At 36.9% G+C, this 60,948-nt stretch overlaps 5 protein-coding genes across 5 annotated transcripts; 3 read left to right on the top strand and 2 right to left on the bottom strand.

Annotated features, from left to right (window-relative positions):
- Positions 1-1,401: 1,401 nt before the first annotated feature.
- LOC111910105 (uncharacterized) lies at positions 1,402-2,454 on the top strand. Its single transcript, XM_023905894.1, has one exon. It carries the CDS (start codon positions 1,402-1,404, stop codon positions 2,452-2,454), a length of 1,053 nt encoding a protein of 350 aa, XP_023761662.1.
- A 10,428-nt stretch (positions 2,455-12,882) lies between these two features.
- On the top strand, positions 12,883-13,866 carry LOC111910102 (F-box/kelch-repeat protein At3g06240). The gene has a single exon (XM_023905891.1). The coding sequence runs from the start codon at positions 12,883-12,885 to the stop codon at positions 13,864-13,866; it is 984 nt and encodes a 327-aa protein (XP_023761659.1).
- Positions 13,867-24,895: 11,029 nt separating this feature from the next.
- On the bottom strand, positions 24,896-26,077 carry LOC111910154 (F-box/kelch-repeat protein At3g06240). The gene has a single exon (XM_023905931.2). It carries the CDS (start codon positions 26,075-26,077, stop codon positions 24,896-24,898), a length of 1,182 nt encoding a protein of 393 aa, XP_023761699.1.
- A 2,577-nt stretch (positions 26,078-28,654) lies between these two features.
- On the top strand, positions 28,655-29,182 carry LOC111910101 (uncharacterized). Its single transcript, XM_023905890.1, has one exon. It carries the CDS (start codon positions 28,655-28,657, stop codon positions 29,180-29,182), a length of 528 nt encoding a protein of 175 aa, XP_023761658.1.
- A 24,998-nt stretch (positions 29,183-54,180) lies between these two features.
- LOC128134250 (F-box protein CPR1-like) lies at positions 54,181-58,416 on the bottom strand. Its single transcript, XM_052771774.1, has 5 exons — positions 58,284-58,416; positions 57,011-57,057; positions 56,093-56,208; positions 55,767-55,860; positions 54,181-55,644 (listed from the first exon to the last, which is right to left on the bottom strand). Exons 1-5 carry the CDS (start codon positions 58,306-58,308, stop codon positions 54,400-54,402), a joined length of 1,527 nt encoding a protein of 508 aa, XP_052627734.1. The 5' UTR covers positions 58,309-58,416; the 3' UTR covers positions 54,181-54,399.
- Between the last annotated feature and the right edge of the window lie 2,532 nt (positions 58,417-60,948).

The following is a 60,948-nucleotide window of genomic DNA, read 5'->3' as shown; positions in this document are numbered from 1 at the left end:
AATAAAAATGACTTTACTTCTTTGTGTCATGCTTGTCTGAAAACATGTCAAACTTCCATTTAGTTCTTCTAATTCTATTGTTTCTCATGCATTTGACATTATACACTCTGATGTTTGGACCTCTCCTATTACTAGTATAAGTGGTTTAAAATATTATGTTATCTTTCTTGACCACTACTCTCACTATCTTTGGGTGTACCCATTAAAACAAAAATCTGACATTTACTCCAAATTTCTTGAATTTTTCACATATATCAAAAACCAATTCAACACCACCATCAAATCCTTCCAATGTGATAAGGGGGGGGGGGGGAATACAACAATAAACAATTTCATGATTTCTTTGCCACACATAGAATCAACTTTCGTTTTTCATGCCCTCATACATCCCAACAAAACGGAAAATCTAAACGTATGCTTCGCTCAATCAATAACATCATACGTACTCTACTATTCCAAGCCCATCTACCACCCACCTATTGGGTCGAAGCACTCCACATGGCAACTCATCTCTTAAATATTCTACCTTCCACCTCCATTCAAAATGACACACCCACATACCGACTACTCCAACAACATCCCACTTATAACCATCTCAAAACTTTTGGATGTCTTTGTTTCCCTCACATCACCACCTCTCACAAACTATCCCCTAGATCCTTACCGTGTGTGTTTCTTGGGTATCCATCTCACCATCGAGGTTTTCGATGTCTCGACCTCAACTCTCGCACCATCATTATATCTCGTCATGTCACCTTTGATGAAAATATCTTTCCTTTCAAAGCAGTATCACCAAATGACTCTCCATCCTACTCTTTCCTTGATGACACTTCTGATCCTTCACCATACTTCCGCTCTAAATTATTCCCTCACCCAAACACCGCTACACCCGACCCTACCCCATCAAACCCCCCCTCTGAACCTCCTCCCCTCTCTCCCTCTACTTCTCAAACTGAGCACCCTCCATCTCCTACTGAATCCTCAGATCATAACACCAATATACCTCCTCCTCGTACACATTCCATGACCACTCGATCCCGTAATGGTATTGTAAAACCCATCCAAAAGTTAAATCTCCACACCTCTTCTCTCTCCCCTGTCCCCTCGTCACATCTACAGGCTATTAAGTATTAGTAGAACATAACATATCTCCATATATATTTGTATTTATTGTAAAATGATTGTGATTAGCAATTTCCTTGAATATCTCTTTGTATATCCCTGTAATCTCTCCTATTCCTGCTGTATATATTAAGGGCTCCTCATATCAATAAGATCATCAAGATTCATAGAATTACATGGTATCAGAGCTAAGAGCCAAGTACCGTCTCTGAACCTTCTGCAACAGCTACGGCTGTGTAGTCTCCACCTTCTCTCCCAACAAGTCACTACCCTTTCCCTATGGGTGACAAAACCGATCCTAACACCACCAAAATCATCCATCCCGTTTACACTGTTGCAAACATTCAAAACAAAGTCAGAATCCTGGATGGAAAGAAGGTAACCTACTCCTCTTGGGTTAAGCTTTTCAAACTTCATGCTCGTGGATACAAGGTCCTCTCCCACATTGATGGAACCACACCCCCAGCCAAAACAGATGAAGACTATGAGTCTTGGTCTGAGATTGACGCCATTGTTCTTCAATGGATCTACGGGACACTCTCGGACGATCTCCTCACCCGTGTTCTTGAACCAGATTCAACAGCTTACGAAGCTTTGATCAGAATACATAATATTTTTCTCAATAACAAAGGTTCTAGGGCTGCTGCTCTTGAACACGAATTCAACAACTTGACTCTTCGTGTGATGCCCTCTCTTGAAGATTATTGTCAAAGATTGAAAGAACTCGCTGATCAACTCGACGATGTTGATTGTCCGGTGAATGAAAAACGCCTCATACTTCAGCTTGTTCGAGGCCTTCCCACTGAATACGACCCGGTCGGTGCGTCTGTCAATCAAAATCTGCCCCCATGGGAGACTGCGTGCTCTATGCTTCAGCTTAAGCACCGACATCAACATGCTCGAGATTCTCTATCCCCTGCCGAGGTCGCTGCTGCTGTCACCCACGAGCCATCAAATCCCCCTCCCAATTATCCCAATCGGCGTGATACTTCTGCCCCAAATCGCCGACAACCACAGCGACGTCCTTTTACCCATCGACCTGGCAACCCAACCTCAAATCAACGACACACCTCTTCTTCTAATCGGCGTGGATCTCAACCTAATCCACCCAGATCTCAATGGCCCAATCCCTCACAAATACCTTATTGGGCTGCTGCCCCCTGGTGGACTACACCTCCTTGTCCTTATCCAACTATGCCCAGATGGGCTTCTCCATGGAACAGCCCACAAAATCACAACCCAATAACCAGACTAGCAATGCACAGCAGGCTCATCTTACAGATATCAATCCTCTTGAACCAACAAAACTTGGAGCGGCTTTTAACACCATGACTTTGGAGCCAAATGACAATCAGTGGTACATGGATACAGGCGCCAGCACTCACCTTACTGCTGATGCGGGTAAAATTTCTACCCCTTCTGTGTCATCTATTAAATTTGTTTTTGTTGGGAATGGAAATCGAGTGCCGGTATTAGGATCAGGTCATTCGACCTTACCCTACCCCACTAAGCCCATCCACCTTAAAGACATTTTACACACACCCGGTATAATTAAAAACCTCGTTTCCGTTCGTAAATTCACCCGAGATAATCTCGTATCTGTCGAATTTGAACCTTATGGTTTATCTGTGACAGACTACAAGAGTGGGAAACTACTGACGAGGCACAATAGCTCCGGGGATCTTTACCCAATCAATGCTCCAACAAATTTATCTTTTTTTGTTTCCTCTAACTCCTTGTTTTGGCATAACAGACTCGGACATTCGGGCCATCATGTAATGGACTTCCTTAGTTCTAATAAAATTATTTCTTGCAATAAACTTGATCATTCATTTGTATGTAACTCATGTCAACTAGCCAAACACAAAAGACTCCCATTCACTGACTCCACATCAACCACACTTCAACCATTTGATCTCATCCATGCCGACTTATGGACCTCTCCCTTACCAAGCAAAAGTGGCCATAAATATTATCTTCTAATTATTGATGACCACACACACTATACATGGGTCTTTCCTTTAATATTTAAATCTGAAACCTATGACAAATTCAAACACTTTCACAAATTCATCCAAACACAATTCCACAAACATATAAAAACTTTCCAGTGTGACAAAAGAGGCGAATTTGACAACCACCACTTCCACCAATTCGCCTCAACCACCGGCCTTCATATCCGCTTCTCTTGCCCACACACCTCCCAACAAAATGGGAAAGCCGAACGCATGATTCGCCGTATCAACGAACTCATGCTCACTCTTCTTACCCATGCTTCCCTCCCACCTACATTTTGGGTTGACGCCCTCCATACAGCTACCTACCTTCACAACATCTTACCCACCAAACTACTCAACTTCCACACTCCAACTTCGGCACTCTACCAAAAACACCCTACATATGACCACCTACGGGTCTTCGGCTGTGCATGCTACCCCAACCTCACTGCCACCCGCCCACATAAACTCTTCCCTAAATCCACCGCCTGTGTGTTCCTCGGATACCCGGCCAACTATCGGGGTTATCGATACCTTGACTTATCCACCGGCAAGATCCTCCTTTCTCGTCACGTCACATTTAACGAAACATCATTCCCTTTCTCTACTCCAAACCCGCAACCTAATTATTCCTTCCTAGACACCAATCCCTCACCCATTATATATCAAACTCCTCAATCCCCTACTCAACCTACCTCTTCACCTTCACACGACCCCAACCTCAGCCCCAACACTGAAGCTCCAACAACCACTCAACCACACGAAAATCATTCGCCTGAAACAACCCCAGTAAATCCCATATCTCCATCCACAACAAACGCCACATCCTTCCCCATCACATATTCCAGACGGCCACCACATCCCCCATCAAACCCCCCTCCTCCTACCTCCACCCACACCATGACAACACGCTCCAAAGCCGGAATCACAAAACCTAAAACCCCATTCAACCTTCACACCACTTCCACTAACCTAGCCATTTCTCCCCTACCCAAATCCTATAAAATGGCAATATCTGATCCTAACTGGCACTCAGCTATGACCAACGAATACAAGGCTTTAATAGACAATCACACATGGGATCTAGTGCCTCGACCAAACGATGCTCATGTTATACGTTGTATGTGGCTATTTCGGCACAAGTTTCATGCCGATGGGACTCTTGAAAGATACAAAGCACGCCTAGTCATCAATGGGAAAAGCCAACAAGTAGGCGTCGACTGTGATGAGACCTTTAGTCCTGTCGTAAAACCCACCACGATACGAACAGTTCTTAGCCTTGTTGTGTCACGATCTTGGCCTATTCACCAGCTAGATGTAAAGAATGCATTCCTACATGGGAACTTAAATGAAACTATCTATATGTTCCAGCCACCCGGGTTTGTCGATACCAAAAACCCAACACAGGTTTGCCGCTTATGGAAATCATTATACGGTCTTAAACAGGCCCCACGAGCTTGGTACCAAAGATTTGCAACATTCTGATGGGTTTTGGTCATAAGACATCCTATGTGCTCATACAAACCCTAAAGCTCGGATCTAGGTTTCTCTATTGTACATACTTTGAATCCAAGACTATATACCCTAATTCTAGCATATGGAAATCAGAATTCACATGTAATTAGGTTTAAGAACATACCTTGATTGTTATATAGTAATAACAATCCAATTCCTCCTTGAATTGACCTTGGAAAGCTGAGAGTCACAAGTGTCACTCCTCTAATGGCTTACAAACACCATAAGCAAGTGGAGAAGGTATAAAGAGAGAGGAGGGAGGTAGGAATTCGTCCTTAGGATCTCTTGGGAAGGCTTAGACGAATTCATGAGCCTTAGGGGGTTTATATAGGTGTAAAGATTAAGGTTTTAGTCATTATCCTTATCTAGTTGCTTGTCCACCAAGCAACCATAAGATAAGTCCTAGAAACCCTTATCCTAGTCGAATTCTAAGGGATTTACACCTCAAATTCGTTCACCATATATATAAGATAATCCTTACCTTATTTTGTAACTATCACATAATTACAATTCAGCCCCTCTAGTTTAATTAATTACACTTGATCACAAAATTAATTCTTAATTAATTATTGACCAATATTAATTAAACAAATATGATTTCTCCTTTAATATATTATTCTTATAACATATTAATAAATCATAATAACCTCTCTCTCTTTATTTATTTCTCCAATCAAGTTGCTTTGGTGAAGGCAACCCAAAAGGACCATGCACCATCGGGTCAAGTACATACCAAAATAGTTATGGACTTAAACACTAATCCAACAGTCTCCCACTTGGATAAGTCTAATAACTATTCTGCGTATGACTTCGGATCCCGATCTGCAATTGTAGCTTTCCAAAGCCGCTGTCAACTCTGATCATATCAAATACGCGTGTCCTTAGATAAGGGATCATATATTCCTCCATTCTAGATATCATATGAGATATGATTTCAAATCATTCTCTTTGTACTATATCCCGATTCCCGATTTATGACGACTGACTAATTGAACAAATCAAATTAGCCCTAGCCCGGCCGAGCATTTACGTTTGTCATCACTAAATCATCGAGGGGCCCAAAGATATCGCTTTTATCCTACTTTGAATAAAAGGAACGGATAAACTTTGATACAATGCTCGCTTGCACTCACGCACCGAATCACACACAACAATATGTTTTATAACACCAAGTTACTAGTGCGTTTACATATTATCAATGTGCAACCGATTCGCAAGATACAACTCACACATCTCGGTTTCAAGAATATAAGATGTTATCGTCTCACCAATCACTCGTGATACAATTCATGGAGTGATCCAAGTGAGCGTGGGTTTAATCCAATGCTCAAATCATATTCGTAAGCACTCATGAACGTTGCAACAAACATTTGCTTATGTCTAATACTTTTCTAGACAATCCACACACCAATTCACGACAGTCTTCATTCATATCTACTTCCAACATATGAATGACTGTGGTCCGTTTGAATAATTCGATTATTCTTAATAAACTCAATTATTCTGGAATTCAAAACATGCAAATGTGAAACACAAGAATAATACTAATCCCATATGGCCTCAACCCTTTGAGCATAAATAAAACACCTTTTATTTATCACCATATTGATTACTCATTATTTGTAGTTCCGGGTAATCAACTTCTTACTTGAATTACAACACTTGTCCCATGCTCCTAGCATGCACACAATGTTTACCTATGGTTCTTACTTTGTGAAATAGATCATATTGAACACATTTCCAATCATTCTCATTTCTCAACTCCAAATCCTTTTTCCATAAGTTAAAGAATATCAAATTCTTGCTACTTATAGAATATGCTAGATTCTAACATTCTATGCAACTTATCCTTTCGTAATGTCACTGCACCAAAGTCACAAAAACTATTTCCAATGATATTACAAAGTCCTCTATCGGAGATTGTTACAAGACAATTCCATAGACGTGATGTCTCTCACTCAAAGTACATTCTTTGAACATCCTTTTGCATAGAAGTTTCTAATCTAATCATAGATTTCTCAATATTCAATTCCCAATATGGACACACTTCCATATGTTCCATATGACAACTCATTCTTAATAGAATCTTATCTATTCGTAATGATGTCGATATGGTCCATCCAATATGGAAACATTTCCATATTTTCCAATACTATACTTCCAACTACTCACAAGCGACCAATCCTCGTCGAACTTGGATTGTCCTTTGATAGTTGTTTAATTATTTTAGTCAAAACCAATTCTAGTCCCTTTTCCCTCTAAATGCGCTCGACATTTGGAAAATTTTAGAATGGTCAAACATTAAAGCATTTGCAATCGATCCTATACCCGAAGCGTATGGGACACGACGCATAATGTTTTATTTGCTATGTTCTCAAAATTCGAATTGTGAAGAGGGATGTCGTAATCATAATCGAAATTTTAAGAACACACTTTGTACCTTTGACTAAATTTTATTAACATTTCTCAACCTAAACCTTTAGATTTGAAATGAAGCATAATATTCTCTCCCTTAATTATAGTAAAACAACTCTTCAACTATTGCGACTTTGCGAAGTATGACTCATGTTTTCTATAATTAATATTGCTAACCTTGCAATACTTTCCTTAATAATCATACAATCATAACATTTATGCTCCCACTATCATGATGATTATTATAAAACATAACACTTAGATTGAGTCCTTAGTAAATCACCCAAATGAGATACTAAGGCTAGGACCCAACACAATATTCTACAACTCGGGAGAGGGATGCCGTAACCCTAATTGCAGAATATTTGAAGGTAAGTGAATGACGATTCACTAATTTCCACCATGAAAAACGAAAAGGAAATTTAAGTTTTAAATCTATGAAAATTCCTAGATCCTTTGAGATTCATTGAACTTTCAATGGCATGTTTAAATCTCGATATGCCCCTCTAGTTTGTGACTGGGATGCCGAGGATCACAAAGCGGGTGTGAATAACCATGCAAACTACATGGTGCCCTCACATGTTACAGTCACCTATTTGATGTGCCGGTAAACCACACACGCTCCACCGAACTATGAAAAACATTGTGTCACCCTTTGCTCCCTTTGCTTAGAACCAATTAGTGTGCCGATAAACCACACACGCTCCACTAACGTCTTCGCAAGGGCACAAAGTGTAATTTCATGGAATTGCATCAATTCACTTTTGCCTAAGTAACTAAGATTGGGAATTTTATGAAAATATTTAGTTACTTTTATATTTCATTATACTTATAATAGAAGGTTTCGTCCTATCCTACCCATTTGGCTAACGACCCTCCACTAGTCAAGAGTGCGGTAGGTAAGAGTGGATACCCATTCAATCGCCATTTTATAGGCAATTTCCTTAAACACCCCTTATAGACCAGCTTCGTGAATGAGGCCTACTAACGGTAAGACTGACTTTTACTCATACATATATATAATGTTAGACTTTTAATGTTATATATATATATATATATATATATATATATATATATATATATATATATGTATATATAGTATAGGGTGTATTTTAACACTTTTAAAATACTATGTGGTCTAATTTAACAATTATACTTTTAATTCAATTAAATTGTAAACCTAAACTTTTATGGATTTATTAAACCTCTTTAATTATACACCTTAATTAGTTAATAAAACCATAAGGGTGTGATTTGAACCTTTTCAAAACAATACTAGAGTTTTAGAATTTAACATTCCTAATTAAACTTTTAATCAACTTTTAAATTCCAAAACTTGAGGGCAAGTTTTGAAACATTTTTCAAAAACATTAGGGTTTTAGCTATTTAAATTTCAAAACAACAAAACTTTTGGGGTTCAAATTTAAACTATAAAACCTAAAGGGCAAAATATAAAATTTTTCATAACAACAAGGATCAAATAACAAATAATTCAAATTAACATTTAATCACATAATTATCCATATTTGATGATTTCTTGCAAAATAATTTATCAATTTACTTAAAATAATTAATCAATTATCTTATAAGGAAACAATTATCTTATTAATTGATAAATATCTTCGATTAGATTAAAATATAGTCAAATATATCATATAATCGGATTAATATTAATCTAACATGATTAAGTAATTATCCCAATGCAAAAACAGCAACAAATCCCGAGATAAGCACTATCTGACGCACCGACTCGCCGAGTCACCCTCTGGAACTCGCCGAGTAGGGCTGACTCGCCGAATCCAAGAGTGACTCGCCGAGTCAGGTCGAACAGTGAGGCCAAAACACGATTTTCAGTTACATCAAGCATCAATACAATAGAAACCAATCATGGCTCTGATACCACTGATGGGTTTTGGTCATAAGACATCCTATGTGCTCATACAAACCCTAAAGCTCGGATCTAGGTTTCTCTATTGTACATACTTTGAATCCAAGACTATATACCCTAATTCTAGCATATGGAAATCAGAATTCACATGTAATTAGGTTTAAGAACATACCTTGATTGTTATATAGTAATAACAATCCAATTCCTCCTTGAATTGACCTTGGAAAGCTGAGAGTCACAAGTGTCACTCCTCTAATGGCTTACAAACACCATAAGCAAGTGGAGAAGGTATAAAGAGAGAGGAGGGAGGTAGGAATTCGTCCTTAGGATCTCTTGGGAAGGCTTAGACGAATTCATGAGCCTTAGGGGGTTTATATAGGTGTAAAGATTAAGGTTTTAGTCATTATCCTTATCTAGTTGCTTGTCCACCAAGCAACCATAAGATAAGTCCTAGAAACCCTTATCCTAGTCAAATTCTAAGGGATTTACACCTCAAATTCGTTCACCATATATATAAGATAATCCTTACCTTATTTTGTAACTATCACATAATTACAATTCAGCCCCTCTAGTTTAATTAATTACACTTGATCACAAAATAATTCTTAATTAATTATTGACCAATATTAATTAAACAAATATGATTTCTCCTTTAATATATTATTCTTATAACATATTAATAAATCATAATAACCTCTCTCTCTTTATTTATTTCTCCAATCAAGTTGCTTTGGTGAAGGCAACCCAAAAGGACCATGCACCATCGGGTCAAGTACATACCAAAATAGTTATGGACTTAGACACTAATCCAACACATTCATCCAAACATGTGGATTTAAAAGCACCACCAGTGACAACTCCCTTTTTGTCTACAAGCTTGGACACCAAATGGCATATCTTTTATTGTATGTAGATGACATCGTCCTCACTGCCTCAAGTGAATCCCTTCTTCGGCGTGTCATTGGCCTATTGTCTAAAGAATTTGCTATGACTGACCTCGGCCAACTTCATCACTTCCTCGGCATCCAAGTTCAACATCAAAATGGTGGTCTCTTTCTCTCTCAAGCTCAATACATCAACAACATCTTAACACGTGCCAACATGCAAAACTGCAAACCAAGTACCACTCCTGCCGACACGGGCTCCAAGCTTAGCCTCACTGCTGGCCAACCAATGTCCGACCCCTCTCTCTACCGCAGCTTAGCTGGTGCTCTCCAATATCTCACTTTCACACAACCAGATATGGCATATGCTGTCCAACAAGTGTGTCTCTTCATGCATAATCCACGTGAACCACACTTCAATTTTCTCAAACGCATTCTGCGGTATCTCAAAGGAACCAGCAACCACGGTCTACACATCACTCCTTCTAAATCTGCCAAACTTACTGTGTATTCTGATGCAGATTGGGGAGGGTGCCCGGATTCCCGACGCTCCACTTCTGGCTACTGTGTCTTCCTCGGTGATAACTTGGTCTCTTGGTCATCTAAACGTCAACCCACAATTTCTCGTTCTAGTGCTGAGGCAGAATACAAAGGGGTCACAAACACTGCAGCTGAAACAACTTGGATACGAAACTTGCTTCTCGAGTTACACCTTCCAGTACGCCAAGCCACAATCATTTATTGTGACAATCTCTCAGCCGTTTATCTCACACAAAACCCAACACCAACGCACAAAACATGTTGAAATTGATATTTACTTTGTATGAGAAAAAGTTCGCATGGGTTCTCTTCGAGTTCTCCATGTTCCGGCAGATTACCAATATGCTGATATCTTCACAAAGGGATTACCTCGTCAACTTTTCACTCGCTTCCGATCCAGTCTCTCCATCCGACCAGCTATAGTTTCGACTGCGGAGGACTATTAGTAGAACATAACATATCTCCATATATATTTGTATTTATTGTAAATTGATTGTGATTAGCAATTTCCTAGAATATCTCTTTGTATATCCCTGTAATCTCTCCTATTCCTGCTGTATATATTGAGGGCTCCTCATATCAATAAGATCATCAAGATTCATAGAATTACATTAAGGACCCTAACTGGCGTCAGGCTATGCTTGATGAGTACAATGCCCTTATCTCGAACAGGACTTGGACCCTTGTCCCCAGACCCCAAGGGGTTAATATTGTCAGGTCTATGTGGCTTTTTCGCCACAAATTTAATGCAGATGGTTCTCTCTCTCGCTACAAAGCAAGACTTGTAGCGAATGGTTGTAGTCAACAACAAGGCATCGACTGCGATGAGACATTCAGCCCGGTTGTCAAACCGGCCACCATACGCACAGTTCTCAGCATTGTTGTCTCAAGACACTGGCCGATTCATCAGCTTGATGTAAAGAATGCATTTCTTCACGGCCACTTACAGGAAACCGTATATATGTTCCAACCTCCGGGCTTCAAAGATACTAAATTTCCTGATCACGTATGTCGTCTTCAGAGATCCCTTTATGGTCTCAAGCAGGCTCCTAGGGCATGGTTCCACTGTATTGCCCATCATGCCACATCCATTGGTTTTCACCACAGTCGCACTGACCCGTCATTTTTCATTCTTCACTCAGCTGGTGCAACCACATATTTATTACTGTATGTTGACGACATCATACTGACAGCTTCTTCTACATCTCTCTTGCAGCAAATTATTGCCAAACTTAGCAGTGAGTTTTCCATGACAGATCTTGGACCACTTAACTATTTTTTGGGCATCTCTGCTGTCCGATCTTCCACAGGTCTTTTCCTCTCTCAACAGAAGTATGCCTATGAGATTTTAGATCGAGCAAACATGCAAAATTGTAATCCATGTCGGACTCCATCTGAACCACTCCACAAACTCGACGCATCCGGCACACCCGTAGCTGACCCTACTTTATTTCGCAGTCGAGCAGGAACACTTCAGTATCTCATTTTCACTAGACCTAACATTACTTTCGCAGTTCAACAAATTTGCTTATACATGCATGATCCCCGCGAGTCCCATCTTCAAGCTCTGAAACGGATTCTTCGCTATGTGCGGGGTACTCTTGATCATGGGCTTCAACTATACGTCTCCCCCACTTCATCTCTCATTTCCTACTCTGACGTGGATTGGGGGGGATGCCCTGCAACCAGACGCTCCACATCAGGATACTGTGTATTTTTTGGAGACAACCTTATTTCTTGGTCCTCCAAAAGACAAGGCACCATTTCCAGATCTAGCGCTGAGGCTGAGTATCGTGGTGTTGCCAAAACTGTTGCTGAAATCTCCTGGCTCCGGAATCTTCTTCTTGAACTTCGTTGTCCTACGCCACAAGCAACCATTGTATATTGTGACAACGTCAATGCGGTCTACATGTCAACCAACCCAGTTCAACACCAACGAACGAAACACATCGAAATCGACATTCACTTTGTTCGCGACAAAGTAGCTCTCGGCCACATACGTGTTCTTCATGTTCCATCCGCCTCCCAGTATGCCGATATCTTCACCAAAGGTCTACCCACCAATTTATTCATAGAGTTTCGCTCCAGTTTAAACGCCCGTCATTTCCCTCCAGATCAAATTGCGGGGGGAAGTTAGTGTATATTGTATCCGTGTATATCTTAGCCCAATATTAGTTCTATTATAAACGGCCCAACAGCCCTGTACATAATCTATATATTTCCTTGTATTTTACGTTTTCAACAGGGAATGAGAATCAATTTGATTACCATCTCATAATAATCTAGACAAGATTTAATCGTGATTCATTATTTGGAATATACTATTTTGTCACTAGTGATGTGTTATATATATACTGCTACTACAGGTCTGAAACCCAACACTTGATAGCATTGTTGCATTCAAGAACCATCGAGGAGTCACCTTCTGACAACTTCCTTGCCGCTACTGAAATTTCAAGAGTGAGTGATATTTTCATGCACCTCTTTTGTTGGTTTTGTTGTTCCTTTTGAGCTCAAATCTATGATTACATTTTCAAGTGCAATATGTGGTACCAATATTCTTGAGGTTTTTGAGAAACAGATTGATTCACCTGCTGATGCCAACAAAGGTAGCACCATGGGCACTGGCACAGTAGCATTGAGACAAGATTCAAAGTTCATTAACGAAAATGCAACAATGATGGGTTCACCACAACAACCAACAACTATTGAAAACCTCCCAAACGAGCTTTTATCAAACATATTCATTCGCTTATTGGCCAAACAGCTTGCTCAAATGAGATCCATCTCTAAATCTTGGAATTCCCTATTATCTAAATCCTCCTTTGTAAAAACCCAACTCCATCATTCCATCTTTAACAAAGATAAAACTCTCTTTCACTTCTCTGATGACCATTATTATGGCTTCAAACTCTCGGTTAACCCCAATCCCCAACTCAGTAGTTTCATCAAACTTCCACCTAACCCCGAATCTCCACATACAAGCATCAGAGTTATTGATTCTGTCAATGGCTTGATATGCTCTTCCTACAGTGATTCCATCATTCAGATTTGGAACCCTTCACTCTCTTCCATCCTAACTCTTCCGTCATATTCTGTATCATCTGATGGTTATGGTTGGATCAAAATCTTTTTCCGGTTTGGGTTTGATCCAAAAACTGATGATTACAAAGTTGTGAAGCTTACAGCTTTTGCCAATGGATTCCGTGTTAAATGGTGGATGGACGTTGAGATTTATAGCATGAAAAAGGGTTCCTGGAAGTTAATCACTGAAAGGTTTCCATTACACATCACATGGATTGATGAGAACGATGTTGTTTGTGCTGATGGCCATGACGGGCATCTTCATTGGCTTGGTTGTACGAATGGGAAGGAAGATACAAAAACGATAGTGGCATTTGATTTCGGTTCAGAGACATTCCGTGAGATACCTCTTCCAGATTCTACACTAAATCATAACCACATAATGGTTCTTTTAGGAGTTTTGGGGGAAAGCTTTGTGTGATGTCATGTTATAAGGATGTTGGATGTGTGGTGTGGGTGATGGAGGAGTACTATGGATGGGTGAAACGCCATGTCTTTTCACAGTTTATTGGTGATACATATCCGTTTGGGTTCACATCAGCCAACAAGTTTCTTATTCAAGATCAGTTTTCTCGTCTTGTGTTGTATGATCCAGTTACAGAAGAGGCTCAAATTTTGAAGAATGATTTTTCATTTCCAGAATGTGAAGCAGGTAAACTTGTGGAGTATATCGATAGTCTTGTTTGGGTAGCACCTGCCAAACGTATCGAAACCGAGAGGAGTCAAGTATGATACTATCTATGTCTCTTGTTTAGGTTTATGTCAAGTATCAATTTTTAGTACATTACATGCACTTTCTCTCTTTTCCTTGTGGTTCCATTTGATTTTCTTAATGCCAGCAAGTTCGACCTTGTTTAACATTTGTATTTGTTGGTTCAAATTCAACATATGTTTAGCCTTGTTGCTTCTTATATAAGGAGTCTTCTATTAAGAAATTATTTCTGTTTTATAATGAGACTAATTAATGTGTAGCTATCAATCTTGGTTATGATAATTATTGCCTCTTGTCAACACAGCTGAAGGTTTGCAAACTCTATTTTTCGAGGTTATATATGTTTGATTTTGTCATCTTTTTTTTTAAAGGTTTGGAAGCTCAACTTTCATTTTGTTGCCTATTGTGTAGTGACTAGTGAGTGACATCGTCAGGTTTGTTGCTGACGTGGACTATGACATTGCAACGTATTTGAAACAATTTTATGTTATTTTGCTTCAAGAAATCAGCTCAAAATTCATATATTGCTTTGTATGCTTTGTTTTAAATGTATATCAAAACATATTTTTGATTCATCCCCCAACAACTCATTTGAAGCCTTAGAGTTAAGTTGTGCATCTGATGCCCTCTTTACAACTTCATTTTCAGAATATATAGCCAGGGCTAACCAGCACTAGAAGGCATTGTCCTCTATCTCTGTTTTACATCACAAAAGCCAATTAGACTTGCTTGCTAGCTTAATTACTTTCATTTTTTTTTTTTTTTTTGCCTTTATTCGAACCATGTATTGTTGTTTTACAATTTCGAGTTTCTTTTCTACTGGAATGTGTCTTGTTTACTATCTTAGCTTGTCAAAGATGATTAAACCTTGGGGGTTGCATTAAAACCATGTGAAGGCAACTTCAAATAGGTTTTTAAATAGTTTATTTGATTTCCATGTAATCTAAAGAACAAATAGAAAATTTTTACATGTTCAACTGATAAAATAACAAAGGTAAAAAGACCTTTAATAAAAACGGAACAAAAAATGTTATCTCGAAGAAAAAGTTTGAGGTACTGATGCAAACACTGTGAAAGTTAATTATTATTTAATAACATTGACTTTAGATTTTCATCACCCGTATAGAAATATGCTCTAAAGTGATCTTATGGAGAAGTTACGGTCGAGTAAAGTTTTTAGATTGGATAATAAGCATTTGAAGATGGTTAAAACTTAAAAGTACTTGCTTTTGTTAGACCACTTCGCCTAATTAGTCAATGTTCAACATATATACTAAAATAAATATTTGTTTTAGAAATCCCAATGACTACAATTACTCCAAAGTAAAGTGAGTTTTTTCACGTGTTAGGCATAACTTGTGCAATAAGTACAACGTTGGTGACTTTAGTATTATCAACATATATTAGTGTAGTTATTATTAATATTGAAATATGTTGAGTTGTATTTACTCATTGAGACCGGAGGTACGAGATGTACACTCAGAATAATAAATGTGAACTTATGAATACGAGGGTTTGGGGTAGCGCCTCTTGGCGGGGTATAGGGCAACGCCCCTAGTAGGGTCCAAGGGGCAGCGCCCCTAAACGGATTTCTATATCAGGAAGTAGTCTAGTCATGCAACTTTCCGCCAAAATGGTTTGTGACATCATATGTAATGTCCGTAAAAATTCTTGATTTTTAAGAGGGAATAAAACCCATTTTCATAAATCAACACCACCAAAATAACCGTTTCACAATTATAGAACCCAAATCAGAGTATCAAAATATAACATCTCCCAAAATTATAAAACTACTAGATAATGTGTACAGTCACACCTTCACTTTTGCTCCGATCCTCAAAAGTACCTAAAATATTTAAATCCGCAATTATATGTCAAAACTTAGTGAGTTCCCCAAATTATCACATACAACACAGCACGGTAAAATGTATAAAACAAATATGGGTTATTAGCAACCTTATGGACTATCAACAACCTTGAGTTATCAGCAACTCAATTACAACAATTTGGGTTATCAACAACCCCAAGCTATCAACAACTCACATACAACAAATTGGGTTATCAGCAACCTTGAGTTATCAGCAACTTCCAAACAACACATGATAAATGTAACACAGTGAGAAAACTCACCTCACACACAAAGCAGAAACCTCTACAACTCACATCACATTTAACGTCCCAAAAATACCTAGTAAAAGTTTCATTTTAAATAAGTCAAAACTATTCATTCATTGTTCCAAAAACGATCAATGTCAAAGTATTCTCAAAACATCAGAGTAATTCGTAAACATTCAATGTGGAATAAATCTCCAAGGGATGCAGTGCGATCAAGCCGAACCCTTCATTTTGAAATCAGAAGTACCTAAAAACATTTTAAACAGAAACCGTAAGCACAAAGCTTAGTGAATTCCCCAAAATACCACACACCATAAAAATAGGCCTAACCCAACATATAAATAAATGGGCCCAGACCAACATATATAAATGGGCCAAACCCAACATATATAAATAGGACCACCCAACATACAAATGGGCCCAACCCAATAATAATAGGCCCATCCCAACATACAAATAGGCCCAACCCAACCCAACATAATTTAATAATAGGCCCATCCCAACATAAACATACAAGAATCATAAAGACAACTAGCACAATCCAATAGGTTGACATTGGTGCCTTCAACCCATGAGTACAGTGAGAAGACTCACCTTGCAGTCGAGAAGATAACAGTGATGATCACATATCCGATAACCAGCTCTATAGGGTACCTCTACAACAAACAGGACCCAGTCTTAATCTACAACCCAGAATCCTCAATTAGACCTAAAGTCAAACTTGGTCAAAGTTAGCAGTCAAACAGTCAATGGTCAACCTTAGTCAACCTACATCCCACATACAAGATGCTCTACGCCCAACGTAGAGCATAAGGCATCCAAACGAGGCAGAAAATGGCTACGTGATGTGTAGCTAAAACTGTGCCCTGCATATCATGCTGTTGTCCAACTTTTCCCATTAAGTGCTTAATACAAAAAGTTAACCATCGAATTTCTCGGATCTGGTTCCTAATAGCTACATAATAGATAAAGTTTCCAACTTTATCCATTAGGATGGTCCAAACAACCAAGATCTAGTCTATAAGTCTCAAAGGGACCAAAAAACGCATCTTTCTCATCTTAATCCATTAAGTCCAAGACTCCAACCATCATATCTGAATCAATATGATGTTTAGATGGATAAAGTTTCCAATTTTATCCATAACTAGGTCACAAACTTTCAAGATCTAAACTTTATGTACTAAAATGACCAAAAATACTAACACAACTTGCATGGCTTAATGAAAAAGCATCAGAGCATAACTTTCCAAGTCCAATAAGTCCCACGAATGTTCCATATAGCTCAAAAGGTGCTAGAGTTCTTCCAACTCCCAAAACACAAGTTCAAGCGACCAAAAAGTGGCAAATATGCCAAATAACTAGATCTACGAAACCAATGAGCAAATTAGAAGCTTTTTACTCACAATGGTCCAGGAATGAAGTAACCTTGATGGATCTATACTTAAACCCTTCTTCCATACACTTTGTCACCACCTTGTTCTTCAAGATTCAACATTCCAATAGAGAAATAAGCTCATAAATGATGCAAAGACTCAAAACAAGTAAGAGGAGGCTAGGTTTTCTCAATGAATGATCTTTAGTGATGGAGGATGGTCATGAGAGGGTTTCCCATAAGTTGGAGCCCTTAAATAGGGCTCAAAACCAAAGAATTAGGGTTTTGATCTGCCGCGATTACACCATGCGTAGGTTATTAAACATGCGTCCAATATTTCAGCATTTACACTCAACGTAATTTTCCAACGCCATGTGCAGCAGCTACGCCCTGCATAGTACAAAAAACCCCCAATTTCTTCTTCAACTTCAAACAACCATAACTTCTTCCGTTTCAACTCCGTTTTTGGTGTTCTTTATATGCATGGAAAGGTATTGAAAAGCCCCACAATTTTATCTAGTTACCTTTGACTTCAAATACTAAACTAAAATCCTTAATTCATGAAAGAAGTCTGAAACATCACATTTCCTATTTTACCCTTTGAATCCAAAACACAAACCAGGGGCTTGGGTCCCATAACCAATATTATCTACATCCAATAGGATCTAAACGCTATTCCATTGAAGCGCAAGGTCTTTACTTGATCCATTTATTGTCCACAAATCCCAAAATAAAAAACTTCTCGAAACATGATGCTACAACACAGAAAGGCAGGCATAACGACCACCTAAACACGTATTCAAAGGTCAAATCTCAACCTATGACCTAAAAACCTAAAATTTTACCCAAATTCAAACTTAGTCAAAAGTCAACGATCTAGTCAACCTCAACAGAACATCACGCTGTGGCAAGATCCTTGACATGTCGTGGTCTAAAATAATTAAGTGGTGTAAAGTTTGGCCGTTACGTTCTTGTAAGTTGTGGTGTTAGTCTGCTTCGTCCGTGAGTTGCGTCTTCTCAGTATACTATGTATGAATTTTGATGCTAATTGCTTTGTGACTCTTGCATGGATTGTATGAAAGGCCATGATTTGGCCTTAGTTAGTTGTATGAAAGACCAGCATTTGGCCCGTGGCAGGTGTATGAAAGATTGGGATCTGGCCCTTGGTAGAAAATGATTGTAAGACAATGATTTGGCCCATAACTTTCACTTAGGGTTGAAATGGACCCGTTACTTTATGTATATTGTATGTGGTAATTTGGAGAACTCACTAAGCTTTGTACTTACGGTTTTAAGTTTACTGTTTCAGGTACTTCTGATATCAAAGGGAAGGCCCGACATGATCGCATTGCATCCACTGAAGATTTTCGCACTATTTGCCTTATGTCATACTATGATGTTTTGAGAATACAATTTTCTACTCTGATTATATTTTCATAGAATGAAATGAATGGTTTCAGTTATTTTAAAATGAAAAAATATATATATGAAATTTGGGACATTACATACTGTATAAAAATGTTACACATAATTGATGGGAAAAAGTTTTGCTAGTTTTTCTTATTTCCAAATTTTGTAAAATCTAAAGACTTTATTATATGGATTTATGACCATAATAATGTCTCTTTTGTCGACTGATGTATTTTGGGAGATAGACGTCCAATATTATGGGTAATATTTATTTTAAAGACAACGTGTTTACACATGTCTCAATCAAACTTGTTCTGATGTATTACTCAAAATCAGATCATATCGTTTGAGTATGATTTTTCTTGTTTTGAGTTATATGATATTGATTCGATTTATATCAACCTCTAATATATTTTCTAAGATTTTCTCTAAATGGTGATCACTTGTTTAAAAAATTAAGAAAGGTAAATCAATTTGATAGATAACCCCATACAAGCCGCAATATAATAACTTTTGTAATTTAATTTAATTAAATAACTTTATAAAGTAGATTTTTAAATATATATATATATATATATATATATATATATATATATATATATATATATATATATATATATATATATATATATATATATATATATATATAAGCCGCAATATAATAACTTTTGTAATTTAATTTAATTAAATAACTTTATAAAGTAGATTTTTAAATATATATATATATATATATATATATATATATATATATATATATATATATATATATATATATATATATATATATATATATATATATATATATATATATATATAAAAGCTAATTATGTATGAAAATGATAATAAAATAAATAATTTTAATTATTATTAATCTAAAATTTCTTCAATGAAAACCAATGCTAATTTGTTCTCGAAGAAAAACCCTCTCTTCTCACTCCAATTGCACTTTTTCTTTCTACATGATTATCTCCGGCATCCCCTATGGCGACGGCGGGTGATGGAAAGGTTTCCTACAAAAGTGGCTGAGCCGGAGAAAATTTCCCTAAAAGGTCTTCCCGGACAGGTTCATCATTTTTGCTCTCAAAGAAAAATTCCTCTATGTTTCTTTCACCGTGAATAAGGATGGAAGCGCGTCTGAATGGGGCGAGGTTAGACGTCCAGGCCCATCGAACCAAACAAACCCACGGATACGATATCTAGTTTTTTTTTGTAACTTTTTTAAAACGATTCATAATAAAACATTTCTTTTACACCTTAAATAGTTTTGTATGTTTCAACCGCTTAAGTTTTTCTTTTCTGGCTGCAGAAAGCCTCTTGAGTATAGGTAATCAGTCAATTTAGGGGTAATTGTAGTTTGTACTCATTTAATTTGGATCATGGGAAAATTTATTTAGAAGGATGAAACTAATCGGGGGTGATGACGTTTCTCATTGCGATGGAGGTGTAGTCTGTAAGTCTGTATATGTACCGAAATTGAACATATGGTTAGGCATCATCTATATGGAAAATATGACTTCTTGAGTTCATTTTGATCAAAGAAACATTTATGAGGTTGAAAGGGTACTATGTGTATGCACATATTTTAATCATTAGTAAAATGTATAATTGACATCTTTGAATGGCAACTCTTAAATTTCTTGGCTCCCTATGAATATGCACATCCTACTCCATGAGGTTTTACAGTCTATCAGGTTATGTGAACTAATCTTCTTAAGAAATATTAGGATGAAAATCTGGGTGCCCCATCATACCATATACCATACAATAAACATATTGTCAGGCATATCTGGGTACCCGGCCTACCCTGCTGAGCATACTTGGGTGCTCAACCTACCCATGTCAGGCATACCGGGGTGCCCGACCTACCCTTGTCAGGCATATCTGGGTGCCCGACCTACCCTTGTTAGGCATATCTGGGTGCCCGACCTACCCTCCGGTTCATTTCAACCGGCCACATGGACTATTTCACCCCTTACCACTACCACATGATAACATATCATAACCATATTGTCAGACATATCTTGGTGCCCGACCTACCCTCCGGTTTATCTCAACCATTTACGGGGTCTATTTCACCCCCTACCACTATCACATAACATACATAAACATACTGTCAGACATATCTGGGTGCTCGACCTACCCTTCGGTTTATCTCAACCGGTTATGGGGTCTATGTCACCCCTCCTACTACTACCACGCAATAACATAGCATGCAAGCACATAAATCTCTACATATAGTGGCATACCAGACAATTATCACAAAGACAATCATCTCTACTATAAACAACTACTAGTGGGTCGGCATTGGTGCCTTCGACCCACTTCTACAAGAAGGTAACTCACCTCATACTGCTGAAGTCCACTGCAAGAAATCCTTAGTTGTTGTCCTGACAACTCTTCGAGCTATCAATACCAAAATATCACCCAATTAGCAATTGGGTTTTAAAGCATGATCCATAATCCATACTTGGGGTAAAATAACCATTTTACCCCTGGCCCAACAAGATACATAACTAAGGCCCAAGTCCAAAACCAATCAAGCCCAAAACTCCAAAATCTATAAAAGCCCACCAATGGCCTAATTTTCCAAATTGCGCCCAAACCCTTACATAGGCCTCATCCTAAGCCTAATAACTTATTCCCAATCCTAACATACATCCTTAACTGGTCCAACAATCCACAAACCCAAATAATAGCTCAAGCCCATTTGGCCCACTAAGGTCCAAATCCAAACTGGCCCCACAAAGGCCCAACCCCAAACTCCTTAGGCCCAAACTGGGAAATTCAATCAGATTAGTCCACACATGTCCCAAAACAGAAAGCCCTAACCCCAAAACTAAGTCCAAGACCAAAAAGGCCAAAAGTCCACTTGTGACACGAACATTGGGCGTTCCCTTGTGGAACGTTGGGCGTTTGTCACCGGACCATCCATCAGGACACCAGGCTGGAACGCATGGCGTTCCCCAGCCTTACGCACGACGTTCCCGGCCAGAACCCAAAAAATATTCAAATGACTTAATAGCTTAAGCCCAACATCCAAAACTTCCAAATAGGTCCATATCAATGTCTTAATCCTTAAAGTCGACCACTTGGCACCTTTTCATGGCCCAAAAGGACCCAAACATCCATTAAATCATCCTATCCATAAATCAAGACCCAAAACCTTTGCATGGTTGGTCCTCAACCATCAAGTTACCATGTTTATGACTTTAACAACTCATAAACATAAGGATCTTCAATCCTAGGCTCTTAGAGTGGCTCAAACTCCCAAACAGCATCCATATGTTCATAAGAAGCATAAAACAAGCTCTAATCTAGATCTTAAGCTATAAGGTAGCTAGATAGAAAATTTATACCTTCTGAGACTTGCAAATGGGTTGGAGAACCTGGATCCAAAAGCTCTTCCTTGATCCATGAGACTCCAAGGTGATCACTGTTCTTCAAGAACACCAAAATACACTCAAGGATGGTCTTCTAAGCTCACATGCTCACAATTAGGGTTAGGGTTTCGAAATGAGGCTTAAGGTACAGTGGAGGCTGAAAGAATGAAGAGCCTTGGGTATTAAGTTGTTTAAATAGTGTGCGCTTAGGGTTTTTGAGTGCAGACGGCGAACACGTTGCGTTCCTCCTTGGAACACCCCGCATTCGTCTTGGCCTCCGCGTCCAACTCCATGCTCAAAATGTTGAGCGTTCAAGATGTGAACGCCCCACGTTCGAGCCTTGCCTCCAACAACAAGCTAGTATTTAAGGGTTTTAGGCTAGAAAATCCTCCATACTTAATTGGTTCAAGCTTATGCATGCAATATGAATCTCATAATTCCCGAGATGTTACATTACATGAACATGTTTAAACACATGGAGAGATGCAAATAGAAATACAATGAAGACTAACACAACTTAAATAACAATTGATGGGTATTATGACCACTCGGTAATACAACAAATGGTTCTTAGTTTTCTTGTTTTAAACTAAGTTGTTAAACATTTATTATATTTTGTATGTAATTGTAGTATACATTTTTAATGTATCAAACAACTTGTATAATATGTCTATTAATTTAAGTTTATCAAAATAACATGTATGATGTCAATTCATCAGATATTTGGCATATAAGGTTGGTGGGTGTGGTGTCACACTTGCCACGGTCGATATCAGCGTCACATCATATTTGTCACACTGTTTGTCATACTTATCATTTCATGGTGTGGGTTGCCACACTTGCTATCCTTTTTTTAAATTAATTTAAATTAAAAATAATCAATTTAACCAACTTAATGCAAAACTACAATTTCATTAACATTCAACGAAAAATACAACAAAAACACTCACAAATAAAATACAAAAAAAATAATAAAATAAAATTACAACAAGTAAAAGCGTCATACAATTTAAAATGAGGACACAAAGATTATTAATAACAATTAACTTATATAGATATAGTTTACTTGAATTAATAAAGATTTAAATATGAAAGGGAATAAGTCAAAATGACAATTTTTTATAAAGTTGAAGGGTTAATATAGTAGTTCCAAGTTGACTTTAGGGTAGAAAGTGAAGAAAAAGAGAATTCATAGGGACCTGTAATGTAACTTTCCAATTGAAAACTCTTTTCTCTTTCATCGGCATTTGGTCACCGACTTAACTTGCCTAGCCAAGCTCGACAAGCTGAGTACGCGGCCGGTGTGCATTGAACCCGCCGAGCCCATTGCCGAACCCACACTTTCTAGCTTAAGTGATTTTAAGTTGTTCAGTCAAGACAAACAAAAAATTGTGATTAAATGTCAACAATAGTCACCATTCAATCTACTATATGTCACTAAAAGTCAATAATAATCATGACAAATGAAAGAAGGTGTGCCTAATAGTAGTTTATGGTCACAGTTTAATAAAAAAATGTGTCACTAAAGGTTTATAATAGTCATGACAAACAAACAAAATGTATGACTAAAAGTAGTTTATAGTCATGGTTTAATATATTACGTGTCACAAAAAGTCAACAATAGATATGACAAATGAAAAAAACATGTGACTAATACTAGTTTATGGTTATGTTTTAATATATTACGTGTTATTAAAAGTTAGCGATAGTCATGAAAAAAAAAATTGTGAGGGAAAGTAGTTTATGATGACGGTTATATTACGTGTTATTAAAAGTTAGCGATAGTCATGGAAAAAAAACTTGTGAGGGAAAGTAGTTTATGATGACGGTTATCAAAAAAAATGATTGAAAAAATTACAAAAATTGGTATCCTTTGGTGACTGTTGTTACCTACACCTAGTAACGGTAGTTTATGATGATGGTTATCAAAAAAAATGATTGAAAAAATCACTTTCTCTCCTAACTTTCCTGCCGATTTGGGAGGATTTGGAAAGAAAGAACAAAATGATTGATTTTCCTTCCACTTCTCAGGATTTGGAAAGAAAGAACAAAATGATTGATTTTCCTTCCACTTCTCTCCAACTCGGGAACACAAAAGAAAATTTTGTTTTCCTTTCCTTTCTCTTCTTTTCTCTCGGGACTTTCTTTTCTCTTCTCTTCTTTTCTTTTGTTAAACTCGGGAACGAGGTGTAACTTTGGAATCCTCAAGAAAAGAAGAGAAAAGTTTACATCAGTCTCATTAAATGACATTAATAAATAGTAAAATAATTGCTTTCGTTATCAGACATAAAACAAAAACAGAAACAAAAACAAAAAACTCCTTGAATGAATAGAAATAAGGCTAGATACTTGTTGAATTAGAACCACCATGTCCAGAAAATAAAGAAGGCAAACTGTATGTAGATGTAATGTACTAAAAATGAATACTTGACATAAATAAACCCAACTAAAAACCATTTTATCATACTTGGCATCTCTCGTTTTGTCCTGCACCATCCACAATCTCATGCTCACTAGGTGCTACCCAAACAAGACTGTCGACGTACTCCACAATTTTCTCTAAATATATATCTCCTAGACAGTAGTTATCCAAAACTTTAGCCTTGTTTGCAACTGGATCGTACAAAACAAGGCGTTCATCCCTATCTTCAACAAGAAACTCACCATGTGATGTGAATCCATCAAATTGTGAAAAGGCATGTCTTTTCGACCATGATTCAGCCACCCCATACTCATTCATCACCCACACCTCAAATGCATCATTCTCATCCCATGTCATCACACAAAGCTTTGTGGCCAAAACTCCTAAAACATAACAGCTTTTGTATTCTAGTATAGAATCTGGAAGAGGCATCTCATGGAATGTCTCTGAACCCATATCAAATGCCACTATCGTTGCTGGAGTATCCGTATCCGTCCCTCTCATACAATGACAATGCCAATGAAGATGGCCGTCATGGCCATCTGCACAAACGTCACAGAGATCGTCAACCATTGTCATGTGCGATGGAAACCTTTCAGCGATCAACTCCCAGGAACCTTTCCTCATACTATAAACCTCAACTTGCATCCACTCTCTCAAGATATATGGAGAAGTACCAATATAGTTTGCTATGCTGGTGAGCTTAACAACTTTGTAATCATTTGTTTTGGGATCAAACCCAAACCGAAAACAGATTTCAAAAGGAAGGCAGGAGGGCGTAGAATATGGTGGGAGAGTCGACATGGCAGAGAGAGAAGGATTCCAGATATGAAGAACAGGAAGATAGTAAAAAGAGCATATTAAGCCGTTAACAGCACCGATAACTTTGATTCTAGTGGTATGACCAGATTCAAGGTTAACCGGGAAAAATGTGTTGAACTCAGTGAGTTCAAGATGGGGAGATCGACGTAAGTGTGCTTTAAACAGTTTAGAGTCAGAAGAACATAGCGTGGGGCAGAAGACCAAGAGAATTTGATCGTTGTTGTGAGAAGAACGATGAAGGTGGGATTTCACAAAGGAGGATTGAGATAAGAGAGAATTCCAAGATTTGGAGACAGACCTCATTTGAGCAAGCTGTTTGGCCGATAATCGGATGAATATGTTTAATAAAAGCTCATCCGGGAGCATCTCCGTAGTCATTTGGTGTTGTGGTGAAGCCATGGATGTTATTGGAAGACTTATAATTGCATTATATATTATTAAACAGCTCTGAATCTTGTCTCGGTGCTTGGGAGGTGCTACCTTTGTAGACCATGGCAAGCTCAGCACGTGAAGCAATCTGCTCTTCAGGAACCTGAAAACAATATAACAACATATTTCTCTTCAGCATGTGAAGCATACTTTTGTAAAAGGCATGTACATCATAAGTAGAAATTGAAGTACTAAAGGCTATTTGTTATTATGAATATATAGATACAATAACAACAATATATGATTCAAGATGCAGATCTATGAAAGACAATTGGATTCTTAGATTCATAACCTAGCATGAAGAAAATAATCCAGACAACGATTTAAGCGGTACTCTTTATTTTCAGAAATCCTCACAACTTTTTAGTTTTTAGCTGTTACACATAAAAGCATTGTATCCTCCATTCTCTACTCTAATCTCAATTTATCTCATCCCTAAGCAACTTCTAAATGTCTAAAACCACATGGTGTAGGCTCTTGCACTATCAGAACTAACCACTTATACAATTTGGCACAACTTAAAAGTTTAAAAATCCAAATTAGCACATGAACAGCTATACTCATTTCCACATGATGATATCTAGTGAGAAAAAATTGAAATTTTCGTCAACTTTATACTCCAAGCAAGTGACTGAAAATCACACCAAATGAGAAAGTATATTAAAGAAAAAAGAGAGACCAAATATAGAATTATTTCTTTCAGAAGAAAAAAAAAAGAATTCTATGCACATATGTACATGTGTCCAAAACAAGTTTACTACTCTCCCAAAGATACAACTCACAATTCTTAGTCATGTGTCATCATTGCCATTTACTATTCAACTTGTACATATGCATGAGATCAAGAGCTCACTATCCTACATAAAAGTTTTCATAACTCATGACTCATGTTTCAAGTATCATGACTCATGACTGCATTTGACAGCGGAACTCGTAAATATGCATGAGAGACAAAGTTTCGTGACTAATGCCTACTATATATATCCATCCCCTTCTCTTAGAGGATCAAGTTCAGATAATATGTAGGACTGTAAGAACTATCATTAGTCCAAAACCGACTGATTATCTATACAGAGATGACTTTCTGCAGACTGCTGCCATATTAATAAAACTCTTATGACCAATAGAAAACGAACATTCGGCCAAATTCCAAAATGCCAAGACCCAAACCTTAATTGCATGAACAATGATGTGGTAAAATAAATTCCTTCTACAGCCAAAGAATAAAACCTAATCATTTGAAAAAGAATGCATCAATCATCCAGTGAAACAAAGAAAAAACTAATGCAAAGCCCCACCATTTATGATGCCCTCCGATAGCCGTAAGAAATATCATCCAAATTAAATAGGCCTAGAAAGGTTCACGGGAGCAAAATATAATTAATAATTGATCTAATTAAAAGCATAAGGGTTAGAACCTGTCCAGAAAGGCCTCCTACGGGATCCGGCTCCGGCTCTTTCACAGGAGCACTTCCATCGCCTGTTGTCGCCATATGGGAGATGGAGCTTATGGGATATTTGGTCTCCTCATTTTTATCTTTAATAAGTTATTTTTGAAAAGTTATACTGTATTTTTTTTTTAATTTATTAAAAATGGCTTATAACTTAAAAGAATACTCTTATTAAAATATAACATTTTTGTTTATAATTTAATATTTTTGTATAAAATATTGAGTTAAATGTCATTTTAGCCCTACAAACTTTTCTCTTTTTTATTTAAAAAGTTCCCCATCTATTTTTTTGGCATAGTATGGGCTTAAACTATAAAAATCAGTATCAAAAACGTCTTTATTTCAAATTTGAAAGGATTAGTCGGTCATACTTCTTAAGACCATGCCCATTAGTGACTAAAAATCAAGTTGGTTGTGAGAATAATATTAAAAAACTTAAGAATTTGAGACAGAACCCACCGACGTTGTGCGCACATCACCTAGCAAGTTGTTATTACTTTTCCTTTTTTTTAAATCCATCGTGTCCTCCTATCAATTAAACTCTAGATTTTTTTAGGATAAAATTATATACTTAATAAAATTTAACATTATCCATTTCAAAAAAATAAAAAAAATACTTAAAATCATAATTTTTTTTACCTATAAAAAAAGTATGATATCATATATCTTCATATCCAATCTTCATTTTGTATTTTAATCCATTTTTATTTATATTTTCTAAATATGGATGGTAAGTTTCCAGATTTTTATATAAATCTTGGAGACTCTCAAAATTGTTCTAATGCTCAGTATTTTGAAAATTTTCCGTTTTTTTTTCAAATCTCAACCAAAATCATGTCACAAATAATCTTCAAACATCACAAAATACTGAAAAACAACCACGAGGAAATAAATCGGATGTTGCAGAAGATGTCGTTTTAATATCAGCATGGTGTTTTGCTAGTGAAGATAAGGAGCGTGGAAAAAACCAGAAAAAAACATCATTGTGGGCACAAATAAAGCAATTGTATGATGCCACTCGGGTTGCAAATCCAGAAAAGCTAAATAGCAGGAATGAAGATCAAATGAGAGGTTTAATAGCAGGAATGAAGATCAAATGAGAGGTTGTTTTAAACGGCTTAGTGAAAATGCACAAAAGTGGGTTGGTGTATATTGGGAAGCATGGCGTCGAAGAAGAAGTGGAATGAGTCAAAAAGATATTGAAAACGAATCCCATAAACTTTATGAGGCAAGTGGGAACAAGTTTAACAACATTATTGTTTTTAATGAAGTTATGTGTAAACACGAGAAGTGTGTTTTAGAGTTAGATAGTGACACAACACGTTCTGTTGTTCCTGAATGTGAAGTGAGTAATGAAGAAAGTGGTGGTAGCACGAAAAGATCAAGGACTACTGAAGAAGGGGAGTATTGGGTCCATTCCAATCTAGAAACGCCAACTAGTGATGATTCAACAGTTAAACGTCCGACAGGTAGAGATGCGGCAAAAAAAGGGAAAGGTAAGGCTGCGAACGAAATTGTTACAGAACTTCGTGCAACGAGGCTTGCTAGAGAAAGTGAACTTGAAGTCATGAAAAAAAAAGAATCGAATTGGATAAAGAAATGCAACAACAAAGAATCGACTTAGACAAGGAAAGGGAGCAAAAAAAAGATGAAAGGGAGCTCGTCAACATACAACTTGTGCATTTGAACACACTGCTACAAAAGGAGCATTTATCGCTTAAAGAAGAAAACATGAAACACTTTCTAATGTCAAAGTTTTATGGAAACTAATTATCGGTCATTATGTGTTCTATATTTCCAGTTTGTCTTTTAATTAACTTGTAAGATATTTTATTATGTAGTTTTGTATGTTATGTATTTGTAAGATATTGTATTTTTGTATTTCACGTATTTGTAATATATTTTATTAAGTAATGTTGTTTATAAATCTGTTTTGCACATGGAGTTGTCAGTAGGTCACTAGCACACTTTATCATCTACCAAATCGAATATTATATTTATTTCCATGTGTCACTTTTGTATTGGATGCTTAGATTTTATTTAAATAAACTAATAGAACATTATCTTTATATTTTATCGTTATCTTTTTAGTATAAATAGGTATATAACTGGCATACTTTGGTATCCAACACTAACTCTTCATTTATTATCTCTTTCAAAAATTTCTCATAATGAAAACTCATCGAGTTCGAATGAATATTCGGAATGGGAAGCATGGGTTCTTCAAAATAATCGACAACTCGATGATATCATCATTGAATTACTCATAGAATATCATCCTGCCAGAGCAAGAAAGAGGTATTGTGATCGAGAACGTGATCAGGGTGAGACACGTTTAATGGAAGACTTCTATGTTGACAACCCAACAAACATTTGATGCGGTAAACAAGGTCTTTCACCCTACAAACCAGAAACGAAGAACCTATATTGAAGATGACGATCAAAATTTAGAATATTCCACTCAACGAATTGCAGACCTATCCAGTTATATGACCAATAGGGCACAACTTCGCAATAGAGAAGTTCAAAACATTCTGAAAAACAATTTGATTAAGCATATATGGCAAAAAATCGACATTTATGGATAATTATGTAGTTTGCATCTTCCGCATCTGTAATCTTGTATTTCATGTTTTGATTGCAACTTTGTTTATCTATTTTATTAAGTTTGTTTTATAAATATAAAATATTTTTTTTAGTTTTATATTTAAAATAAATACTTTATTAATAGAACTAAATTAAATATTTTTTTATTTTTCTAATAAATATTAGTAGAATAAAAATTAAACTTAAAAGTTATTATTTATATAATAAAAAATGGTTTGAGTTGGTTTGCTAATGGGTATAAAAAGTTGGGTTTAGTTGGGTTGAGTATGTGAAAGAGAGAAAAACTATTTATTTAATGGATAGTTGGGTTTGTTTTAGTTGTGAATGAGAGTAGTCTAATTGGCTCTAGTTGGCAATATTCGGATTATGTGAGCCTTTGATTTACTCTCGGATATTCCTATTATGTTTAACGATTTTTTTCGGATTTAAATGCAAAGATTCGGAAAATTGAATTCAATAACTTCTTTGTTTTTTCAAATTATATATATCGTCTACACAGGATATTTTTGGGAATTTTAGGTGTATTTCCTATGTCGGCCATCCATTTTCAATTTTTCGAAAATTCATATATTTGGATAATTAGTCAATTTAGCATTATTCATCAATTAACATCATCATCTTATCTACAAAAGTTTTTTCATCTAAAATCTTACTTAGGTTTTGAATTTACAGAGTTTCATCGTTCGTGGTTTCATTTGATTTCTTCAATGGTGGCATCTGCATCTCTTCCCCTCTTTATTCATCGATTAACATCATCATCTTATCTATAATAGTTTTTCATCTAAAAACTAACTTGGCTTTTAAATTTACTGAGTTTCATCATTCGTGGTTTCACTTGATTTCTTCAATAGTGGAATATGCATCTCTTCCCCACTGTACATCATCAATGGTTGCTTGCATATCTATTTCTGAAGAGAAAGCCAACCACCGTCCCAATGCCTCGCAAACTCTGTTTTCTTCCTCAAAAAATACTCAATCGGTTAGCCAGAAGAAAGTTCTCGGTTGTGACTGAATGCAAGAATTTCTCTGGCGGTGATGAATTGATGGAATAACGATCGGTATGTGGGTTTAGTATTACGAACCTGATGACTTCACTGGAGCCCTATGAGGAGTACTATAAATCCAAAGAGTTGTCCCCTTTTCTCTCTATAAATTATAAATCGAAACCCTATTATAGTAATTTGTTGGATTAGGTGTCTAATCTCATAACTACAATTGGTATAAACTTGAATTAATGGTAGCACGGTCCTTTTGGGTTGCCCTCAAAACTAGCAACTAGACATGATGACTTTTGGAGAGAGGTTGAATTTATTATTTGATTAATAAATTGAAATAAATGATTTATTAATGTATTATGAAAATAATATATTAATTAAAAATTATATTATTTAATTAATAGTTAATCATAAATTAATTGGAATTAATTTTGGGATTAATTGTATTAATTAAAAGTACAAGGGTTGTTTGGCAATTTATTGATAGTTAAGGAATTGGGCTCTAGAACCTCCCTAGAATAGGTTGGACGAAAATCTCTAAGAAGGCCCTAGAATTTTTGTCTAATGGCTCTTAGATGGGGATTCTTGGGTTGCTTGGTCCCTATGCTAAGGGAATTAGGGTTTCCTCCTAAAACCTTAGCTTTGGCTCTAAGCTACCTCAATATTTAAAGGGCCTTACCCCTTCACATTTTTGGCCACTTGATTCCTTAGAGGAATAGCCAAAATTCCTAGCACTCCTCTCCTTTCTCCTCTCTTATCCTCTTGCTTAATTTGGGTGTGAACCATTAGAGGCGTGACACTTGTGACGCTTGCTCTTAATGTTTAAGAAGACTAGGAATTAATTGTTATTGCAATATAACAATTAAGGTGTGTATTCTAACCCTAGTTATATGAATTTCGAAAATAGCATATATCTCTTAGGGTTTCCCAATAGATGTTTAAATGTTGTATGTTCAATTACAGAAAACGTAGATCGGAAATTCAGGGTTGCATTTTTAAAATGTGTTCCTAAATTGGAAGGAAAAGAAAAGAAAGGAAAGTTAAACAACAACGTTAAAATTTTACCCTTATTTTTTAGCAATCATATTACATACATAGTTCAAATTGGAATATATATATATATATATATATATATATATATATATATATATATATATATATATATATATATATATATATATATATATATTGATTTGCATGTCATCTTCATATTTTGTGTCTTCACATACGTTTGCACACATGCAGGCATATTTAGTCAAATACCACCAACATATAATATTCAATTAAAATATCAATGGGTAGCAAAACATAAATAATATTAAAATAAAAACATTTTTGGCTATCTTTTAATAGCATTTCTCTAACTGAAAAGAAGCCATACTTTAAAAATTGTCTCAAACAGTGCAGTTTAATCAAACTACAACTCCAAAAAAACAGAAATCAATTCGTGACGCAAAAAATAACTCAAACATAGAAACAAGAAATCAACACCTATTATCCTAATTCATCCTTTACCTGCGCTCATCATTGTTTTTAGTAGATCCTTTCGTATGTTCATTGGACAAGTAAACAATGTCCTCGCATATGTTTGGTTACAAGCCAAATACATGAGAGCACCTGGTATTTCATAGGGTTCCAAACCCATCAGATGCAATTATTGATAGATTTCATCACCTGTTAACTCATGATAGTAAGCTCTTTCAAAGATTTTGTTACCTTCACTCATAGCATTAGCCACATCATCAACAACATTCATAATCTTTATTTCAAATGTTTCAGGTTCAAGTTCAGGTTGAGGTTCAACTTCCTCTTCTATTTCATCTATGAATTTTGTTTTTTTAGCTTTTCACATTTTTGCACTTGAATTTTTTTCAGGCGTAGGAGATACCTCTTGAATGTCATCTCCATCATCATATATACACTGGTTCTCCAGTGTAACATCATTACTTGCCAATAAATCATCAACCTCTGAAATACTTTCTATTTTGATGTCTATTGTCTTGCAAAACCTGGCATCTCTCTCATTTACTGTTTCAACATTTTCTCCCAAAGCTCTATCTCTCGCAAATAATACCAACATTTGATCAACATTTGCCACATTTTTTGTCTTCGGTATAACTATTTTAGGCTTTAACTGTTTAAAAACCTGAAATACATTAAAATTCTTAATAATAACATAATATAAAAGTGAACTAAATACAATGTAAGACGAACACTAACCTTACTTAAGTAATCCTACGCCTGATCATCTGTTTCATTTAGTTAGGTTTCAGCATTCCAACCAAACCCACTCAAGGAAATTCCATGGAACATGTCATACCATTGTGAAAAACCATATTTCAAACTTTTCAAACGATTTTTTAGATTACTTTTAGTTAAATTCATGTTAATTTTTTTAATGAGCTCCTCAACCATATTCGCATATGCTTGTGTAGTAAAATTTTCATGAATCCTATATCCTTTTTCTTGTTGTTGTACCATTGCATCAACAAATGCAACATCCATCTATTATGTCCAGTTCACGAGTGACTTCTTACCAACATTTACAAAAGGTTCTTTCTTGTTCATTATTGGTTTCTACATAACATAAAAAGAAACATACATTATTATAAAAAGAACATAGTTATAAAGTCTACAAGTTATAAAAAATAACATTCAAAAAAACTAAATAACACAATTAAATTCACAAAACAATGTTCAATAAAAAAACCAAATTGCAAATGAAGTACTATAGCAAAATACTCTTAAACTATGTTGACATCTTCATTTCATTGTTTGGACTAATAAGTATTTAGTCCATATTTGATTTGCAATTGAGTTCCTCGGATGTTCTGTTATGTTGTTACCCTCACATTACACCACTTGAATTATGTCTCACTTCCTTTGTTGGTGTACTTAACACCTATTGTAATACCTCATCTTCAAGATCTTTGTCACGATCTTCGACTTCCAAAAACTTATGTAAAATACAACATGCCAAAAAAAAATTGATTGTGTTTCACAAGAATAAAAACGTTCCTATGTACTTCTAATGATAGAGAACCTTCTTTTTAGAACACCAAACGCCCTTTCTATAGCATTACGTAATGCAGTGTGGCAAAGATTGAACAACTATATAGCATTTTGTGGGGCCCGAGCGGATTATTCTTTTAAATGATACCTAACACCTCTATATGGCGCCATTAGTGTTGTTGAGTGAGGCAAACTGATAACGTCTATTTTATGCATATATGTATGATGTTTTCTTATTATTTTATACTATGTTTTTATGTTATTTAGAACTAAAAGATAATTATTACGTTTTTAAATGTTAAATTACAGTTAAAATGGGAGCTGAAATGCAAAAGGAGGAGAAAGGAGCTAAAAAGACGCAAAAAGGGTGTTGCTGGACAGTTTGACCCCTCTTCAATGTTTTGACCATATCTCATGACTCATAACTCTGATTGACGAGATTCAAAATGTTCTGAAAACTAAACACAATTTTAGACGACTTTCGTGTTTTGAAAAAAACTTGATTCCCAACGAACTTGTCGAGTTGAGCACAAACTCGACGAGTTGATCAGAAGCTTCGCGATTCTTGATGCTGACTTGGGGAATACGAGATTTTAATGAAGAACTCGCCAAGTTGATGTCCAAACTCGTCGAGTTGATGTTGAAAACTATAAATAAAACTGAAAATTATCCCTAATGAGAGATCTTACACACTAGATTGATTCCTGCGATTATAAATCCCCAAGAAGCCGTTTTGAGGGTCTAGAAAGCGGCCAGAAGGTCGTTAAGCTGATATGGAGCGAAGATCTGAAGGTTTGCAGAGCATATTCATGTTGGTAATCATGTAGTTTGTTATCGTGAACATGTTTATCATTCCATTATGATTCAATATCCAAATACATTCTGATGTGGGTGTACTTTGTTTTGTGTTTATGATTAGATGAAACCTTGATTTATGGATTAATTGCTATTTAGATTGTTTTATTCGTGTTTAATTTATCTTGTTGAGCTTGTTAAAAGATCCTTATGTGTTAATGATAATTATTTTCTATTAATATTCAAGTTTATTGAGTTGTATGAACATCTTCTTAATTGCTTGAATCATATGGTTTTGTGAAAACAAGATTATATGCCTAGTATTAGTGAACATGAACCTAGGGTTAACTAGAAAATAAGTAAGTTAATGTGTGAGTATATGTGATGATCAATCATACAAGATTTAATTAAATTAATAAATTTAATTAACTATTATTACAAGTCTTGCTTGATATGAATTGAACACTAGGAAAGCTGTTAGTTTAATCAATTGGTCACTGTTTGAATTGACTTGTTTGCTACAGGATTAGTAATAGTTAACATGAACCTAATCATTTTAGAAATCGGTGAACATGAATAAATAAATTTGTGTGTGTAATTCTATATGATTTCAAGAAGTAATTTGCCTAAACCAAAGTACCTAAAGAGATTTGTCTTCGGTCAGCTTATCGAGATTTGCTATTTATTTGTTTGTTTGAGATTTAATTCCATAAAACCTTTCTTCACTACTTTTGTGTGTTTTGTGTAATCTATAATAAAACATTTTAAATTAATTCACTATCATTCCCCTTGTGTTCAACACCCTTGCTTATCAAAGCTATATTATACTCAATCGGGTTCACTGCATGTAAGGTGTGGTTTGGATGTCATAAACTAGGAATTATAAATAAAAAAACTAGTGCATTAAATATTCACATCACAAATCCTCGCCTACTAAATAATAGTGGCCTATAATTAAAGTTTAATTAGTTTTTTAATAATAATTTAAACACAACAGGAAAAGTTGGTATTAGAAATTGCCATTTGGAATTACTAGTTTATCATCTCTATTAAGCGCATTCTTTAGTATCCTTGAGTCTGATGCAGTACCCTCCCAACCGGTTAAAACATACTTAAACTTTAAATCAAATGAACAAGCAGCTCAGACATTTAGCGTTGGGTATCCCTTGCGACCACGATATCTAGGGGCATCTCTATTAGGTACTTTGACATGAACATCCGTACCATCAATTGCGCCTATATAGTTTTTGAAGTAAGTACAAAATCTCTTTTTCTCTTGAATTTCTCTGGGGACAACATCACCTTTTGCTTGTTAAATATAGAGATTTCCTAATGATATAACCGTGTGCAAAACTCTATGGAAGCACCTACTCATTGTGGATTTAGAGCGCTGATACATCAAGAGACAAATCTATTTCTCAAATCATTACCTACAATGTGCAAAAATCTTGCAACATGCTCTTCAATGGAATACGTTGAGTAGGTCAAAGACCACATTCACTTTGTAAGATAGTGCATAACTTCTTAAAAGCTTGCTCACTCATACGGATAAGCTCACGACATTTCCCACCATTTGAAAGGTTATGTAACAACTATTCTCATACACGTCAATGTTTTAAAATTTCTTTTTTAGTAGGTAAATTAGGACGATTTGTGATAGTAAGTCTACGTTGTGCCAGAATGGCCATCAACAAGCAAATTAGATGAACTACTTGTTTTAGTCTTGATTTCATAATATGATCGGGTGAAGGAAGTGATGGGTTTTAAGTATTTCTAACACTCCTATGGTGTACATGCAACCCTAAATGCTTTGGATCTATGTTTTCTCTAATATACATGCAAACTTTCAAAATTCCAAAGCATCATCCTTACTAGCACACAATGTAGTATCTATACTACAAAAATTCTAGTTAGATAACATACCTTTTAGTGTAGTTGCAAACCTTGAAGCTTTAAGAGCCTAGCACCAGTAATGTGAATGTCTCAAATGGAACCACAAATCACCACCAACGATTGGAGGACTTGAGAGAATATTTATTTCTCACAAAATCAGATATGCTCTTCTAAAGACTCACTTGAGTGTCGATTCTGGTTGCCATGAGGTTTCTTATATAGTGTGACACAACTAGGGTTACACCATTCAAACCCTAATGTGCATGACTTTCCACATTCCTTAGGCTCCATGGGTTTTAAACTCCATGAAGTGTCCATGGTTCACCACATGGATTTAGCCCAACATAAAGAACTATGGATCATAAGCCCATTTTATAAGAATGAATGATTTATACAATCAATCCTCATATATTTAATTAGTCTCTTTTGATCACAAAATTAATTCCAATTTAATTCTTGATCAATACTAATTAAATAATATGATTTCATATTAATATATTAGAACTTATAATATATTAATAAATCATCAATATCCTCTTCTCAAAAGTCCATCCTTACAAATTCTTCCGGTGCCATGCAACCCAAATAGAACATGCTAATCTCGGGTCAAGTACATAGCAATTATAGTTATGGACTTAGACACTAAATCCAACAGTCTCCCACTTGGATAAGTCTAATAATTATAACTACAAGTACGACTTAAAACACCGACTAGCAATCATAGCTCTTAAAAGCCTCTGTCGAACTGAGACGCTCCATTTTAGATAAGTGATCATATAATCCTCTGTTCTCAAGATATCAGTCGGACAAATACATGGAACAATGTCATACTTATTGTCCAGCAGTTTGTTTCTCGATCTCCGATTTGTTTGACATAGAACTTAATCGAACACATCAATTCAGTTCTGACCGGGCCCGACACATAAGTCAAAACAAAATCATCGAGGGGCCCAAGATATGCTTTTAATCCTCCAATTACTAAAAGGAATAGATAAACTTCAACGGTATATGCTTGTACTAACTATTTATTAAATCATACACAACAACACGTTTTATAACATCGAGTTACCGATGCGTTTTCCTACTATCTGTGACATCCCTATTTTCACGGCCAGAAAAGACCGATTTGTTTATGCACTGTTTTATAAAATCAGACTAATCCTTTGATTAAAAGAGTTGCGGAATTTGTTCCCAGAAAACATGATAAATACTTTATCAAAGCATTTCCTGAAGAAATGTATTTTATTCATTTTAAAACATTTATGATGTATTGGTCAATACAGACGCATAAGCATAAACAGAACTTACATTTATTTACGCTAATGATTTACATCTCCTTTAATCTCTCGGTGAAATATGTCTTCATATCGATACCTGTGATACAAAGAAAACTAAGTGGGTCAGGCTTGGGAGCCTGTTGAGCGTATAGGGTTTTCAACCCACAATAATACATTATTATGTTCAATCACCCAACAATCAACCCAATTACCAATCCCCATTATCTCCTTTATTTCTTAAGGTTTTACCCTAAGAATCAACTATCCTTCATTCATTCATTCCTAAGGATTGACCTAAGGAATTTATCCAAAGCCCATGGCTACCAAGGTTCATACAATAGGCACTACGTCACATAGTCGTCATGGTTTATACAATAGGCACTACGTTGCATAGTCGCCGGGTTTACACAATAGGCACTACGTCGCATAGTCGCCAGGGTTTACACATACCATCTCTCATCACACACCAACTATTAGATCTACCCATGTTCTACCCAACATATTTGTAGATATAAAATACATATACAGGTTAACTCATTTAAAAACCTATATAAAACATTCATTTCACCCATCTCAAATAAACAAACAATATATAAACATATAGCACGTATTTCATAGCAAATGTTTCGTATTTATGTGTTAGAAGAAAGTAACTACACACTCACTTGATTAGACGATACTTGGACAGCAATACGGCTCTTTATAGTAATATTCTCCGATGGAACCAAGATATCTTCTTAAAACTGGGCTTCACGCGGGCAGAGTTTCGGCTCGAGACTCTTTTCTTCTCGGGATCTTCGGGGCTTCGGGACTCGCTTTGGGTGTCGAGATGATACCGGGGCTTCAGGGGTATAACTTGCACGTAAAACAAGGCAATATGGAGTGAGAGGAAAGAAATTGAGCCACCAAATCGACAGGACTCGACTACTATTTATAGGAGGGGTCTGGCCCTCGAATGTGGCGCGTAGGAGCGGGGTTCCAGTCTTATCTCTTATCCGGTTGAGTCAGCATCGACGTGGCCAATTCAAGGCCAAGCTATGAACGCAGGGTGTTCCCCAATTGAACGCGGGGCATTCCTCTTTTGGGATGCGTGCCTCGAACTTCAGAAAATCATAACTCTCGCATACGATCTCCGTTTTGACGTTCTTTATATCCACGAGTATGGGAGATTATGCTCTACAACTCTCGTTTAGACTCTGTCGGCTAATTTTGACTTTATTTTTTATTACATTTATTTTTAGTAGGTCGAGACAGGAAAACTCCGTTAGAAATTCATAACTTCTTCATCTGACGCCCGTTTTCGTCTGTCTCTCTTCCGTTGCACTACTATCGACGAGATCTTCGATTCTCGTTGAGATTGTCTCGGCTAAAACTCACTCGATCTCAAATTCGAACTTTAGGCTGCATATCGTTAAGCTGAAACTTAGAAAAATCATAACTTCCTCATATGAAGTCAGATTTGGACGTTCTTTTTATGCACGCTCTCGGTAACGTATGCTACAACTTTTGTTTAGATTACTAAGGTTAATTATCGCTCTATCGTAAATTCACTATTTACGTCGTGCAATGTCGTGTCGGTTCTGTCGCGAAACTTCGACAGGTCATAACTTCTTCGTTATAACTCGGATTTCAGCGTTCTTTATATTTACGGGATCCTTGTAAAAAATACTACAACTTAGTTAAGATTATTCCTTCAAAATAATCTTCCATCAAAAATTCATTTTTGATGTTCATTGTCTCTAAATTGACTAGTTATAATCTACAGGCGTTACAATTATCTCCCCCTTAGGATGATTATGTTCCGGAATCATCAACGAAATAGGGCTTGAATAATGATTCCATACATTTTCTCTTCATCCTAGGTAATAACCGTAACTTCTATGTTTCCTTGAAAGAGTATCTAACTCTAGGGCTTCTTGAATACAGACGATGTTCAATCTTGCATCTGCTTTTCGTACTATGTTGGACTTTCAATCATAATCTTCAAGTTACAAAATAAGTCCTTATTGTGGACTCCTTCTTCTTCTTAGGATAAATACTTTCCTTTATCTATTGTAACAGGCCGATGGGTCGTGCTTTAATGACCTCTCATCGTATGATGCAATGCTTAGACTCAGGTCTTTTAGAGTTAAATCCCAAAATGGAATATACCTTCCTTCATGTTCTAATGCGATATAACCACATTTTAACATGTAGCATTTCCAACTACAAACTTCATTAATAACGATCGCAGTACCAATGATTGCATTGATTTCAACCTTCTGACTTAAGTCAAATGTTACATCGAACTTGGTCCTTTGAACCATGTAACAAGCTCATCGTAGTCGGACTCAATTTGATATGACCACTAGGGTCAGAATAACAACCATTTTATTGGTCAATACCGAAACAATGGTAATGACATACTTGAATAAAACGGAATCAATTGCTAGCTTCTTGGAAACCTTGTGACTTTCCTTGATCCAAGTGTGAGTCTTGTGCTTCCGGTACTATAGGCATCTACTACCATTCACACCTACTAATACTTGTCCCAAGTATTGTCCTGCAGTCAATCCAAGTCACCACACAAGAAAATCACATAATCATCTAACACACCAAATAACAAAACTAGGGTTTATATTATTTCTTGAAACTATTACACAGAGGTTCAAGTTCACCCTATACTATGCCTCTAATAGGCTACACCACATGTTACTATTCACATTGCTACTTCATAACTTGATCTTCGGGCATCAAGTCTTTACTTCTAATTCCTAGCGTTTCGTCGAGGATCATGTGGAATGCCCTTGGCTGTGGCGGTGAGTTTTTCTTTGGGCAGTCTCTAGAAATATGCCCTTCTTCGTTACATCCGTATCACACATTCTTGTTAGATGTGCACTTTTTGGCGTAATGCCCTGTATTCCCACATTTGTAGCAAGTCATCTCCTCGGTACATTTCTCGAAGTGTTTCTTTTTACACTTCTCGCACCACTTAGCTTCATCTCTTCCTCCAAATTTCGGGAATTTGCTTTCTTTGTTGATCATTGAAGATCCCTCATGCTTCCTTTTCTCCCCAACTTCAGCTCTCTTCAGCCCCTTCTCTCTTATCTGAGTCTCGACATTCTTAGCAACCCGGATGGCGGCTTTCAGAGTGGTTGCTTGCTTGACTATCGGGCCAAAGTCCGCTAGTGATCCGTGGGCAAACTAGTTAACCTTGGAGAGTTCAGTTGGAATTAGATAAGGAACAAGCTTCATCTTTTTCGTGAAACTAGTAGCGTATTCAGTCATTGCCATTGGCTCAGTGTGACATCCCCAAAATCACGGCCAGAAAAGACCGGTTTGTTTATGCTTTGTTTAAAAATCAGAGTTACATTTTAAATGAAAGTATTGCGGAATTTATCCCAAAACAAAAATATGATAAAGATTTATCAAAAGCATTTCCATAGAAATGTATTTCATTAAAAGACTCGGGATGTCATGTTCGTACAGATCAAAAGCATAAACAGTACAATATAAGCCTTACTACATTATTTCATATCTACAGGACTATATCCGTAATCCCTCGTCCAAAACATCACACCTATGCTCATGCGCCACTACCTGTAATACATAAAACTGAGTGGGTCAGGCTTGGGAGCCTGGTGAGCACATAGAGTTTTCAACCCACAATAAATAAGTTTATTAATTTCATCGATCAACAATAACCCAATTACCCGTTCCCGTTATCCTCACTTTACGTCCCTAAACACCTATCATAAGGGACCTAGCCTAAGGATCATCATCGGGACGGACACTACTGCTAAGGGGATTCCTCAGCAATAAATGTCCTAAAGGCAACCATGTGGGGGATGGAGTACACCGGTGAACATATCGTTCACAAACACCTACAGGTTGCGAGCCTGCTAGTGTTCCACTGGACTGTCTAGAAGAGTCTGTGGTCGTCATCCATACTCCGCTAGATGACAGAATCAACAACATCAACATCGAGGCCTCTCATCATTTTATCACACATCACCTATTGCATCTACCCATGTTTTACCCCCAACATTTTCGTAGATATAAAATACATATACAGTTTAAATCATTGAAAACATGTATAACAACGTTCATCTAGCATAGATAGCAAGTATTCAGATAATATGCACACATAGCACGTAATTTATATAAAATACTTCATATCTATGTGTAAGTTGAAAGTAACTATGCACTCACTTGTTAAGGTGATGATTCCAAAATCGGGCAGCGCTTGCTTCTAACGATTCTATTATCCTTCGACGAAACCTAACATTATTATCGCTAAATTTTAGTCTAATATTTATCGTGACCAACTATTAGTCTTAGTATTATTATTATATAAGCGTTAAACAATATTTTCCAACCACTATGTACAGACAGGGGCCAGACATAAAACACCGGAGGGCAGGACCATTTTGGCATATAGCACTTCTGAAATCCAACAACCCTATGCGGCCCTTTAAACCAGATTCCCCGTACCGCGAGTAGTTAAAAAAAATATTATAACGACACTTATATAAGTTATAATAATAGCTCAAATATTTATTATAAGTTCATAATAACAATACTAATTTTAAATATAAGCTATATTAAAATAAGGTAAGCATAACTTACTTACAATGGGGTTTTAGCTAGGAGTCGGGCTCTGCAGGGGCAGAACTTCGTCGCTGAATCTTTCTAAGAAAGATTCGTGCAGCGCTTCAGCGCTCACCTTACTATACTAAGCTACAGAAAGAGAAGTTGAATCACGAGGGACCGAAATGCTCGGGGGATAAGGAGAGAAAGACTCTTGAATCAAGAGAATGGTGCAAGAAATATGAGAGCCCAAGGCTCTTATTTATACTAATTGAATTTTCAAAAACTACCCTCCATAATTACTTAATGACCTTTTAGTTATATAAACAACTAAACACCCCTCTATAATACTATTATAAATGGATTTAATGATATTTGTACTAAACTAATGTCGAAAGAACTCAACATTAGTCTTATAATGACCGCATCGTCGATACCTTTCTAATGATATATACATATGTATATATATATGTGTACGTATACATGATTTATACTTTATTTTAATACGTAAATATGCTATTATAATTTATAACTCGTTCATACGAACTCCGTTTTTGACGTTCTTTATATCCACGCGTAGGTGAAGACGTACTCTACAACTTTCGTTTAGACGCCGTCGGCTAATTTTGACTTTATTTTTAAAGTTATATTTTTAACAAGCCGGGACAGGATTGGTCTGTTTAAAATCTCATAACTTCTTCATACGAAGTCAGATTTAGGCGTTCTTTTTATCGATGTTCTTAGTTTAACATATTCTACGACTTTCGTTTAGATCACTAAGGCTAAATCTCGCTCTATCATAAATTCACTATTCACGCTTCCCGGTATCGTGTCGGTTCTGTCGTGAAACTTCGACGGGTCATAACTTCTTCGTTATAACTCGGATTTCGGCGTTCCTTATATGCACGGAAACCTTGAGACATATTCTACAACTTTATGTAGAGATATCGGGATTATCTCACAATTTAATTTTGACGCTCATTTTTATTCTTTATTAATTATACATTTATAATTAAATAATAAACACATATAATTCACATAATACTCAAATATTTCATCTTTATTACTTCAAAAAGAGTTACAAGAGTTGACCTAGACTATTACATTGACAAAAATGCTTAGCCCTGAAACCCGGGCGTTACACTCAGGTGCAGCTGCTATAACAAGTACTTACTCAAGTACTTGGGGTTGAGGTTGTTGGATCCTATTTTCGTTTACATTTCCAACTCCACTTCGAGTTCTTGCCATTTTGATCTACACACCAAATTAGGCGAATTTAGATCCTTATCCATGGTAGATATTTAGATTCTTCTTGTCACTCCGAAACGTTTACATGGTAGTTCTAATATCATAGTCGTACGCTTAGAATCCTAAACACATAAGGTTTCCAGATCCGATCGGCAACAGACCATAGATCCGAACAAATAACATCATATATATATATATATATATATATATATATATATATAGCAAACATATAACATTTAGCACATAAAAGCATTTTAGGCATCATTCCTAAAATATACTAGTGCTTGTGTCAATTTAGGTGTACTACCTAACATATTTTAGACACACTCCTCACAATCATTACTTAGCATTCTAAGTTTAAGTCTAGAAATTTCCTACAAATTCCTAGTTCGCTTAAACTAATGCTTTGATACCAACTGTGACATCCTCATTTTCAAGGTCAGAAAAGACAGATTTTTTTATGCATTGTTTTATAAAATTAGAGTAATCCTTTAATTAAAAGAGTTGCAGAATTTGTTCCCAGAAAACATGATAAATACTTTATCAAAGCATTTCTTGAAGAAATGTATTTTATTCATTTTAAAACATTTGGAATGTCCTGGTCAATACAGACACATAAGCATAAAAAGAACTTACATTTATTTACTCTAACGATTTACATCTCCTTTAATCTCTCGGTGAAATATGTCTTCGTATCGATACCTGTGATACAAAGAAAACTAAGTGGGTCAGGCTTGGGAGCCTGGTGAGCATATAGGGTTTTCAACCCACAATAATAAAATTATTATGTTCAATCATCCAAAAATCAACCCAATTACCCATCTCTATTATCTCCTTTATTTCTTAAGGTTTTACCCTAAGAATCAACTATCCTTCATTCAGTCATTCCTAAGGATTGACCTAAGGAATTTATCCAAAGCCCATGGCTATCAAGGTTCATACAACAGGCACTACGTCACATAGTCGCCAGAGTTTATACAATAGGCACTACGTCGCATAGTCGTCGGGTTTACACAATAGGCACTACGACGCATAGTCGCCAGGGTTTTACACAATAGGCACTACGTCGCATAGTCGCCGGGGTTTACATAATAGGCACTGCGTCGCATAGTCGTCAGGGTTTACTCATACCATCTCTCATCACACACCAACTATTTCATCTACCCATGTTCTACCCAACATATTTGTAGATAGAAAATACATATATAGGTTAACTCATTTAAAAGCCTATATAAAACATTCATTCCACCCATCTCAAATAAACAAACAATATATAAACATATAGCACGTATTTCATAGCAAATGTTTCGTATTTATGTGTTAGAAGAAAGTAACTACACACTCACTTGATTAGACGATGCTTGGACAGAACTACGGCTCTTTATAGTAAAATTCTCCGATGGAACCGGGATATCTTCTCAAAACCGGCCTTCACGCGGGCAGAGTTTCGGCTCGAGACTTTTTTCTCCTCGGGATCTTCAGGGCTTCGAGACTCGCTTCAGGTGTCGGAATGATACCGGGACTTCGGGGGTATAACTTGCACGTAAAACAAGGCAATATGGAGTGAGATGAAAGAAATTGAGCCACCAAATCGACTGGACTCGACTTCTATTTATAGGAGGGGTATGTCCCTCGAACGTAGGGCATTCCGTAGGGGAACGATGGGCATTCCCTTTGAACGCGGCGCGTAAGAGCGGGGTTCCAGTCTTATCTTTTATCCGGTTGATTCAGCATCGACGTGGCCAATTTAGGGCCAAGCTATGAACGCAGGGCGTTCCCTAATTGAACGCGGGGCGTTCCCCAATTTAACGTGGGGCATTCCCCCTTTGGGATGCGTGCCTCGAACTTCAGAAAATCATAACTCTCGCATACGATCTCTTTTCTCGACGTTATTTATATCCACGCGTAGGTGAGATTATGCTCTACAACTCTCGTTTAGACTCCGTCGGCTAATTTTGACTTTATTTTTTATTATATTATTTTTACTAGGCTGGGACAGGAAAACTTCATTAGAAATTCATAACTTCTTCATCTGACGTCCGTTTTCGTCTGTCTCTCTTCCGTTGCACTACTATCGACGATATCTTCGATTCTCGTTTAGATTTTGTCGGCTAAAACTCACTTGATCTCAAATTCGAACTTTGGGTTGCATACCGTTAAGCTGAAACTTAGCAAAATCATAACTTCTTCATACGAAGTCAGATTTGGACGTTCTTTTTATGCACGCTCTCGGTTTAACGTATTCTATGACTTTCATTTAGATTACTAAGGTTAATTATCGCTTTATCGTAAATTCACTATTTACGTCGCGCAATGTCGTGTCGGTTCTGTCGCGAAACTTCGACAGGTCATAACTTCTTCGTTATAACTCGGATTTCAGCGTTTTTTTTATATGTATGGGATCCTTGTAACATATACTACAACTTAATTAAGATTATTCCTTCAAAATAATCTTCCAGCAAAAAGTCATTTTTGATGTTCATTGTCTCTAAATTGACTAGCCCTGATCTACGGGCGTTACACTAGCAATGTACAACCAACTCATACTCAACAATTCATATATCTAGGTTTGAAGACTTATATGATATTATCGTCTCACGATCACTCGAGATGAAATTCATGAAGTGATACAAGTGAGCGTAGGTTTAATCCAATACTCAGACCGTATGCGCACTCATAAATGTTGCAGCAAACTTTGCTATGCCTAATACCATTCAGACAAATCTACAAACCAAATTCATGACAGTCTTGATTCAATACATACTTCCAACATATGATCGACTGTGGATAGTTTGAATAATATAATTATTCTGGAAGTCAAAACATGCAAAGTGAAACAATAGTAAATGATTGACACAAGACAGTATACTAGTAAATAAAAAACACCTTTTATTTAAGCATCAAATGTCAATTACATTTCAACTATTACAAGTTTCAAGAGCTATCTAATCATTAAAACTAATATCATCCTTCAGCACAATGCACCTAGCATGCTATAAATGCTTGACCCTACACAGTCCCTTCGTGAGGGGATCTGTCGGGTTCTCGTCTAATGATACCCTCTTTGCCACGAGGAGTCCTTCTTCTATCTTGCGTCTTATGAAGTGATATTTCCTGTCGATGTGTCTGGACCTGCCATGATCCCTCGGCTCCTTGGCTAAGGCAACCGCATTATCGCCGTCACAGAAAATCTCCACATGCTCTTTTATAGCTAGTACAACTCCAAGGTCTCCGATGAAGTTCTTCAGCCATATCGCCTCCTTTGTCGCTTCGCTTGCTGCTATGCACTCTGATTCGCACGTTGAATCAACTATAGTCTCCTACTTGGAACTTTTCCAAGTAATTGCTCCTCCATTCAGGTTAAACACCCAGTCCGAATGAGAGCGGAAATTATCTTTGTCGTTTTGAAAACTGGCGTTACTATACCCTGTCACTCTCAAATTATCACTCTCACTGGGGGTAAGGACCCAGTCCTTAGTCCTCCGCAGGTACTTAAGATTTTTCTTTACCGCAGTCCAGTGAACCTTACCAAGATTCCCTTGATATCTGTTGACCATGCTCAAAGAAAAAGTCACATCAGGGCGAGTACAATCCATAGCATACATCATCGAGCCAAAAGCGGAAGCATATGGTATTCGACTCATCTCACCTATATCAGCCTCTGTACTCATACTATGAGCTTTACTGAGTTTGGCATTGTTCTGGATTGATAAGTCACCTTTCTTGGAATTATGCATGTTAAACCTCTTCAACACTTTGCCCAAGTAGGTACTTTGACGAAGTCCAATTAGTCTATTACTCCTGTCTCTCAATATCCTTATCACAAGAATATAGGCAGCTTCCCCAAGGTCCTTCATAGCGAAACACTTCCCAAGCCAGGACTTAACCTCCTGCAAGGTTGGGATGTCATTTCCTATGAGTAGTATGTCATCCACATACAACACCAGAAAGCTAACTATACTCCCACTAGCTCTGACATATACAAAGGACTCATCCTCGCTTCTCGAAAAGCCAAACTCTTTGACTTTCTCATCGAAACAAAGATTTCATCCGCGAGATGTTGGTTTCAATCCATAAATGGATTTCTCAAGCTTACACACTCTATTAGGGTACTTTGCATCGACAAAACCCTTTGACTGACTCATGTAAACATCCTCATCCAACTTTCCATTAAAGAAAGCGGTTTTGACATCCATTTGCCATATTTCATAATCATGAAATGCAGCAATGGCTAGCATAACCCTAATAGACTTAATCTTCGCTACAGGTGAGAAGGTCTCGTCATAGTCAACTCCTGGAGTTTAAGTAAAGCCATTCGCAACCAGTCTCGCCTTATAAGTATGTACCTTTCCATCCATGTCGGTATTTTTCTTGAAGATCCATTTGCACCCGGCTATCTTACGACCCGGTACATTATCAACCAAGTTCCAAACTTGATTGTCATATATGGACTGAATCTCGCTGTCCATCGCCTCTTTTTATTTAGAAGACTCGGGGCCCGTCATGGCTTCCATGTAGTTGTTAGGTTCATCCAAATTTATCAGTGTGTTGTCACTGATAAATGTATCACCTTCTGCAGTAATATGGAAACCACAAAACTCAGGTAGAACACTAACTCTACCGGAACGCCTTAGAGGTACAGGCTTGCCGGTTGGTTCAACAGGAGTTTCCTCTTCAGGTTGATCACTAGTGTTTGAGTTTCCTTGACCGCTTGACTCTTAAATCTCTTCAAGGTCAATTTACCTCCCATTGTCTCCTTGGCCTATGAGCTCTCTCTTGCGAAAGACTCATATCCTCGCAACGAAGACAACATTGTCACTCGGTCTGTAGAAGAGATAACCGAAGGATTTTTGTGGGTAGCCGATAAAAATACACCTCTCATTCCGAGGTTTGAGCTTGTTGTGAGTCTTGCGTCTCACGAAAGCCTCGCAACCCCAAACCTTGATGTGGTCTAATGTGGGAGCCTTCCCAGTCCACATCTTGTGAGGTGTTTTGGCAACCTTCTTGGTAGGGACTAGATTAAGGATATGGGCGGCAGTCTCTAAGGCATTCCCCTGGAATGAGATAGGTAACGAAGCTCGACTCATCACGAAACTTTCACAACCCGAAAATTGTATTCTAATAAAAGTCAACTTTGGTCAAACTTCTTTGTTCCATTATCTTAAATTAAATGGATTATTGGTTCATGAGTTATGAAGCCTAGTAACTAAGTGTGTTATAGTTTGGAAGGGAAAAGCCTTAGGAATCGAGAACCCTCGCATGGACTACAAAACCCTAAATTTTAGGTGAGTACGCCCAGCGTAAGATGAGGTATGCCCGACGTAAGCGGCAGAGTGCCAAACCCTAAATTTTAGGGTTTGGGCACTATTTAAACATCCTTATAAGCTCAAGGCTCTCTCATTTCTCAGCATCCACTAACCTTATAGCCTCATTTCGAACCCTAATCCCTTTGGGAGTGTATTCTTGAGCTTAGAATTGATTTTGAAAGGTTCTTGGTGTTATTTCAAGGAAGTGAATCTTAGTGATCAAGCATGGTGTAGCTTTGGGGTTGTAGATCCAGAACCTTCACTCTCTTGGGAAGCTTTAGGAGGTATAAAGTTCTTATCTTGACTCCTTCTTATGCTAGTTTGAGTTTAGGGCAAGATTAGGAGCTTTTATGGTGTATTAAGTTCTCCTTGTGAGTTTGAGCCACTCCACGAGCTTGGAGTGTTAGATCTTGTCCCTTCTGATATTGTTAGTTCATAAAAATGCTATCTTGATTGTGGATATTGGACCATACATGAGTTTGATCCCTTGTTGTGAGACTTGATGGACAAAATCGGATTTTGGGTCCCATTAAGACATACAAACGAGTAAAGTTGCCAACTTTACGAGTTAAGGACTTAATTTGAAGGTTTCCTGAAGTTTGGGGACTAAGTGCTTAATGGGTTAAGTCAGAAATGAGTTTTTGAGTAGGACGTCATTACGTTGTGTGTAATGTTTAGTATGCCCCGTGTACTAGATTTTGCCCCCGTCCCAAGTCGTTGAGTGTACGCCGAGCGTACGCGACCAGCATGCAGTTTGGAGTTTCAGACCTTTTTGGACTTTGGGACTTTGGTCTTGGGCTTAGATCGAGTTTTTGGCTTATTTCTTTGAAGTGGGGATTTTCATTCAAGGGTTGTATTTATTTACTGGGATTGCCTTGTTGGGCCTAGGATTGTGGATTTGGGCCTTAGTGGGCCCGATGGTTTTGTGCCGTTTTTGGGCCTGGTTAGTTGGACCGTTTTTGGACCTCATGCTTGGGGTATAGTCTTGGTTAATTATTAAAGTATGGTTTGGTTGTTTGATTCAGTTCGTGGAGCCGGTTCGCAGCTGTTGCAACAGTTGTGGGATTTGTCTGTCAATTAAGGTGAGTCTCCTCACTGTACTATGGTTCGAAGGCACCAATGTCAGCCCATTTGGTTTATGTATTATTAGAACACCAGGGGTGGCCCTTGGCATTTGCATGAAAGGCCAGGAGGTGGCTCCTGGCAGATCTGTATGCAAGACCAGAGTTTGGACTCTGACAGTTAAGTAGATGTAGATTATATGCTAGTTGTCTTTGTGATGCTTGCATAGAAGACCAGGAGGTGGCTCCTGGCACTTGTTTGTAAGACCTAGGTTTTTGGTCCCTGACTTGGCAAGGAAAGACCATGATATGGCTCATGGCATAATGGCAAGACTATGGTTGGCACATAGCACCTCCTATTGAATGTTGGATATATGTATGTTATGTTTGGCTCGTATGTTATGTATGGTATGTGGTATTTGGAAAATCACTAAGCTTTGTGCTTAAAGTTATTGTTTATGGTTTCAGGTACTTCTGGTTCGAAAGGGAAGGGCTCGGGTTGATCGCAACGCATACACGCATGTTTTCCGCAAACTTGTGATTTTGGGAATGTACTCTGATAAATGTTTTGTTTTGAAATACTTTTTTAATGTTGAATAAAGGATAATTGAGTGTTTAATTATATTAAAAATGAAATTTTTATCCTCGTAATTTGGGACGTTACATACGTATCTTCCGTTAGCGGATTTTTGTATAACAACAGTTATCACGCCAGAATTAATCGACCTCGTTTTGATATGCTCTACGAGAGGAAATCCAGGACCTCGATTTATTGGTGTGAGGTCGGTCAGCGGGTTATGGGGAGTACCGAGGTGGTACTCAAGACCATTGAGTTGATTTGGCAGGTTCGGAGTAGGCTCCAGTCAGCTCAGAGTCGACAGAAGAGTTATGCCGACAGACGCCGGTCAAACTTACAGTTCCATGTGGAGGATATGGTTCTCCTGAAGATGTCACCTTGGAAAGGTGTCATCCGATTCAGGAAGAGGGACAAGTTGGGCCCGAGGTATATTGGTCCCTCCAGGGTTTTGGCTCGGGTGGGTCGGGTTATATATCGCTTGGATCTTCCGGATGAGCTCAGTCAGATTCATAGCACATTTCATGTCTCTCAGCTACGAAAGTGCTTATGGATGATTTTGCAGTGGTACCGTTGGAGGATATTCAGGTGGATGACTGCCTGAACTATATCGAGAGACTAGTGACAATTCTTGACCGAAAGACGAAAACCTTGAAGAACAAGGTTGTGGAGTTGGTGAAGGTGCAATGGCAGCACCGCAAGGGTTCAGAGTGGACTTGGGAGCCGGAGGAGAATATGAGGGAGCACTACCCGTAATTATTTGGGGCGGCGGACTTCAAGGACGAAGTCTGATTCAAGTGGGGGAGAATTGTAATGCTTGAATTTGGTATGTTTCCTTTCAACCCTTCTATTTATGAGCATTTCACTTTTGGTCCTTATGGTTAGTATGCGAGGCGTGCTAACTGAGAAGCTAGTACGTGGGGCGTACCATGTGCGTACACTTACCGTACTAGTGCGAGGTTGGATCGTGCCTTCGGGCACGTACGCGGGGATTACGCTTGTGTACGTGGGGCGTACATGCGTTTAAATGAAACCCTAATTTTAGGTGTGACACCTTATATAAGCTCCTTAAGTCCTTAAGGTTGGCCTCTTTATCAGCCTCCGTTGTCCAAAAACCCTAAATTTCGACCCTTAGCCTTCATTTTGTGTCTTTGAGCTCTTGAGAAGAAAAGTTGGTGTTTTGTTACTCACTTTGAAGGGATAGAAGAAGATTGAAGGTTTGTTGTTTGGTGTGAAGCTTAGAGATCCAGAATCATCACTCCTTTTGCAAGTCATTTGAGGTATAAAGATCTTATCTTGACAAGTTCTCTTATGGATCTTCTTTTGGATTTCTTTATGGCCATTTTAGTCCCTTTTGGTTGGTCATTGTGAGCTAGGGTCGCTTCAAAAGCCTAACCTTGTAGATCTGAGCATTTTAGGGTCCTCTTGTCCACAAAAATGCAGCTTGGTGTTATTGGTGGTCTCATGCATGCATTAAGTCATTCATTAAGCTCTTTTGAGCTCTAAGAGCGTCATTAAGCCATGCATGCATGTAAAGTTGGCAACTTTACGTGATAAACCACCTCAAGAAAGTCATATCTAAGTTTTAGTGCGAAGTCTTAACCATTTAAGAGCTGACTGAGAAAGTTGGCCAAACTAGTCGAGTACGTTGGGCATACAAGCTGGTACGCGCAGCGTACAAGCCCTAAAGCGAGTACGCTTAGCGTACAGGCTGAGTACACCCCGCATACTCAGCAGTGGGTTGCGGTGTTATAGGCTTCTCGATATTGGGCCATTGTTGTCTCTGACCTTGTTGGGCTATCAGAATTCTATTGTTGGGTTGTTGGTATTTTATTAGACTTTTGGTTGAAAGCCTATGAAAGAGATTTGGACCCAATTTGAAAAATTGGGCCATAATTGGGCTTGAAATGATTATTTTGGAATTTATGCTTTTGGACAAACTGGATTGGGCCTAGGCTTTAGGTCGTGTTGGGTAAAGGGGTAAAAAGGTCTTTTACCCTAGTCTAGATTTTTAGTGTGAGTTGAGATCCAATTATTAATTGGATAATGTTTTGTGATTATAACACGGGGTTTTTTAGCGAGCCAACAGCCAGAGATTTATTTGTGAGATTCAGCAGTGCGATGTGAGTTTCCTCACCATGTTTAACAGGTCTAAGGCACCAATGTCGACCCATGATTAGCGATGCTATGATACTAGATATCTGTGTGACTCTTGTATGTGTATGTGTTTATATGATTTGTATGTTAGGTGGGGCCCGTTATGCAAGTGTGGGTGGGGCCTGATAAACTCATTGGACGGATCCTATTATACTCAGTGGGCAGGGCCCGATATATGAGTTTGGGCGGGGCCCATTATACGCAGTGGGCGGGGCCTGTTATACGAGTGTGGGCGATGTGTTCGACGGGGACGTCGAAACCTATAAAGGGGGATGAAGGCGGGCAGGTTAGTTGCACCTGATTCCACATCAGTTGGGAAGGAGAACTAAGTATTCCTTAAATAGGTGTGGATACCTTCCCTATCACAATGTGTTTTAAAGTCGGCAGATCCCATAAGACCTTTGCAGTTAAGCGTACCCGAACGAGAGCAATTTAAGGATGGGTGACCCACGCCCAACACATTTTAAAGTCGTGAGGACAGCAGATCTCATAAGAACTCTGCAGTTAAGCGTACCCGAGCGAGAGCAATTCAGGGATGGGTGACTCCTGGAAAGTTTGTGCCGGGAGCTCAGAGCGGACAATATTGTGATACGTGGCAGAAGGGGACGTTACAAATTCAGCAATAAATAACACATAAGGGTAAAATGGTTATTTTTTACCATTCTGCACTGCAATTCAGAGATTCCAACCAAACAGCATTTAAAAATTCGAATCTTAAAAATACAGACCCTCTTAGAAATTCAAACCTCTTAATATTCAAATCTTAAAAATTCAGATCCTGCCAAACATCCCTCACTCCTCAGTATGCTTTGATATATATTTAAAATAAAGCATAGAAACCAACATATGAATTTTGAGTTGATTTCTTGAATCAACATAACATAAAACTGTTTCAAATATGTTGCAATGTCATAGTCTACATCAGCAACGCATCTGGCAATGTCACTCACAACACAACAGGTAACAAAGATGAAAGATAACTTTTTAAACCTATTAAAAAATTGCTGACAATCAAACACTACCTCGAAAAATAGAGTTGACAAACCTTCAGCCTTTTCACAAGATACAGTAATTATCATAACCAAAATCAATAGCTACACATCAGTCTCATTATAAAAACACAAGTAATTTCTTAGTAGAAGACTCCTTGTATAAGAAGCAATAAGACTACACATATGTTGAATTTGAACCAGCATATACAAATGTTAAACAAAGCAGAACTTGTTTGCATCAAGAAAATCAAATGGAAACATAAGGGCACCAGAGAAAGTAAGTGTAATGTACTAAAAATTGATACTTGACATAAACCTAATTCAGAAACATGGATAGTATCATACCTGACATCTCTCAATTCCAATTTTGTCCTCCACCATCCACTATCTCACACTTAACAGGGGCTACCCAAACAAGACTATCAACATACTCCACGATTTTACCTGCTTCATATTCTGGAAATGAAAAATCATTCTTCAAAATTTGAGCCTCTTCTGTAACTGGATCATACAAAACAAGACGATAATACTGATCTTGAATAAGAAACTTGTTGGCTGATGTGAATCCAAATGGATACGTATCACCAATAAACTGTGAAAAAACATGGTGTTTGACCCATGATTCAGCCACCCCATACTCCTTCATAACCCACACCACACATCCAACATCCTCATCCTCATCCCGTGACATCACACAAAGCTTTCCCCCCAAAACTCCTAAAGCATCCAATCGGCCACATTTAAAAGCTACTATAGAATCTGGAAAAGGTATCTCATGGAATGTCTCTGAACCCAAATCAAACACCAATATCATTTTTGAAACCTTCTCCTCACCAAAATGACCAAGCCAATGAAGATGTCCATCATGTCCATCCACACAAACGACTTCATTCTCGTCAATCCATGTGATGTGTGATGGAACCCTTTCAGTAATGAACTTCCAGGAACCCTTTTTCATGCTATAAATCTCAACATCCATCCACCATATAACGCTGGATCCGTCAGCAAAGGCTGTAAGCTTCACAACTTTGTAATCATCGGTTTTTGGGTCAAACCCAAACCGGAAAAAGATTTTGATTGAATCATATTCATCAGAGGGCATAGAATATGGCGGAAGATCTAACAAAGTGGAGAGAGAAGGGTTCCAAATCTGAATGGCTGTATCACTGTAAGAAGAGCATATTAAGCCATCGACAGAATCAATAACTTGGATGCTTGTATGTGGAGATTCGGGGTTAGGTGGAAGTTTGATGAAACTAATGAGTTGGGGATTGGGGTTGACCGTGAGTTTGAACCCATAATAATGGTCATCAGAGAAGTGAAAGAGAGTTTTATCTTTGTTAAAGATGGAATGATGGAGTTGGGTTTTTACAAAGGAGGATTTAGATAATAGGGAATTCCAAGATTTAGAGACCGATCTCATTTGAGCAAGCTGTTTGGCAAGTAAGCGAATGAATATATTTACCAAAAGCTCGTTTGGGAGGTTCTCAATAGTTGTTGGTTGTTGTGGTGAAGCCATCATTGTTGCATTTTTGTTAATAAACTTTGAATCTTGTCTCAATGCTTTGTTGGCATCAGCAAGCTCAGTAGGTGAAGCAATCTGTTTCTCAAAAAGCTCAAGAACATAACCACATATATATTGCACTTAAAAATGTAATCATGGATTGATGATCAAAAGGAACAACAAAACCACCAAAAGAGGTGCATGAAAATACCACTCACTCTTGGAATTGCAATAGCCGCAAGGAAGTTATCAGAAGGTGACTCCTCAATGGTTCTTGAATGCAACAATGCTATCAAGTACAGGGTTTCAGACCTGTAGCAGCAGCATATATATAACAAATAAGTAGTGACAAAATAATATATTCCAAATAATGAAGCTCTTTGAACTTGTCAAATACTATTTTACCTAAAAATCAAGTTTTGAGGTAAAATTAACACACGCCTCAAGTTCAAGCAAGCAGTATGAAGTAAAGATTAAAAACAAAAAGCCACCACCTAGAGAGTAAATAATAAAAGTGTACAACTGTATAAAAAGAAAGACAGACCTTGTAAAGGTCATCTGTTTTAACATTTGTTCAAGCTCCGACTTCCCAATGATTAAAGAAATCCTAGCAAAATTACTGCCTTGATAAGTGCTAAGTTCTGATACTCCACTTGAGTTCTGCAGTCAAGAAATCATTGAGACAAGTACACATTATTATTGATCTAGTAAAGAAAAGAAATACTACAAACAACAATTTGAAAAGGTCCTTCCATCTACTTATAACAGTTAACAGAAAATATTTTTTTAAATAAGTTGTTGCCATCAACATAACAGGTTCTTAGCCACATATTAAATTAGATGAATTTAAGAGATAAATGTGAAGAGAGTGGATGTGTGAACTCCACCATTACTCATCATTTTATGTCCAATATCAATGATATAATGGATTGTTTGTTAGTGACTTCAGGCAAAGGGCAACCGAGTTCAAGCGTTCAACTCATAAGAGGTTGTTGAATTCCACCATTATTTATCCCTCAATGAGAAATTACATTGATAAAAACACTTGCAACTCCCAAGATATAATAAATTATATTTGTTCATGAGTTGAAATAAAGGGCATCCTAGTTCAAGTCATAAGAGGATGCTGCTCAGTGTTAGAAGCAATATATAGCATTAAGGATTACACCAACAAAACAAGTCATGAAGAAATATCATAAAACCCTAAAAAAAACAAGTATTATTATTTTTCCCTTTTAAATAAAACTAGCATAATTCGAGAAAGAAGTTGATGTAAATATCAAATGTGAAAACCAAAGGAAGTTTGGAAACTAACGAAAAAGCAAAAATTAGAAATGCTATTACCATAATTATTGACATCATTATACCACATTCTAATATGTGAAGCACACAAATCAAATGATTCAACACACACAGAGGAAGCACACACCCTGAGCACCTATGTTAGAAATCAACAACTTACATTTTGCCCTGCCTCCTGAGAAACATTCTGGGGTCCTTCATCAATCTCTGGTTACAAAAGAGCTTTTGTAAGAAACATGTACATCATAAGCTGAGATTCAAATGAAGTAATACAAAGGCTATTTATCATAAATATCTTAAGTTCCAGACAGACAAATACAAACATTTATAACAAGATTGACACATTGCCAATATCACTTATTACAAGAAAAAAATGATTTAAAGATGCAGATATACGAAAGACAATTGGATGCTTAGATTCATAACCTAGTATGATGGATGACACCACATGACAACTATGATTATGTTTCAAACAGTTTATTTCTTTTGATAATTACTCGCAACTTTTCTAGTTTTTGGCAATAAACTCATAAAAGCATCATGTGGTAAAATAAAATCCTTCCTACAGCCAAAGAAAAAACCTTATCAATTGAAAAAAAAATGCAGCAATCATTCATCAAAACAAAGAAAAATCTAATACAAAGCAACACCAATTATTATACCCTAGGAATGGATAGCCATAAGAACCAGTCTCAACCAAGTCAGTCATGCACAACTCTATGTCGAGTAGAAAACAACTTAGATGCTGCCTAAACTTCTTTTAAACGCCTCCAAACCATTTCCTAAGGTCTTAATAATACTTTAACACCTTAACATCCTCTCAAAACCATCAAAACACGTTAATTACACCTTGATCCATGAATCTAGTGTGATGGTTTAATGTTTTAAACTCTCAAAAACCTGATTATGATCAATAAACATTAGTCGAACCTCAAAATGAGTTTTAATCATCAATCTCTCTTTATATCATCAACATTAGTGATTTCAGTGTACAAGTTGAGTGACATTTATGACAATTTCCAGAGTTTGTAAACTATTTGAATTAAGAAATCATGTCGCAAATTCCATACAACCTCCATTAAAGCTATCAAGCACAATGACAACTTCAAGTAGATCATAAGGTGTCAAAATCTAATCATGATGGATTATCTAAATGAAATTAAGTTAGAAAACTTTAAACAAAGTTTATTCCATCATTAATTTCATGAAATTAATCTCCATTTAGAATCCTCCATAACTAGGGTTCCAAAGCTTCAAAACGCATTCAAACTCCAATTCAAGAAAAACAAAGGTGATTTAAATATAGATCGAAAGATAGATGGTGAAAATGTAACTAGAAACTTACTTAGAACGCTCTAATCACTAACATTTCGGATTTGAAGAGGATCTGAAAACCTTAAGTCGAAAACAGAGAAGAAATAGTGAAATCGTACCTTCCAACCTTAATGAAGAGTTCATAGCTTCAAGTCCGCACGTAATCTTCAATCTCCTCCTAGCTCCAAAATCGCCATTCTCTTCTCCCGTGGTTTCTCTAAAAAAAGATTTCGGTTCAAATGGAGAGAATGCTTTCTTCTAACTTTTATAAGCTTGGGCGAAATAAACCCCTCAAGTCTTGTTTGTTTTATTTTGACACCCCACTAAGTCAACTAAAGATCAAGGTTAATTTCGTTAGCTTGACATTTTTAGTCCTTCACAGCATGTTACTAGATTTTGAGTTTTTAACTAATAAATATAATATATTATTATCATTTTCATTTTATTTAATTATTTTATTAAATTATATATTATATGGTTAATAGCTATTTTTATATAAAAAATATTTTAATTTATCACTAAAATGAGAACATGTATGTGATTATTTATTTAAAATCCTTATTAGTTTATTGTAGTTTAGTATCGCTAATAATCATTTTTACTTTTTGATGGAACAAAACGAAAAACATTTATTGTCTTAAACAAATTGTTTTTTATAATTTGGTTCATTCTAACTTATTTGAAGCTATTTATCATATATAAAAACAATTTACTTGAACCTTAATAGGAAAATATGTATCAGAGCAATATAATTTATTTTCTTCATTGTAGAAGTGCAAACAACTCCTTTTCTCAATTAATAACTTATTAAGTAATAGAGTGGGGCAGAAGACAAAGAGAATTTGATCGTTGTTGTGAGCGGAATGATGGATGTAGGATTTCACAAAGGAGGAATAAGAATATGAGATAAAAGGGCATTCCAACATTTGGAGACGGATCTCATTTATTCAAGTTATAGGCCAATAAGCAGATGAATATGTTTAATAAAAGTTAGTCTGGGAGGTTCTCCAGGGTCGTTGGGTCTTGTCTCGATGCTTGGCCAGTGTTAATGGTTCTACGTTTGAATGCCTTCTCCAGCTTAATACATGAAGCAATCTCTTGTTCAAGAACCTGAAAAGATTATAGTAAGATAATGCACTTAAAAATCAACATGGATGGATTGTTGAGTAACAAGTAACATGTGACAATTGTGAGATTCCCGTCATCGACCGTCATTAGAGATTAGCATCGACAAATGATAATAATAGAGCTTTTCATATAATATGGTCAAAAATGAGTGGCCAAAAAGTTACACCACTTTTAATAATGGTCAATGTACTTGGAAAATACACAAGAAAATGGTCCTAAGGATATAAACTTTATGAAAATCTGACTCCGATTGGAGGAGTTGTGATTTTATAAAAAGTAAAAATCAATCGTGTTAATAACGTCATTAACGTCAAAATGGTATAAAGAAATCGGTTGAGTTTTGGCTAACGTCACTAAAAGGAAAATCGTAGTACTCCGAGAGATAAGGACTTTAAAAGGAAAAATATCAAAAACGAAGTTCATATGAAGAATATACAATTTTTAGAAAAATATAAAATACGATAAAATACGGGTTAAAAATAAAAGTTCAAATTTGACAATGCAATCTTAAGGAAAGTTGTAGTACTAGTAGAGAGCGACACAAATATATAAAGAGGGTAAGAAACAAGATTCATATAAGGAAGATATGAATTTTTATAAAATATTTAGAGGTGCGCGTCATGCTCGACGTGCACGTCTGACACCCAGATTCATCGAGATTGGAGAGACATGGACCATCAGAAGTGTGACATGTGGTAAACCTCATAGGGAGCCACGAGTCGAGTGCACGACGTACATGAAGTGCGCCGCGCACACAAGCACTATAAATAAAGATGCTCATTTTTTGATTTCTTCACACGGAAAACTCTTTCTCTCTATCTCTCAAGCTATTTCGAAAGTCCTCCCAATGGTGCGAAGCTTCGGGTGCAATAGCATGGATGCTTCAAATTACGTTACGTGAGTTCACGACTCCATTTTACTATTTTAAAAGTTTTATCGCGGGGGGGGGGGGGGGGGGGGGGGGGGGGGGGGGATACATGCTTATCAAACTACTTTATAAAATATATTTATATCTATAAATATTAATTGTTATATAAAGCATGAAACCTTAGGATAATGTAGTTATAGATAATATACCTAGTGGTAAGCTGTGATATTATGCCTAAGAGTTATGATGTCCGATAATCTAGGAAAATGTAACACCCGTTGTCATGTATTTTTCATTCCAGTCCTTTATGTTTTAATATTGTTGCAAATGAGGTCCTTACACTGGACGTGAAAGGATATACGTCGGGCGTAAGTTAGCAGACTTGTGGCGGGTCAAAAGTAGAGTACGTTAGGCATACATCTGAGTACGTCGGGCGTACTCATGCATTCCCTAAAACCTAATATTTTGGGTTGTGACCCCTATTTAAACATCATAATCCTTCTTAGACATTCTCATTACCAACCTCCATCCCTCGAAACCCTAGCCCTTGTGAGTGAGATTTGAAGCTTGAGATTGATCCTTGAGTGTTCTTGCTTTTAAATGAAGGTCATTCAAGAAGTGGTGTTGCATTCATGCCTTTGGATCCAAAATCTACATCTCTTTATACCTTTTAAGGTAAAAAGTTCAAACCTTGGAGCTTATTTTGATAGATCTTGTTTAGACTTGGATTTGAGTTCATTTTGTCCTAAAACCTTGATCTTTGTGAGTATGGAATACTCTAAATCATA

Source organism: Lactuca sativa, chromosome 5, assembly GCF_002870075.4.
Source record: "Lactuca sativa cultivar Salinas chromosome 5, Lsat_Salinas_v11, whole genome shotgun sequence".
NCBI classification, from domain to species: Eukaryota; Viridiplantae; Streptophyta; class Magnoliopsida; order Asterales; family Asteraceae; genus Lactuca; species Lactuca sativa.
The sequence above is the reverse complement of the archived record's forward strand: the minus strand, read 5'-3'. Positions and strand labels throughout refer to the sequence as shown.

Excerpts from the sequence above, each read along its gene's own strand:
- LOC111910154 (XM_023905931.2), bottom strand. The coding sequence starts at position 26,077 with ATGGCTTCACCACAACACCAAATGACTACGGAGATGCTCCCGGATGAG.
- LOC111910105 (XM_023905894.1), top strand. The coding sequence starts at position 1,402 with ATGGGTGACAAAACCGATCCTAACACCACCAAAATCATCCATCCCGTT.
- LOC111910102 (XM_023905891.1), top strand. The coding sequence starts at position 12,883 with ATGATTACATTTTCAAGTGCAATATGTGGTACCAATATTCTTGAGGTT.
- LOC128134250 (XM_052771774.1), bottom strand. The coding sequence starts at position 58,308 with ATGAACTCTTCATTAAGGTTGGAAG. Across the intron at positions 57,058-58,283 it reads CTCTTCATTAAGGTTGGAAG|AGATTGATGAAGGACCCCAG; the intron begins GTACGATTTCAC and ends TTTTGTAACCAG. Across the intron at positions 56,209-57,010 it reads CTCAGGAGGCAGGGCAAAAT|AACTCAAGTGGAGTATCAGA; the intron begins GTAAGTTGTTGA and ends TCTTGACTGCAG.
- LOC111910101 (XM_023905890.1), top strand. The coding sequence starts at position 28,655 with ATGAGAGGTTGTTTTAAACGGCTTAGTGAAAATGCACAAAAGTGGGTT.